Raw genomic sequence first — 54,926 nt, 5'->3', positions numbered from 1 at the left:
ATACAACCCCCAGGGTCGACGTGTTGGGTTGTTATTTCCCTTCCCCGCCCCGGGCGATCTTATGCAAAATAAAGTATTCCATTATAAATTCCCGGCGAGGAAAGAAAGCGAAATGAAGAAACTGTTGAGGGGGGAGGAAAGAAATAACGACACTTGGGCAGCGGCGGGTCTTGTTAGTATTCAACTCCTGCGGATTTGTTGTGTCTTCCTATTTTCCTGCTCTTCTCCCTCGCCTTCCTCCCGGCGCCGCGCTCAGACGCGGGTGGCCGGGAAAAGCCCCGCCGGGCGGGCGGGCGGGCGCGTGAAGAGCCCCTTGCCGCCGCGGGGGCCAGGAGCAGCGCGGGCGGGCGAGAAACTTGGGGGTCGGCGAGACGGGGAGCRGGGAAACGTTGGGAAACGTTTGGATCCGTGTCGCAGCCCCCTCTCCAGCCCTGTTATTTATTTATTTATTAAACGAGATACAGCCGCTGGGAGTCATTTTAACAGGTGGACTTCCCAGCCCCAGGCTTTTCTCCTTTTTTCTTCCTCCTTTTTTTTTTCTCTTTTTCTTTTTTTTTCTCTCGTTCTTTCTTGTTTCTCCTTTTTTCTTTTTTCTTCCTTTTCTTCTTTTTTTTCTCCTTTTTATTTTTCTCCTCTTTTTTCCTCCTTTTTTTTTTTTTTTTTTTTTTTTTTTTTTTAGTTAGACATTTATCACTTCTCTAGCCCATTAGATCTTCCACCCTCATTGATTTACCTTAATATCTATTTCTGTTTTTTTGCATTTCGAAGTACTGAGCTGAAATACCACCACGAAATGCAGTGTGTGTGTCCTGCATGCCAAGTTCAGGGCAGGTGACAGCCTGGGCTTAATGTMACGCTTATAGGAAAGGTGGTAGAGGGGAGAGCAGTGAGTTTTGATACTTGCTGCCCCAAAAAGTGGTTTCTTCCCAGGGCTCTCACATGAGACAAGAAGGATTTCAAAGATGGGAGTAAACTCCTTTGATGGGAATAATAAATAATTACTGTTTTGACACTATGGGAGGATCTGGAGCACTAGAGGGATAATGACTTGTCAGGAACATCCRAAATCTATTGGAGATCTTAGAAACAGAAATATGAACAAACCTATTGAGGGCTTAAAGATTGGGTTTGGTTTGTGTTTTTATATATATGTATACACACACACACACACACACAGTGTGTGTGTTCACGTATATATGTGTATATATCTTATTTATCAGATATTCTCCTCACTTCAGTGCTGTGTTTGTGCAGCCCTGGGCTGGGGCAGGTGCATGGAAAAGCAAAAGCAAAAGCGAAGCCTTGGTTTTATTCCCGTCCTAATAAAACTGTGAAAAGAACAGTGAGTGCTCTCAGAAACAGAGCAGTGTTTTCCAGTTGCTCAGCTGCCACTTGTAGCTGTGTGGTTGCAGCACTATAGCTAAGCCTGATCTAGTAGGGAAACAAAATTGTGTGGGTAGATTATCAGCAATTCATATTTGATTTGGTGTTTCTTCTTGGATATAGAAATGTCAATAAGAAGCTCCGCTAAAAGTAAGTCCTGGAGAGCAAATGTGTGTTTTGTACTTTTGAGAATGGTGAAGATTAAAAAAATCTCGTTTTAGCAGAGCCTGCTCTTGCGTCCTTTTCCTATCATGGTTGATTATGAAGATAATTACRTATAAATAGTTGTCTCTTGTAATTGGCCTTTGCCTCTTGCTGGAGTCATTCAGCAGTGTCACAGTTTAGTGTTTACTGTTGTGAAACTGATAGGGGTTTCACAGCCCCTGGGCTGTGACATCGGAGGCAGACGAGGGAAACCAAAGGGAAAACCATATGTCGGGTTTGCTTCTGTGCAACGCACGGTCTGTTCCCCGGGTGTGTTTATGCGCAGCGCTTATCCTGTCCCCAAAACAACTTCACAAACACAKGGGAATCGCTTCAACTACCGTATCCAGAAGAAATCCCTGCTTCACTAACATGCAGCCACCTCTGGGGTGAAATGGGACATTAAGGTAGCAGGTAGAGGTCAGAAAACAAGAGTATTGTGACCAGCTGATACAGAGATGGGAGTGTGAGAGAAGCAGCCACGTGTGAGCCGTATATCTAGGCACTGGGAGGGATCTGTTAGTCTTTTCCTAACAGTCTTTTACTGTTTACTTTCCACATACTCGTACCAKAGCTTGGAAATGCTTGGATAAAAGCATAGAGAAAAGCTAGTGAGCACTCCAAGCAGTTTGCACACGTATACATTTATTTTTAGCCCTACAGAAGGGGCTGCTGCTGTCTGGATGTCGTGTCTTGGCCATCACCTTTGCCCTTTCTGCATCATGCAGCCTGTGCCTTGCACTTGCTCCATGCAGCACAGAAACCCCAGCTTTACCTTCCTGCCTAGCCTTTTGTTGCTGACCTCTCCACGTCACTTTTCCTTTTTTTTTTCCTTTTTGTTGCACCATGACATTTCTTTTCAGGAAAGTGTCATTCTTCCTCTCCTTTGTATTGCTGCCTTGTACTTGATTCTGTTGTTGTTCTTGTGCTGTTCTTCCTCCCTACGCTTCTATTGAGACAATCAGGCTGTAAAAATAAATAATAACAACAACAAAAACGGGTGTTTTGGGGACTTCCAGGAGACCTCTGAATTCTGGAATCGATCGTTGTGTCCGAGGGGCAGGTGTGTTTCTCGCCCRAGCAGAAACTGCTTACACTGCTGTGCGGTTTTTGTTGCGTCTTTTAAGTGAATCCCTCCAAGTACTTTTCCATGTGTTTATTAATCTCTACCCTGTTCTCTGTGAGGCAGGTCAATATAAAAACCCTGCTTACAGGGGGAGTAGCTGAGATAGTCTGGACCCGGAGTCCAGGACTAAAAGGAGTTACGTGAAGAGGTAGGGAGCTCTTTTCAGATACTGATTATACTGCTCAGTTGTGAGTGATTTGCCTAAGGACAAATTATGTGCCGTAGCAGAGGCAGAATCCAAGAGAATTGCCTTTAGATACATATTTTTTTTCTTGTAATTGCACTTCCCCTGTACATGTCTGTAAACAAAGCTTCGTGTTTGTTACTGAACACATGTCTGTGTTTGTAATGGGCACGAGCCACCAAATTTTGCTTTTATTTAAGATAGAAAGTCAGATTTTTCGTGTGTTGAGAAGTATTTCTGAAAACAAGACACTAATATTTATTGTTAGGGTCACTATGGACATCGGTTTCCATAGGTACCTATCCTAAGATGTGCCTGGTCCTCCTTTCCTCAGAGGCTGTTGCAAACAAGATAACTCAGCATTGCTGAAAGGTGCAGCCCTAATACGTGTTGCTGGTTTCGTTATTGAGGTGGAGTTTGAAAGTTTCCTTTGGTCTCTAGGAAGGTAAAGTTTTCATTACAAATCTGCTTTCCATCTGTAAAGCAAGAAGCCAGATAATTGGCATCTGGTGGGATAATTTGCTGTGAAAATGAACACAGTAATTTAGGGCAGGCGTAGCTATTCCCTAAAATCTGTGAAATATTTCAGCAAAGTCCCCCCAGTGTGAGCCAAGGTTTTTAGGAGGTGCTGATACAGAGCACATTTCCTGTGGTTAATTTGATGTACGTGAAATAAACTGCAGATATATTGATAAATTATGTAGTAAAACTGTAGCAGTGCGTTCGTGTTCATTTTTTCCAGATCACTTGAGTTCTAATTTTTTTAATCGTTTTTCATTCCAGATTACCATCACGAGATATATAAGATCTCCGACTACAGCAACGATGTTAATGGGGAGACCAAAGAAACACAGCCGTATTTTTTAGGTACGTTCTTGTGTTGATTAATTCCTGAGCAACATAGCGTGGCCATTTGCAATTAGAGAGGAGGAAAAAAACCCTGTGCAAGCACAGGAAGTGCCTGCCATTGTTTAATATGACATTCTTTTCAAGACCCTTTTATTCTACGAATTGCCAATATATCCTTTATTAACACTGCTAAAAGTTGTAATTTCAGACATAAATGTTTATTAGTGTCTCCACACAGTGCTAATTATCACTCGCTCAGAGAGCCAGATGCTGACTGTGCAGTTTTGCAGCTCTGTGCTCACCCCATTTACATTGCATATTTGCTGGCATGCTTCACTGGCAATAGTTTGTGTAATTGGGGTATTACATCTTTGACATCTGGATAACAGAAATTCAATTTCCAGGAAGCTGCTATTTGTTTGGTTTTTGCTTCTGCCTTGGGTGGGATAGAGGATTAATGTGCTGTCTTAATGTAATGTCCTTTCACCTCTGAAGACTGCCTGCTAATCCTGCTATGGCAAAATTAAATTAAATCAACAGTTAAAAATGTGGAAAGAAAACAGAAAAGTACTATATAAGCTGCAGTGTGATATATCTATATTATATATAGATATAGATATGTATATCTCAGCATGATAGGACTGGTTATCAGTGAACCTTTATCTTTCGTGTCCCTGTGCTCGTTGTCCTCTGTAACTATTCTGCTGTAGACAGCTCCTTCCTTTCCTACTTCCAGCCCCACTCCCTCATATTTAGGGCCTCATCCGAGTGCTGAACCTCTTTACAAAAGGACAGGAGGCAAGTTCCAGGGAAATATAAGTCTCTTTTTGTCCTGCTATAAAGATTCTTGGTGTAAAACAAGTTCTTGGTCGTCCTGCTCAGGCTTTTAAGAAAGGAAGTGACTTTGTGGAGAGAACTTTGGATTGCTCAAGGGGAGGTGTCTGCCTCTCCTTAAGGACTCCTTGTAGGAGTTTTAAGCTTTTTGCTCTATCCTCTTTTAGAGGTGGGCAGCAAATGGAAGAGGAAAGGAGAATGTTTTAGACTGTTTGAAATATTTAAGCAGAGTGAGCGCTGTAGTAAGTTTGCAGCTCAACCTCTCACTATTAGGTTTTTGAGCAAATAGCTCTTCCCTATACCCGTTTTTCTTTGAGAAGCAAAGGTGTCTGATGTGCTTTCTGTTTGAGTTCTGTGTTCTGTGAGCTTTTTTGGTGTAGCCTGCATTGGAGTGCTTTCTCTTCCAACTGAAAATGATGAGGAGGCTTTGGCAGGAGTTAGGCATTTAGCTGCTTAAGCCTGGATGCTGCTAAGAATGTGCAGGAGTCTGTGCTTTGGTCTCTGTGCAGTGGGTCAGACCAGTTGATTGTGCTTTGATTTAGTTTCTTTTTTTTTTTTGGTTTGATTTTTKGCTTTGTGTGTCTGTATCTTTCTGAGTGTGCCCAGCTTTGGATTGTGATTGAATATTCTGTTATATTTCGGTGTCTAAAGTCCAGCTATAGCAGAAGTTAGCTTGAATTTAATCCTTAATAAAATGAGTCCCATCAAGGAATTTCCTTACCAGATATCAAGAAAGCAAATGTCACTCCTGTCTTCAGGAAGAGCAAGAGGACAGATCTGGGGAACTACAGGCCAGTCAGCCTCTCCTCAATTCATGGGTAGGTGATGGAGCAACTAAAACAGACTTGGTGGATTAGTGGAGCAGTGAATGCTGTTTGTCTTAACTTTGGTAAGGCTTTTGGGCCGCTGCTTTCCATAATATCTTCAGAAACAAATAGCTTAAGTACAGACTAGGTAGGTGGATAGAGAGGTGGATTGAGAACTGCTAGGCTCAGAGTGCTGTTATCAGCTGCTGGGATCCAGTTACTCTTGTTAAGCCCAATAACTTTAACTTCTTCCTTAATGTCATGAATGATAGGGCCTTGTGCACCCTCAACAAGTTTGCAGATGATGCAAAATTGAGAGGAGTGGCTGATAGAAGAGATGTTTGCACTGCTGTTACTCTAGAGGCTGGAGAAATGGGCCRAGAGGAACCTCTTGAAGTTCAACCAAGGGAATGGCAAGTCCTGCACATGAGGAGGAGATACTTCACATAGYGGAACATGCTGAGGGCTGTCCAGCTGAAAAACAATTTTGCAAAGAAAGAGCAGGGGGTCCTCGAAGACACAAGTGTGAACCTTCACAGTATTGTCCCTTGCAGCAGAAAAGGCCAGGGGTACCCAGGGCTGCATTAGGCAGAGTTGCCAGCAGGTCAGGAAAGATGGTCATTCCCCTCTACTCAGTCCTGGTGAAGCCACATCAGGAGTGCTGGGTCCAGTGCCGGGCTGCCCCAGACAACAGAGAGAAGGACATAATAGAGCAAGGACAGCCAAGAGCTGTCAAAGAAGTGGGTGCTTTGGACATCCTTTGGACATTTGGACATGCCAAGGATGGTGAAGGAACTGGAGCTTCTCTTGTGAATAGAGGATGAGAGAGATGGGTCTGTTCAGAAAACAGAAGAAAAGACCCTCTCACTGTGGGGGAATTTGAACACTGGAACAGGTTAGCCAGAGAGGTTGTGGAGTCTCCAATCTTGAAGATACTCAAAAGCTGACTTTTCTTGGGCATTTTTTTCTGACCCTGATTGAGCGGGRGGATTGGACCAGGTGATCTCTGGAGGTTCCTTCCAAACCCAACTGCTCTGTGATTCCATACTGAGCCCAGGTCTTCAGGTCTGAGGACTGTATCTGAAATATAATGTACATATGATTGGTTACACAGTGAAAAATGACTGTAGGAGATGCAGCGAAGAGAAGGGAGGAGACTCTAGGAAAAACAAGTCAGAAGTGTCCAGCTTGGTTAACATGTGAAGAAATTAAGGGTCAAATGGTCAGGAAGGAAGACTGTTGAACCCAGAGAGTGGTTTTTGGCACCAGTATAAAGGGCCAAAATACAGCTTTGTTTGAATGCAAACTGGAAAGTAGAAGAAGCTCCATTCTTGCTAGAGGAATGAGATGCTGAAGTGACTTTTGGTTGTGAGGTTGGCTCAACTGCTATGYGGAGCTTGATCAGCTTAGGAGGCTTGTTTTTGGAATAGCCAACAAGGTGACTTGCTGTGTTATCCAGCCTTTAGTTTTGATAAGATTGTAAATAGGAATTCAATCTTTCTACACACAGGTACACTGAACACAGACTTAGTGAAATTTGGGGTGAARGGATCACAGCCTGGAGTCAAATGCTTAAATCTTGTTCATATTCAAGGCTTAAGCAGAAGTTTCTTCAGCTTTTACCATTTGTCAACCACAGATTTAGGAACTCAAGCCCATGAGGGGACTGCACCACCATGGCCCATGGACAACACTCGTTAAAGGCATCTTGTCTCAATAAAATGCTTTTTTTCCATATACCACATTGTTTTTCCCAGTTTTAATATTTTATTATCACAAAAAGGCGGAAATAAAATATACCTCCAGGCTGGGTGTTTTTACAATGCTTTCAACTTGAAATTCAGGCTCTCTCTTTGAAAGGTTAATGTAGAAAACTAATTATATTATCCTGGTAACCAAATGTGTGATGAGACATTTGTCTGTGTAATTAACAGTGAAGAACTTTTATAGTTTCATAAAATCGAATGCTACGCACAGTATGCTCGGAGCATTTGTTTTGAGGAGATGTCCAAAACAGAGATGTTTATGACTGATATAAAGCGGAACTGAAATGTGCTGTAATGCAGGTGTCTGCGCGTTTTACGGCGTTCCCCATTGTTGAAATGGAAGGCAGCAGATTAATAACTTCACTGTGTCATGCTCAAATAAGTAATGTGTTCTTGGAACAGGGGAATGATGCATAAGTTACTCAGTAATTCCAAGAATTTATTCTGTCCCGGGCATAATATCCTTTGCAATTTATTCATAGAGAAAAAGTTGACTTAACATAAGTCTATGAAGTTGCTTGTTACTTTTAATAGAATTATATCCCGAGAATGATTGTTGCAATAATAGCTTATATAATTAAGATTGCTTTTTTTTTTTTCTTTCTTTCTTTTTAAATATATGTATGTTTCCCAATGATCCAACTTTGTAAAATGTTTCCCTTCGGGGCTGAAAAGGGCTGCTGTTGATTTTGGCCTAGAATATGTCAAAGAAGTGGGGGGAATTATTGCTTTTTTTTGCTTTTGATTATATGATGCCATGACTCTATTTATTGAACAGTTGTTCACTTGCAGTTTCCCAGGTGATTTAGTTGTTGCTAGTTGTGGCTTAGAAGTGTGTGGCTTAGGTTTTTGGATCTGATGGTGTTGTGTGTGTGTTTGATGCTGTTCCACCAAGCTCTCGGGGAAAGCTGTTTTATTGCAGGGGTGACTAGGCTGTCCCGTGGTCTGATTCTTCTTCCAGTGACGTAAAAGTCCAARACCTGAGACATTTAGGGGTCTCATGAGACATGTGCAAATTCAGCAAATTGCTCTGCTTACAGTGTTGCTTGTGATGGTTTTTAGCCTGGCAGATCTTGTAGTAGGCACTGGCATCCGTCAGTCCATGTATTTTCATGCTCTGATTTTGGGGCAGTGGGTGAGGGGATATAATTTGAGGGAGATGCAGCATAACTCAAGGCAGGATCTCTGGTGCTTAGTGCAGTGTCATGAAGGCAAGGGCCTTTAAATGGCATTTTAGAGCACTGCCAAGATGCTGCAAGTAGAACAGACTCAGTGCCCTGATGATCTTCTTGGGAGTGAAATTCTGTGGACTGTAACTCCTGTTGTGCAGCCCTCTGACATGGTCTGTGATCACTGCTCTCCCTCTTGACTAGGATTTAAGGTTTTAATTCCCCAAGCGTCGTGTTGTCCATGTTACTTGTTCAGCAGAGGTTCTTCTATGCCAGGTTCTTCTCTTACTTGAGAACTGTGTGCTCATTCTACCCGCTCAGCTACACAGAGGCCACATTCAAATTGGCAACTGAGCAGTCACAGCAACTTGCAGTTTGACCTAGGAAACCTCAGGTCTCGTAGGGAAACACACRTCTCCCGTCTCAGACCACACTGCAGTAGAAGAAAGAGGCAGAAACACCTGACTCCTTGCAAACTCCTCAAACACAGCAGCTGAATTTCCTGGCCTAGGAAGGGCAGTATTCAGTAGAGCAGCATTTAATACCTCTGATGATACAACCTGCRTGCTCAGTCCCAGCCTCTTCAACCGTTTGCATTTACTTTTTCTCCTTTCCCAAACGGTGTTTCCCTGCGGGCCAGGCTGCTCCTCTCGCATCATGTGTCCCGTGTGTTTGTCGAGCTGTCTGTTGCTGTGGATCCACCCTCGTGATAACTCGTGAACTTACTCACCAGCTTCACACAAGGGTGGAAATCTGTGTAACACAAAGTTCCTTCAGGAGGCAGCTTGAGGAAGAAGAGGCTTAGTTGTGTAGCCARGAAAGGAAAGGGTTTCTTGGAAGATGCATCTGACCAGGTATAGGAGAACACAGAATGAGATATTAATTAAAAGAAATCAGCTGCTCATGTATATTACCCAAAATGTTTCTCAGAAATGTTAAAACTATAACACAAGTTATTTATTTACACAAACCAAACGGAGAAATGTTTTCTTATTAGCCAGCCCTACTTCATTCATATAGATACCACCTAATATATGCATTAATTACATGTTTGATTGTCACGTTTCTTATTGCAATAGCTACATTTTTAGCATGTGGATGCAGATAATTGTAGAGTTCTTTGTRGCATTGTGGCAATATTTTGACAATTAATTTGCTTGGAAAAGTGCGTAGTTTGTAGGCAGGGTTCTATATTTGCATTAAGTTTGATAAGCATGATAGTGAAAAGATGTTGATGCATTTAGGAGTTAAGGTTTGAATTACTGAATTATCAATGGTGTTTCATTAACCAGAGTCACTGATGGAGTTATTTTACTTTTCGTGCTTAGCACCTGAGTGCTAATTCTTTTTAGGTTTTAGCTTTTGCATTTTTAATTGTTAACACTTTGAAAACTTTCGAGGCAATAAGTTATGATAAGGTGCATGTGCTTGCAGTAAGGAAGGAGTTCAGATTCACTCTGAAGTCTTTCCTTTCTGTGAGCATTTGATGTAGTATTTATGAAGGGGTTTGTTTTGCCTTTTGCTGTTGTACCGGATTACAGTCAGGCCTTGAGAAAGATTAGATTCTGTGTGAGGGACCATCACAGCAACAATTAGAGTAGTAATTTAAAAAGCATTTTTGTTGTTTTGGTTTTTGTTTTAACTTTTTATCATTATCTCACACAAAAGTTACTAAGTAGGGATCAGTTTGGCGAGCTGATCTTTTYTGAGCAATGCTTTACAAGAAAGTTTGTTAGTTTCAAATAAAACCATGTTAAAACCAGGGGGTCTCAGAAATCCAAACAACAGGATCTGCCCTGTATTTGCTGTCTGGAGACGTTCCCATCTCCTGGGAGCAGCAGGGAATCTGCTACGTGTTGAATCCTGGTAGGGGTGACCTGGGATATATATTCCAAATACTGCTCCTCTTCGTCCACAACAGTTTTCTCAGGAGACTTTTCAGAGGTATGATTCACAGGTGTATGATTCAGATTTCTATGTAATAAATTTCTCTTTCAGTGCTTTATTATCCTGTTCAGCATTTGGAAAGGAGGCTGGCACTTCCTTAGGACATGGCAGCTTAAGCCTTTTGCTTTCCCTCCCTGCTCAATCTTCCCTTTTTTTAGTCTTTTAAATTACCTGCTTATTATCTGTTAAAATGAGCAACAGCAGAATAGCCCACAGCAAAATGCTGTTGTTGGGCTGTAGAACTTTTTAACCAAATCAGTAAGGAAGGAGCAAAACGTGAGACCTGTCAGTGCTTCAGGCCGTCTGTAGGTTCAGGCCCRTGATGTAGCATCAGTTACACAGTCCTCGGGTGTCAGGCGGACTGACGTTGTAGAGAGGCTGGTACAGGTTAAAGGCCCTCAAAATATGAAAAATCTTATAAAATATACCCATGAGGAGGATAAAATCACACTGAAATTGGGATCCAGGCTCTGGTCCATGTGTTTGCAGGCCTTTCATGCAAGACAAGGTGAATTTTGTAAGGAATCACCCCGTTGTAAAGTGGCAGTACCTGGGTATGAAGATGCCCTTTTAGGGGACTAGCAGCAAGCTTGGGGGCTGTTGTTATGTATTAGTATTTTCCATTTGTAAGTAGTCCCCTCGTGCAAGTATATGGAAAAATCCCTTTGTGGAGCGACAAGGGACCAGCATCAAGGTTGAGTAAACTCAGTTAACTTTAATATTTTATGTAATTGGGGAAGGGAAATTCAATCTTTCAAGCAGAGCGTCACCTGACCAGCCATGTAGCAGGCAGCCACTAAACCTGATAGGGGGAGGCGAAGGGGAAACCTGGTTCATATTCATAATAATTTTGCTGTTGGCACAAATAGGAGTTGAGAACATAAAGCTGCGAGCCCCTCAGTGCTGGGATGAGGATTATTTTGTGGGTCTTSTACCATGGGAGGTCTTGGAGCTCAGGTACAGGGACGTGACAAGGATCTGGCCCACCGTGGAGAGCAAAAGGGAAAGCTCTYGGTGCCAGCGCGTTTCGGGTCCGGCTGTCTCCGCAACCGCAGCTCAGTGGTATTTGGAGCGCTCTGGATTCCCAGCGAGGGTGGGAATTGCAAACACTCCACAGCTCAGGGCAGCGCCTCTCAAAAACCTCATTTTAAAGGGAAAGGAATTGGGGCTGTGGTTTGTTGGTTACCACCCCTCTACACACACATCCTCCCTGGAATCTTTGGGCAAAGCAGCAAAATAAACACAGCGTAAAACCCCTCCTGGCCAGCGTAAAACCCCTCCAGGTCTCCCAGGTTTGCTAGAGTGGAAGCAGCGGACGCCCCGGGTCGAGAAGTATTTCCGACATTGGGCCTGGAAGCTCTCCCGCRAGCCGAGAATGGGTTGGGATGGGCTGGAGCCAGCTGGCGGTATCCCAAAGGGAAGCGGAGCTGGCCCGGCCACCGGCATGCGGGTGGGATGGGAGCCCAGGCCTGCCCTCCTCCTGCTTTCCGGAGCAAAAAGCTGCCTCCCCGGACATCCCGGCGCGCTGTACTCGGCCCCTGTCAGGTGTCGAGCGCCTGATGCTGCGTTTTTGGTGTTTACAGCCGACTGTCCAAGCGTGTGCGGGAGTGGGCAGCTCCCCTTTGTGCTGGCATTGATAAAGCAGTTTGCAAACCTCGTGTTACGCAGTTTTGAAAAGCCAACAGGTGGTTTTCCTGCTTCAACAAGGTATCATCGTGCTTTCTTCTCTGAAATTTCCTCTGCACATGGATTCTCCCCAAAACGCAGATTTATTGGGCAAGGAAAGACTCTAAATTCATTACAGGATGCCACGTATTAAGTATATTATAAAAGGAGGTTGATTCATCAGTGTCTTGATCTTCGTTATTCCATTTGCTGGAGATGCTTCGTTTTTCTATTAACAGTAAAAAATAGAAGCTTCTTATGACAGAAGTGGTTATGAGCACTCCTTATTACTAGCGAAATGTAATGCATGCTTTAACGAGCAAAATAGCTACTCCCTGCCCAAAACATAGATATTCATTGTGCAATCAGCAGTTTCATACATAAAATTAATACTTAAATGGTGCCAAGAGTATTAAAGTATGTAATCATTATTATATAAATGTGCTGAATTTATTTGAAACGGTCACATTTTTCTTGTATATATTTTCTTTTCGCTTTCATAATCTGTGCTCTCAAGACATCCAGCAGTTAGGCTATATACTTACAGATGTATTAGCTGCTTTTTAATTTATTCTTCTGTAATCCAGTATTATTACATTCTGYGGACTAAGGAATTGATCTTGTTCCATTAGAATCAATGGATCCTGTGTTACCCTGTATGTGTATGTGTGTGTGGTATTTATTAATTTTTATCCTTATGCATATAGCAAGCTGATATATAAAGGGTCTGATCATTCAGGCTTTGCTTGAAAAACATCCACTGATGTCAGTGTCTGAATAAGATCAGCCTTTATTTGAAGCTGCTCTTGCTGTTATGGTTTCTTTCTGGAGAAAAATAATCTTACTCATCAAAGCATTAGAAATAGCATGAAGAAAGCCAAGTTCAGCAGGTCTTTTAACCATGAGAGATCTCARCCGTTGCTGTGCTAAAGCATAGCCTGGTACCTACTAACTCTGGCTCAACCGTGTCTTTTCTTTCTCCTCTTTATTTATTTATTTGCTGTTCCAAYAGCTAGAAACTCTTATTGGCATCTCAAATCACTAATCTCTACCCATTACCCTTTTTTTGCTAATTTACAGTGATAACTGTGGCTCTGTTTTCATTAGGAGACGAAAGCCGGGAAATTAAAAAACAAATTACAGGGATGAGAAGATTACTGAACGACAGCACTGGAAGAATCTATCAGCGTGTTGGCAAAGAAGGAGAAAAACTGAAGGAGGAGCCCCAGGATCTAGACTTAGCCTGGGCCCAGCGCCTGCACCCCCCTGCCGAGTCCCAGACAAGCCTTCATCCTTCACAGAGTGGGGCCTGGAACGAATTGCCACCCCAGGCCAGCCATTTTTCAGGGCAATATGGAACTCGGTCTAAAACATTCCAAAATCAGACACGAGCTGTGACATCCAATGGTATGCTCTGCATCAGATACTGCTTTCTTTTTTTTTTTTTTTTCCTTTTTTTCCTTGTGCTGTTTTGCATTTCTGCCTTTGTTCCCATGGTTTATTTACCACTGTACTGAAATCAGGGTTCAGAACCTGTAGTTTCAGCAGCCAGAGTGACACAGTGAATTCTGCTGCCATCCACCTTAGGTTTTACACTGAATTCCTGACAAGAGGACAGAGTTACTCAATACTGTTATGCAGGCTTAATTTCCTTTATAAGACTTATTAAAACAGCTTTTGCCATTGTTACTAAATTCTCAGCTAATTAAAGGTCAACTTTTACCACTTCTCTTTGCACTGGGTAACCTAGTACTGCTGTGACACCACTTGGCAAGCAGGATTCTGCAAATCTTCGTGAGGTGACAGTGTTGGGATAGTAACTGCCAACTTCAGATCCCAAATCCAAGCGTTGCCCTAAGTTTTTCTTCCAATGGGATCACTGTGAGGGAATCTTAGCAGTGAATAACATGTACTAGAACACAGCCCATCTTGTTCTAGTGAGGACCTCTGCTCTAAAGGAGATGGTAACATGCCCTTTAGGTGCTTTTTCTTATTTTCGGCTCCAAAGAATGATGATTTTACTGAAGTCTGCTCAAGTTTTTGCTGAACATTCTAAATTCAATTCAAAAAGTGCTTCCCCTGATGGTCAACCCTAAAGTTAGATTTTTATTTATCTATTTATTTATATTAAAGGCATGCCTCACTTCTAACATCTTGAAAACCACAAATTGTGGGATGGCATCTGAAAACATTTCCAGTTTCCAATGGACTCCAAAGATATTCACAATTTCTATGCAGGACTGTCTCCTGTGTGTTTTTATCAGAAAGCTCACATACTCTTACTGCTTTTAACCGTTACAAAAACAATGTAACTATTATTATTCTCTGTGCTATACAGGAAGAAGCACAGTCCCTGCACTGAAAAACTTACAGTCATCGTTTTCAACAGGATTGACTGTTTCCCAGTATAGACAATGATTCACAGGGATGTACTGGGTGACCTAGAGAAAGATGTTCAAGTAACTCATTCCAGAGCTATGCTAGTTTTATTCATTTTAATAATACCAAAAATAGTCGAGCTTTTTAAAGATAGGCAGTAATTCAGAAGCAGATCTGGAGGAGAGAGGAAGGCACTTGGGTGGATTTAGCATTATTAAAGTTTTAGCATCATAGTTTAAAAAAAAAAAAAAAGAATTATGTTCTCAAATTCCCACCTTGTGACCTTCTAAATGTGGAAGGGCCTGAAATTCACTGCACATCTCCCTCCCTGGCCTGGGCCTTCCTGGGCACCTGCAGGGACAGTTCTCTGCGTGCACAGAAGTGCCCCGGCCTGCCCGGCTTAGGAGCCAGCTTCCCGTATYCCAAAGGTAGGTGGAGCGGCACCTCTATCCTCTAGGGGCCTGGTGCAGCAGTGGAGCCAAAACCTGGTGACAACCGGGCCCCCCTTGTGCAAGAAAATGTCACCTACTGTCTTGTACAAGGGGCAGAGGTTGGTCGGAGCTGGGAGATACCCCTGGGTTGGCAGAGTTGGGCCGAGCGGTGGGATTAGTGSCCAGATTAGTGCCCAGAGCGGCTGTGTCTGGGGGAAGGGCAGCAGGGTGAGCCTGGGTGGAGGCTCCTGCCCTGCAGCTGCTCTGCTGCAGACAGGAATGTGAGCTGGAGGCTCTTGCATAAAGCTGGGTGTGGGCCTCTCCTCTGGCCGTGCTTGACAAGGCWACGTGGGTGCCTCTTGGAGAGCAGGAGTCCAGGCCACTGCCTTCAGCAAGGCCTCTGGCTCCTGCTGAACCATCCCTKCTTGGGCCGGGATGTCCCATCTCTGGAGAATGGGAGTTTCTGATGCACCTCTGGGCTGTCAGTAGGCCCGTAAGCCCCTTCTCGCCCAGCTCACAGCCCTCGKGGAGCACTGTGGTCCTGTTTGCCCCCAGCCTTTGTGTTGGGAGCCTCGGTGTCTAACTCGGTGTTTGAGGTGCCCTTTGGAAGGCTGAGTCCTTAAAGTCTGGTAATGCTGAACTGCACCTTAAGGGAGATCCTGATSCTTGGTGCTCAACTCACAACGTTTAAACCGATAGCAGCAAAACTCTGTAGACAGCCCTGATGGCCCAGGGTGGTAGGTTTACTTCACAAGTTGTCGTTGGAGAGATGTCCAGGCACCTATAGCCCTCTCTGGAAACTTCCTCTCCATTGTAAAGACYCTATATAGGAAGCAGGGCTCTGGCAGACTTATGTATGACTTCTGTCTGGCTGAATGACTCAGATTTGAATGGGGTAGAGGGTGTCTGCCTAGTGTGGCTACCAAGGGAAGGTGCATCAGGGAAAGGCTGCAATGAAGGGAAGATCCGTTTTTTCTGCAATAATTTTCTGCTGTAGCAGGTTGTGGAGAAAAAGGTATTGGCAAGAATAGCCTAGGAAAGAGAAGAAGGAGTGGGGCCAGAAAAGACATTGCTGCAACAGGAGGGAGAGTGGAAACGTATTTGGAAAGTGCAGTGATTTAGTGCGARTTGAATTCAAGTCAGCAGCTTTACAAGTCAGGATGTTAGGAAGATGTCTGTGACCCACTGATCTGAGTGGAAGCCTGTTGGGGCTGCAGTGATCACCAGTCATGCCTGCACTTTGGGACTAGCTTGTCAGTCAGCAAACTCGCAGAAGATGAGTCTAAAATATTCTTCTTTCGTTACCTGTGTTCTGTAGCGAACAGGGCAGTGGTGCAGCCGCTGAGGGGCTTTTTGGTCATGCCGGGGCTGCTCTTGGTGCCTTGCACTTGCACGCTCTGCTAATGCAAACTTGCAGCCACGTTACACTGGGTGCATTTTATCCCCAGCAGATCCATCTGCAAGAACCAGTGTCCCGGGCCTCCTTGTGCTCACACAGGAGAAGCAACTAATACGTTTGTGTCTTCTCTCAATCCCGCAAGCCAGCATGAAATTCTCTTGCTGGCCAACTTCCAAAAGGAGGGAGGGGGCTCTTTAAAGACTCCTTCATAAAAATAAGAAGTCTGTTCTCCTTGTAAAATTAAAAATTGATTTATAACAAGTGGAAAAAGGTTGCTTTTTGTCCTCTAAAAATGATAAAGACGATGCTTGGAACAATGACTGAAAACACTCTGCACGGTGCTTCTTACATTGCAGTAACTGATCAGAAGAGGGAGGCTAGAAGTAAAATAAAAAAGCCCCATGAATATGTATGAAGTCAGTAGAACCCTGCTTTGATTTGAAATATTGGTGGTCTCTTTTCCTATTTCCAGTACCTACGGTAGATTTACACGGGTAATTTCTATCAATGCTAATGGGGGATTATAATGTAAATCCCCCATGCCTCAATGGGAAAATAGACCCTTTGCTTTTTCCATCAGGAGCCTGAGTGCCTACAAGGTTTCATTAGGAATGCATTATATTGCAACAGGAGAGATGGACAGGTATTTACTGATAGAAGTTTTTGCATGTAATTCTTCACAGTGTAGGATCTCTGTTAAAAAGAAAACAAAAGTCAACAGCCCCATCCCTGCTGAAGTCTTTCACATATTATTTGCAGAAGGCTGCTAAAAGGCCCGATTCTGAGCAGCAGAGATGAGGACAGGCCTCATCTTACACAGCTTATGAGTTGGAAACAACAGAGAGAAGAGGGAAAGCAACTGGAGATGCCCAGAGAAAGGGATGTTTAGGGTTTTCTTGCTCTGTGTTTCTCTTACTGTTGAAAAGCTCCACATTTTCTGCACTTCTGTGTTTGTAAGAAACAGCTATTCTGTTTCTGGTCCTTGCCTTTCTAAAAGGCAAAGACCTGTGCTGCTGCTCTTGAATCTGAAGGAGCCTTGAACCTCATCTATTTCAAAAGCTTAAGCTAATGCATAAGTAAAGGGTATTGGTGGAGCCGAGTTTTAGGGACTCTGACTAATCTGTTGCAAGGCTAAAGACAGGGTATTTTTTTCCTATATGCTTTTATATGCTTTTAACAATGGGCTAGCCACGTAATGGTCCGTTGCAAAGATAAAATCCAATCTGAACAGACAATGTACAAAGGAAAGATGAGATGAAACTAGACAGAGTCATACTGACTCAGTAACCTGCTTCTTTGTTTGATTTTGTTTTAACATGAGACTCGGCCTCTCTTCTAACTTTGTAATTACAAAACAAAAAGTCCCTTCTGAAGAGAAGAGAACCAGTGGGTCTGTCACATTCAAGTTCACTAGATTTGCAGACCTCATACAGTGGTCCTTCAACTAGAGTTTTTATTATCAATTAATACTTTATTGATATATTGATGATTATTGAAATAACAATACTTGTAATTGCAGTCGGGGCAATCTAAATACCGGAGAAAAGGAGAAGATTGATAACCAGGAGATGTAAGCATTTTTTTAAGTGACACATCAGTTTAGTTTCACAAGTAACTCGCTCTTGGGCGAATGACCACCAGTTTTGTCAAGTCTGATAGATGGTGCCCAAGGTCTGAGGACTGAGTGGAAGGAGGTGGAAAACTAGCACTTGGGAAAGGACTTCTAGGGATGGCGAAGCACRCTGGAGAAGTGAGGAAAGCAATCAATTTAAATGATTCTAAGCACGTTTTTAAATAAAGGGGCGATTTTCCATCTGGTCTCAACTTCAAGCAGATACCACTAGGTGTTTTATCATATTTCATAATTTCTATTTGTAGTATTAAAGCTAAGAGTCCACTCACTTTAAAGCATAGGATGCAGRTATTGAGGCAAACCATAAAATCTCTGCCCTGTTACAGCCTATCCTAATTTAAGGTCTTCAATGTAGAACTCCTGGAAAGCAAGGCCATGACAAAAGCATTGTGGAGGGATAGAAGTAAAGGTATGTAAGTTCAGTTAAATACTAGAATGGGTTACTAGAAAAGAAAAATCTGTTGAAATATCCTCAAAAAGAAGCTATGGAAATCCCTTCTGGTAGGTGAAGGTTTAGAGAGCTTGCCATGGAAAACAATCCCACACAAGCAAACAGAAGAAAAAAAAAAAACGAAAGCTTTCCTTGTGGTGGTTCCTCTCCATTCTGTTTTTTTTCTTCTTTTTTTTTTTTTTCTCATATTCTAAATAGAAGATTTTATTTTCATTCTCAGTTTTTCATGTGGTAAAGAGTAGCATTCAGCGTGAAAGTTCTTGGCCCCTGATTTACTGTCCAGTATAAACCTTTATTGCACAGACAGCTCTTCCTTCTCTGCGAGGTCCTTCTGGGAGATGGGCTTTTTGGGGGTGTTACAAAGTGACCGTGGTTTAATGAGGTTTGGGGCTATTGTTGTTCTGCATGAAGTAGCCTCTCAGCAGTGAGCCCCGCTGTGCACAGTGGGTTGTATTCACACTCTGTGCACTCTTCCCCAGCCCATGTAACACGGCATCACCTCATGTATATGACTGCATGTACTGGTCATGGGGTAAAAATTTTCCTCTTTTCCTCTTAAAAGTAAAGACATTGAGAATTACTTCCTTTCTAGCTTTGGATCTAATTTCTTGTATTTGTTTTGTGTTTTTGTGGGGGTTACATCATTTGTTCCCCGTTTCATTCCTCTTCTTTTTTTTTTTTTTTTTTTTTTTTTTTTTTTTCCAGGAGAAATTCCAATGGTGAATTCATCAGTTGGACCAAACTGCTGTACGTGCAATTGCCAGTCAACTCTACAGGCTATTCTTCAAGAGCTCAAGACCATGAGAAAATTAATGCAGATTCAAGCAGGTACAGTGATCCTCCCACACATGCATATCCATGAGCAGCATCCTGGTTCTAGGAAGGATGGTCAGATAAGCTGCAACTCTGTCTGGAGGCTGAGGAGAACCTTGCTTGTTGCCTGCTTTCCTGGCATGTCCATGAAATTTTCACAGGCTCCTTTGGAAATGTAATTTTTGATCCTCGAGGCCGCAGCTGCTCAACAGCAGCCTGGGATGTTATCCTRTAAGAGTCTTTAAAGGCTAAATTCAATAAAAGGCTATAATGCAGTTAAGTACTCTAATAATGGAGAGTTGTGTGGGCAGGTTAATATGCCATGACCACCTCCAGTTCCTGTTTCCTTGGTGTATCCATTCAGATGCACAAAATCCTATTTTGCTTCTTGTTACCCAGTTCACTAATCTTAGAAGGAAAAACTGATTTGGAGGCCCACTTTCAGTTGTTGTAAACTGCTTTTCATTCAAAGACATTTCAGGTTGCAGCTCCGTGGTGGCCTCAAGCGAGCTAGGTGCTGCATGCTGTGGCCTGTGCCTGTTTGTGGGCTGCTTCCCAGTCCCCCTGTTAAGCTGTTTCTATCAGCTGAACTAGCAGATACGTGTTCAATGTTTGGGAGAACTAACGGGGATAGTTTTCTGCTAGGTTAGGACCTGAAACAGGAAAGTGCAGAGCCAGAAGAGCGCTAGAACCAGCRAGATGATGAGACCTTGGCAGCCGGCAGTTAGGTAGGTCCTCATAGGCTGCCATGAAGCTGCAGCCACTCTGCTTCACTCAAACAACATATAGTGTTAATGCAAAGGGGGAGTCCAAGGTGCACRTGTTGTCAGTAGACTGAGTTCCTCGTCCATGGTGCCTGGGGCCATGGAGGTTTTTCTCCTTGAGTCCCCAGATGAGACCTCTGGAAGAAAAGGGAGTGGTGAGGAATGACAGGACCTAAGGGTGGAGTGAGGGGTGACTAAACTCGTTGCATCTRCTGCGTGTAGCACTTGGGTGAACCGAGGGAAAGACTAGACAGGTTTGGTAACTAAGGCAAGTAATAAAAGCTTTTCTGAAAGTCACTGGTTCACGGCAAAGTACGTGAAGGCCTCGTTTAACAATCCTTGCCTGGACAAGGAATTCTTTACGCACTTGCACCTATGTCATTTAAATTACATCCATGATTAAAACGCCTTGTGGATAAGAGATATGAGAGATAGCGATATAAGCGATAAGAGATAGAGGGCTGGGGGTTATGTCAGAGGAGCTGGCTTCTCAATAGCAGGAACATTTCTTATTTATTATGTATCTACAGTATATCTACAGACAGATTTTGCAAAGAAAAAAAGAAATCAATATTTTTGTTGCTAAAAGAACCTAAAATACAAACATGCAAGTGAAAGTGTAATAGCTTATTTTGATATTTAGACACCCTTCTGTGTGAATGTCAAACTCCAAATTACAACATTCAAAATCCACACCAGATAAGAATACCCCAGAAGTCTTCTGATAAACAACATCACAGGGTTTTGTTTTTTTCCAAAGCTTTGTACACAAGGACCATTTATAGTTCATTCATAGCTTGAATGTCTTTGAATTGCACATGGCAAAGCAAAGATACATAGTGCTTTGGATTTTTTTTTCTTTTGACCTTGATCTTGTCAGCTGATCTGCACGTACAGATCCTTGAATTTGCACAGGATGCTGCTTGAGGACTTACTAACATTGAGGCAGGTTCAGAATTGGTGTCTTCGTTTGCACAAATGCTTTTGGGTCCTGAAAATGCAAAATATTAATAAGAATATACAATAAGATCTCTCAGTTTTACTGTGCAAACAAAAACTGATACAAGTTTGGGTTACTTTTTTCATGGACATTAAACTGTTGAATAGTATTTTTGCACATTCTGGACATAATGATACTTAAAATGTTCTTGCCGAGCTAATTACCCTGGTGACTGCATTCAGAAAATAACTGTAATTGGATTAGCACTTGTGTTGTTTTATCAGTAAAAAGTGCTCAAAGACAATGAGATTCTCAGGCATTCAGGAAGATACTCAAATTAATCATTGCTTAAGTCCTTCATGTCATCACTCATCTTGTGGTCGCTACACTAAAGAGCCACGTACTCCTAATATTCCTAAAAAAGTACCACTCTGCCCCTTAAAATACCCCAGAGTGGAGCTCAGTGTCACTATCCCATTGTACAGATTGGAAAATTATGCAAAGGTGATAAAATGTAACTGTTTCACATGCACAAACAGCACTGAAAACAGTATCATTTATCCAAAAGATGAGTTCAGCATGTCAGTAGTTTAATGGTGTGTCTGTGGGGTTCTGCGTGTGCCTTTTTGTCTATAAATGTAATCATGCCTTATCTTTCATTCAGTTGGGACTCAAAACAGACAGCAGCCCCCTATTCCTCTGATCTGTGCACAGAAGTCGACAATATCAAGAAAGAGAAATAAAAAGAAAAAACTGCCCCTCAAAGCTGCTGAACCGATTACCACGAACAAGAAACCCAGCACTGCAGAGAGTGAAAAGAAGCTTTTGGCAAACTCTGAACGGTCAAGCCTGCAAGCAGTAGAGCCCTCTCTGAAACTGGAGACCCCTCTTTCAGGATTTGGAATTGTCCTTGAATCAGCTTCATCAGATGTAAGTTAATATTTTGATACATGGCTTGTTTTTAAAGCATTGATTAATTCAGGGGAATTAGCACTTGTGGCAGCTTGCAACGTGTTCCCTCATTAAAATAAATCAGCAAAAGTTCAGTAGATTTGGACGGAGGTAGGAGAGAGAGACCTGGGGAGAGCTGATTACAAAGTTGTTTTTTTCCACTTTCTGGAGCTTGTAGTTGTCTTGAGTTCAGGGCTCCCCGTTGCTTGAGCTTGCAGTGGAAACTTGTAGCCCTGCATTTGTCTTGTTGCCAAAAGCCACCGTGAGATGGGAGCTGTGGCAAGTGCTGTGTGTATAAACGAGCCACAACCCTGTCCTTTGCTGATTAACACACATAGGCCACACATACACCGTGATGCTGCCAAGCTGCATTTATGTGCTTCATTTTATGCCTAACTCGTCCTACGGGCTTCGTGGGACTCCTCACATCCACAAACCCTGTAGCAAAGTCCAATTGGGCCCTTCTCAGTCACCGCTGCAGTTGCCACATAAGGACCTGGATGCTGTCGATGACATCAGTGTGACTAAAATTTCCTGCCCTTAAAACGTACTTGCCACTTGTAAAAACTCAGTAAGAATTTATTTTCATTCACAGAAATGTATATGCCGGTAGAAATTTCACCTAACTAGTTGCTGATTGGCTTTATTTAATGACAAAAGAGTGTCTTCTGAAGAATTCACTGATGAGTAAACTGATCATTAATTTCTCTAATACATTTTTAATTTAATAAGGCAGGGGGGGTTCTTTCCTAAGTACTATGAGATTAWGAAAAAAATAAAACCCACATAATTAAATTTTGTATCAATGAGTGTAAATGAAAACAACGCTGCAGATAATGTCGTACCTTTCTGSAAGTGGGAACTAATAATAAGAAAGAGCAGTCGTGGTAATTCAGTTATGTAGATGCAAGCCACACCACTAATGAGATTGCAGTGTTGTACCTTAGTGTCTGTGCAGTGGTACAAAGTTATGGGGTTTTCTGAGCTTCTCCTCTTGCACTGTTATGGTTAAGAGTGTTTGAGGGAATGGTTTGGGGTGGCCTTCATAATTGGTCTCCAAAATGTAATTTATACTGTTTTCCTTGTTTGTGTCATTATCTTCAGCTTGAGATGTAGTTTTGAGGACAGTTTTATGCTTGCAATTTAATTTGGTTTTGTGGATGTGTTCCATCACGGGGCATAATTTTTGGACGTGCCAATTTGCATTTACAATAAAAGCAACACCCCTCAAAAAAAGAAACCCCATGGCTCCTAAATCAGGTACTTACCTGCCCTTCGTGCTTTGGCTTATTTACCACAATAGTTGGTTGAACATATTTACAATTAGCCMAAAAAAGATAAACAAATTGATTCAGAAAACAGATAAATCTAACAGTGAAAACAAAATACAACCGTAAGTGTTTTGAGCAGGCCAAGTGCAGTAATTTCCTTCACAGTGAATGGTGGTGGTTTGTTTTTCTGTTTATTCATAAGCATCTGTAGTTGCTCGTGCCTAGTGTGTCCAAGTGCCTCAAGAAAGGTGTTTTACTCGACACCAGAAGTGAATCTGGTTTCTTTTTGCAGTAGTGTGAGTTGTGTTGTGCGTCACTCCCCTGCCAGGCCTCCTGCTGCCACTGTTATTTTCTTCACTTTTATTCCACTTCAAGTCGATCTCTGTTTCACTTATATAAAAGCAAGGCCAATTCACTGAAACTAGTGGAATTACTTTGGACTTGCTGAGTTGTAAAAAAGCGATTTATGGAGATGAAAAAGGCCTTGATTTGGATCTGTGGGCCCAATTCTTAATCTGACCCACGAATCAAATAACCTCTTTTTTAAATGCAGTGAGCTTTTAGGTAAACTTTCTTGTATTTGTTTTACTGTAATAGCATATTTTTTTGTGGTAAAGGCTTCACATTTGTAATCAGTACAACATACTGAAATGTCTGGGGTTAAATCTCATTTGCTGCCTGCATAGCAAAAGCTTTTGGCAGTCAGGCCTTATTTGTATCACCTTACACGAATAGTTTTCTAATTCTTTATACCGTGATTATTATCTCCTAACAAATGCCTTTCCTTTGGATAAATCACATTCAAAGTGATCATAAAGCTCAATTAGGTACTGATTGTCCTTGATTGAAGAATAATTTGCCACTAAAGGAAAGCAAGAAGAAATCAGTGTTTTGCCTTCAAATTATTTCCCTGATACACAAATTGTTTAAGTTATTAAAAATAAAGAAGGTGTAACTATGATAAGGTTAGCTCCTCTTTGCTGATGAGGTTTCAGGTGTATTTTACAGGCATGTAAATGAGAATAGCTTGTCAGTGCCACGCTGCTTGTATCACTGAGGTCATTCTAGATGTTGAGGTAGGGCCACCATAGGGTCCCTTCCTCTCCTTGACAGCCTCATGGGGTTTGCTGGGTAACATGAAATAAGATTTTTCCCAAGTTATCAACTTGGCCACATTCATATCCACTGGAAAAACTTTTCCATCACAAGAAACTTTAGCAGGACCATATTAAAAACCCACCTACATCAGAAGATTGTCAAAAAGAATAACTGACTTCCTTGCTGGTTCAGTTTTTTGGAAGATCTCAGAGTTTAAAATAAAAACAAAGCTTTTCATCCAGCCCCAGCTGAAAGTCTTGGGTGCTTTTCTGTATGTTTTAAGATTCATCCTGGCTTTTCAAAGTGCTGTCATCTTCAGCTTCTTCTGTATATATGGCCGTATATATATGGCACGATGCATGTGCAAGCCCAGAGGTAGGAAATGCCTTAAAAATAGTCCGCTTGCTGTAGCTCTCCTGATGTTGTTTAGGAAATTCTTGGGAATTTGGGGGATTTGGGGAAGTTGTTGCACAGCCAAATCCCTCCAAGATTGGCAGCCCTTCCTTCTATCCACACTGAAGGAGCCTGCAGGTGATTTGATGTGTGYTGACATTGCTCTTGTTCTGTAAACACCTTTGAAAATTGCACCTGTGCTGTTCACTGGTGGATGTATTTTTTGCTTAAAATAACACTACAGACTAATTTTCAACATTTTTTTTCCATATCTTCTTATATCATGACCACTCTTTCTTTTCTTTCTCTGTTGCCTTCTTCCAGATAATATCCTGAAAAATTACACTCTTTTCATAATACATCTTCATTCTCAATATATAATTATTTCGTCCAAGCACCTCGCACAAGCAGTATGTGCTGTAGACAGTGTACAAGAAAACTCTCTAAATATTGCTCATGTCATTTCTGATATGCGCAGAAAGGAGCAGCAAAAAAAACCTCAGCAAAGGGAGTTAGTTAAAGGCCTTTGCTTTGGCCCACAATGTACTTGAGATGCTCTAGTGAAATACAGGATGATTTTCTCCTTCTGCTTCCCTTCTACCTTGTTTTCAGGCAGTAGCATAAATCTCTGTGATTTGCCATGGAGGGATTCAGGGATAAAATAAACAGTTTATATAATGTGTTCTCAAGGTGCATTTGGGGGGATGTGAGAAGGAGGGAGCTCAGCAGGCACTGGCCAGAGAGAKAATCCAGCCCTTGTCCTGTATATTCCCGTGTGTCCCCCGTGCAAATGCGACCCTTCTGGGAAGACACATGGAAGGTGCTGGTAGCGCTGCCTGGAAATGCCRGCGTGCCCCAAAACCGGCCCAGTTACCTCATTTGGCAGTGAAGCAAGTCCATGAAATGGTTAGATAAATATCCCCAAGCATTGTGTAAGAATATTGCTCAGGGATGAACACTGCTCCTCTAGCCTGTAATTATTATCCAATATTGAAAGGTATTTTTGCTCTTCCTTTTTTGTTAGCTCTACGCCTAGAAATAATGTCAGTGATTCTTAACTATTACAGTGGGTAGACATGAGTATGATTATTTCATTTGCCTTTTAAGGTGCTTATTCACTGATGGGTTTTGATTTCAATGAATTAGGCTGCTGTGCAGCTCAATAGCTGGAAAAGGATTCGGGGTTTGATTATTGAAGTGATTGTAAAGTCTCGCCAGATGCATGATTGAAGTAAAATAACATGTTTGAATGCTATTTTAATTAAAACATTTGTGCTCTTTTGGTAGCCAGAAGTGCAACTTGCGGAAGGCTTTGATGTCTTCATGCCCAAATCTCAGCTGGACTCTATATTATCAAACTATACTCGCTCAGGAAGCCTGCTCTTCAGGAAGCTGGTCTGTGCATTTTTTGATGACAAGACTTTGGCTAACTCTTTACCCAATGGCAAAAGGAAAAGAGGGCTCAATGACAACCGAAAAGGACTAGACCAAAATATTGTGGGTGCAATAAAAGGTAAGTTTTGCTGCTTCATATGTTTGATTCAAACGTTTTATCAAATAAGGAAAGGGGGATAGTATTTCAGATATGATAGGGCTATTCAAATATRCACTCTTATATTTGTTCCTTTTCATTTACTTTTTAAAATAGCTCCTGGGCATGATTTGTTTTAAGTTTTAGCTGGTGGTCCCAGTTTGAGAAGTCCAAGTCTAAAGTTAGAATCAATCTTTATTTAAAATTTTAGTTTTTACTCTGATACTTTTACTCTGATTTAGTTTTTACTCTGATAACTAATGCATTTTAGTTATCAGAGGTGCAAAGAAATCTTGAAAACATATTCACAGTATAACTGGTCCTTTTCAGACAAAATTCTGAGATTTGCTCTTCATGTGACCGTGTCTGCTCTGTGAATAGCCTAGTAGTTTGTGGCTGCATTGGGGTGAGAAGGAGGAAGGTTATAGTGGGACAGAAGATGAGATTGGTGTTTGTAAGGCCTGTGGTTCCCCTTTCTTTGTGGGAGTGAGTTTCTTAATCAGCACAAGGATCCTGGGCTGGGTGGTTTTTCTTAGTGCTCAAGTCTTTCAGGGTTCCAGAAGAGCCTGTCTGCCGTCAAACTGTGTGGTCCAAACATGTAAAGACTTGGTATTAGGTCAGAGACTTGGAGCTGGATTCTATTTGCTTGAAATCTGATGTACCAGGAAAAATCCTCGTGAGCAAAAGACAGGCTGGGTTGCAAAGCAGAGCTTTCTCAGAGCACCTAGTTTGCCCTGTGACACAGGCTGCTTCGCCTGGGAGATGCAAGGCAATGAGAAGAGCTTCTCCAGGTGTATTGGCAGCAAAAGGAGGCAGAGGAACCAGGAAGAAGGACTTGGAAAGCCCAATGGCCCGGTCTGTGGAGGGAATGTACAAATATCTATCTGCTGGACTTGACCAGGAGAGCCTGCACCCTGCCTGCCCAGGAAGCTCCTGTGCTGCTGATAGAACCAGACTCTTCTCAGAGGTGCCTGGTGATAAGAAAAGTGGCAGGGGATGCAAGCTGGAACATGGAAAATTTCAATTTCAAAATTTCATCAAGAAAATCTTTCCAACGTGAGGCTGGCCCAGCACTGGAAGAAGACCCAGAGAGGCTGTGGGATCTCCATGCTTGGAGATACTCGAAACTCAGGTGGTTGTTGCCCTGAATAGCATGASTTGGTTGCCCCGCTTTGAGCAGGAGGTTAGACACAGAAACCTCCAGAAATCTTTTTCAACCTGTCTGGTTCTCTGATCACGTGTATGTTGTCATGTCTTAGTCTTCATACAGCAGCAGAGTTTCTGGAGACTTGATTTAGCCCCTTTCCTGTCCCTGGAGGAAGAAAAGGAGGGGRATTTTTAATTTCAACAGATACATTTGTATCTATCGTGATGGTACCATGAGTGCAGTGGTACAGTGCTAACAGGAACACTGATCCTGCTGGCACTGCTAGTACTGCCCAAGTGCTGGTACATGATGCCCATTAGCTTCCTAGGGGAGACCATCTGTGAAGGCTGTGACAGAATAAGGTGCCAAGGGTTGATGCGCTGTGGGTCTTTACTCAGCCTGGCTCCARTAGCACCCGATTTCCATCCAAAGAGCTGGACTGTAGGACACTGTGGTCCCATTTATTCAGCGAAATGACTGAGCCAGTATGAAGTCTCCGTGAGAACAACATCATGTTGTCTGCATTATTTCAGTAGGATGTTCCTCCATCACGGTGCTGCTCAGCCCTGTTCCACCACAGAGGCAGAAGTGGAGAGAAAAGGCCACATTTACAACAGAATATTAGCAGAGAGCTTAAAGAGAGGCTGTTTGCGGAAAATTTGCTGCTCTTGGCTGAAAACATTGTAGTTAACGACTGTTTTTACAAGTAATTTAACAGTTCTGCCACAGGATGATTAGCCAGGGAGAAGTTCTCTCTTTCGGCTTGGGGTGTATGCAGGGGCACTCTTGGAATCCAARTCTTTCCTTTCCCTTGGGATTCACATCAGGATTTCTCTTAAACTCTCTTAAATGAGGATGACACTGTCAAACAGAAATCGATACAGGGACTTTTTTTTTAATAAATAAAAGGGCAGTCAAAGCTCTGCAATTCAATTGACACTTTAATTCAAGAGAAGAGCAAGCAAGTTAATGAATCTGCTCTCCACGGCCTCCAGSCTCTGTTTTCCTGTGTGGGCAGCAGAGAGAGGTAGGTGTAATTCCCAACACTTGCCATCAGTGACCTGGACATGGCCTCGTGCCATGGATTGTCACCCCACCCTTGTCACAAATGTGGACTGTAGCTACAATATGGAAATAGAAGTGTAAGACGTTGATAGGGTTCCCGTTGCACGCACGGTGCAAGTTCCGAAGAGAAGGATCATTTCTCCCTCCAGAGATCCAACAGTGGGAGCAAATCAGACACTGGCTGTGTATGGAGCAATACTAATGTCTGTGGGAAAGCAAGAGAGTTGGCTCTGTGTCCTTGCCACTAAGATGGGGGAGGAAGGGATTATTAGGTTGCCAAATATAAAGAATTTGGAAGGTGCAACAACTTTTTTGGGCCCTTTATATCTATAGAATGGTTGTTTCAAAAACATGTGTATATAAAAATACTCAAGTTGCCACTATTTCTTGAATGCTTCCTCACACCTTTCGTTGGACATTTATTCTCAAAGATTACAAATTCTTGGAGCTGGGACCAGTTTTTTTCCTTTGTTTGCTTGTCATAATTGGACTCCAGCTTCRGGGACCTCTGACCACCACGACAATAGCAATGCTAACAGCAGTGGGKTTTTTTTTCCCCTATTCCTGCTCTTGTTTACTTTTCACACACCTGTCGGTCGCATGATGAAAATCAGTTGCATCAGTTTCAGTCCATTTGTAATTTCATATTTTCRGTATAACATTGTTAGGTTTGCTACAGGGACAGCAAAGAATTTCCTTTTGCGAATGAATTTAAAAGGTAGCATTGATCCTGTGTGTATTGTGTTTACAAAATACAAATTTGGACCTAAATGTTACTTATTTTTCTCAAGAATGGCTTTTTAAAATAGCTTTAAAAAACTCTGTTCAATCTAGTTCGACCGTATGAAAACTGTAGATTTCCGCAGTCTGTCCCCAGTTGAATCTGAATCTTCTTGAATCTGTCCTCAGTTTGCTTGTAGCCCTAGAAACTATTCTGAGAATGGAAAAAACAAGAGGGGAGCTTCCTTTATGTGCTTCTATCATATGTAGATRTCTGTCGTTTATAAATATCCACCACATCTGGAGACTCAGCTCAAAGCACACTGCTGGTTTTCTGCTTTTATTTCTGTGTGAAATTTGTGCATGGAAGACAGAAGGCGTAGAGATTTTCTCTAGTTCAAGCTCTGTAAGCAGTAACTATGTTTTTACTATGGTATTTATACACCAAGATGACTTTTAAATGATAAACATATAAGGCATGGAGTTGGACCTCATTCTTACCATATTAAGTTAGGCCATTTATATTTTGATAAAGTTTGTTTATAATCATCTTCTGCCTCCTTGTCTCGGTTCTGGTGGCAGATCTAAGAAAAAAAAAGATGCTATTTTTTTGTTTCAGTCTTTACAGAAAAATACTGCACTGCTAACCATGTGGATAAACTTCCCGGTCCTAGGGACTGGGTACAGATTCTTCAGGATCAAATCAAAYTGGCAAGAAGACGATTAAAAAGAGGCTCAGGTATGTATAAAAAAAAACAAGGAGCAAGATGTAAACTTGAAGTTTTAGAGTCTTTCTCTTCACAGAAGTGTTTTTCCTGTTGGCTGTAATTAGAATTGTGTATGTACACTCTCTGTATGTACACTCTCTGAAAATTGGACTTCTTACGTTTTTTGCAGTTTCCTACCAAAATGTTAAATGTAGAGTTCCCTTACGTTTAGGATAGTAACAAGTTTAGGAGCTGACTTTTCAGGAAAGTTAAATCAAACTTTTTTTTTTTCTCAGTGGTTGCCTCTAACCTCTTTCCTTCCCATGAACACCCWGAGCTTCTTCCCAGAGTTTGGTGGAATTTGAGTCCTGAACCAGGGTTATCCCAGAATCACAGAATGGCTGAAGTTGGAAAGGGACCTCTAGAGATCATCTAGTCCAACCCCCGTGCTCCAGCAGRGGCACCCGGAGCACRGGGCACAGGGTTTGGAAGACCTCCAGGGAAGGAGACTCTAAATTTTGCCATGTGCTCTGACAAGCCACGCACTTCACGGTTCAGACATAACTTAAATGGCCTTTTCTTCTGAATATGGGTCTGGAAGGATGCAAAAGTTTTCTCACAAATYCTTAGGAAAGAATTGACATCGCTGTGGCTGAGAAAACCCTTCTTGTGCCTCCGAGGTGGCAGCAACGTGCGGTAGCGCTCGGGTCGGGCAGCGCRAGCGCCACAGCCAGGGCTCTGGCGCTGGCACCCGCAGCTTCCCCGGCCTGGCAGCGCCCGGTCCAGCGGCAAGCAGGCTCAGCATCCCCATGGGAAAGCTCGGGAAGGGGAGAGCGGTCAAGTAATTACTTTATAGACCTTAACTATTCTCCTTATCTCCATCCCTGCTCTCCTGTGAGAGGTTTYCTACATGCAGGACTTCTCTTCCTAAAGTTTTCACTTATTTTTCCAAGGGTTTCTCATGCTGAGATTTCTCTCTGTCTCTCTCTCTCTCCCATGTAGCATCTGACACTGTTGTGCATTGCCTGTGCCAGAGCCTTTAGCCTGGCCCTTCACTATTACTGTTTTTAGCTGCCTGCCTTTTCCCCTGTCTCCTCCTGTTCTTCACTACAATTAAGTGTCTGTTAATATCCGCTGATTTAAGGACTGCGAGGCCTGATGGCTCCCCAGAGGTTCGCAGTGGTCCAGCTGGATGAGGAGGGATGAGCTAGACCGCAGCAAATGGACAAACCATTTCCCTACCTATCAGAGAGCCAACATTTTCTGTCCAAAGCCGTGGCCCCAAACCACACACCAACACCAGCATCTGAAATCATTATCCACAGTTTCAATTAATACCAGGTGGGAAAAAAAAAAAAAAGGAAACACCCAGAGACAGAAACAACGTGGAGAAGAAAAATGCAGACTAGCAGCAGCTTCCTTGAGCAGCAAACTGGCACCAGCCTTAGAAAGGGTTTCTCATGTGCACTGGGGGAGGGAGAAGAGAGGGATACCAGATAATCTCGTTAAAGACAGTGTCAGGTTCCTGGTGTTGCACAAGGAGCTGCCTTGCCCTGCGCCGGCAGGCTCCCGGCCCTCCAAGAGTGGCCCTTGCTGTCAGGCTTGGGTAGGGTGAGGAGTGTGGGGAACGCCAGCACCCTGCCTTGTCTGCATGAGGATTGACCTAATTTTGTTCCGTTTTTTTATTTTCTTTCATCCTTCCTTATTTGCTTTTCTTGATGCCTCTGCAGGATATTAATTAAAATGACAATTGACATTCTGATTTTGCCTTTCATATGGGGCCACTTGCATCTCTGCTCCTTTCTCAGAAAGGCAGATCTAAGCAGGGGATATTGTCTCTAAACAACAGGAGAATGAAGGGAATAAGTGAAGCCAAATATAACGTATAAGATGGGCTTCAGAATCCATCTGTCTCTGCCTGCAGAGAGACACCCATCAACGTAGAGCATGGATGAGTACCAAGCAGGATGTACCTAGCAGGCTCTTGGTTTCATTAACTAAAATAAGTCCATGGTAATTACATTGCTATAAAGGCTCTTCCTTTGGGGTTTTATGGTTTATTGGCCATTTCCCAAAGGTCTTTGGTTTCTTTCTGCCAGGCCCCAGACCGATGCCGCCTTTTAGATGTAGCAGGAGTGATTGGAAGTGCCACCATGGCCACCTTCATTTGTCACCCATCGCTAGGAGGTTCTGCAGCTGATCCTGGGGCACTTGGTGCTGAGCAAGCCCAGCCCCTTTGTCTCCCACCACCTTCTCTGGTGGCTTCAGCTGACCCACCTCAACCTTGCACTGAGGCRAAGGAGCCGTGTTTGTCTGCTCACGTCCATGGCCTTTGTGACAGCAAAGCAGTAAATACCAGCAGAGAGGCAGGAGCCACTGCTGGCTGCAGTGACGTCTTGTTGAAACAAGATTTGTTACGTCCAGTGTGCAGTGGCCCTGAGTTTCTCATATGAGGGACGGAGAGCTGGACTGATCAGATCTAAGGTTCATGCAGACCCAGACTCTGTTTCTAGCAGAGGCCGTTTGCATGGGGCTAAGCACATGTCCTGACTCCAAAATCTGACTTAGTTTTGTCCAGGTTTGTGGGTATAGGCAAGGGTGCCCAAAGATCCAATTTGAGCCAGAATTAAACTCAACTGATCTGAGACTTTTTAAGCCAATAAGCTTCCCTGCTAGTTGGCCATGGATTTATCCAAATCAGTTTCTAATTCATTTTGATGCACAGGCTTTGTATGGAAAGAGCTTAAGATGATCCAGTGCAGGCTATTCAGTAGCGTTTCACAGAAGCCACAAAACACCATTTTAGTCCCCACTGAGCAGGGCCAAGTTTTAACAGCAGGAGTATTTATGAGACAAGAGAAAGACTTTCCAGCCTGCTTGCCTTCCTCAGCCGTCCTCCCATTAGCTCTTTGTTTCAAACTAGGCTGGAAGACGCTGCATTCATGACCAGCCCTCTGTGCTTTATCCTGCAAAACGTTATTTCAGCCTGAAAACATAAATCCTGCTCCAGCTTTCAGTGTTACTAATAATTTCAGATAATTCTCACAAATGAGTGGAGTGGATCTGTTTTTCAACCTCTTTCTATAAAGCTTGCTCTTCTGAGTATTTCCAATTGAATAAAATCATGATCACCGGATTGTAGATGCTCTCCAGCTTCACCTTATTTATCACGATTGGCTTGTCTCCTGGCGTTGGGGACAGCAAAGCTCCTAACTTGGAAAGCTAATCCAAAAAAAAAAAAAAAAAAAAAAACCTAAAAATTCTGCTTTCTAGAAAATACTTACCTTGTGTAGATTTTGAAGGGTTGTTATCCTGAGCCAGATAGAAATTCATTTAAGTTTTGAATCAGTGACAATATTTTTCATAACTGGAAGTACTCTTTCTTAATTTATTTATTTTGCTTTGGCTTTTTCTTAGTTCTTTCAGATTATTGCCTGAGATCTGAGAGCTGGGTGGGTTTTTTTTATTTGTTAGATCTGAGAATAAAGCTGTCACTACCATTAAATTTTTATTGGCCTTGTTCAGTCTTTTCAAAATTTCACAAGTTGGCTGTCACCAAGGGGAAAAGAAACTGCAAGGTTAATGTTACAAGCAGATGTTATAATTAAAATTAAATAGCACAATAATATTTTTCAGCCTTAGCTTTCTGGTGCCAGACCTGTCCCGTCCCAGCAGAGGAGTTGAAGCCCTCTTGGCTGCCCAAATGGGATGCAGAGCGGCCCTGGATAGGAAGAATCACAGAATGGTTAAGGTTGGAAGGGATCTCTGGAGATCATCTAGTCCAACCTTCCTGCTCCAGCAGGGMCACCCAGAGCATGTGGCACAGGGCGGCATCCAGGCGGGTTTGAGAGACCTCCAGAGAAGGAGACTCCACAACCTCCTTGGGCAGCCTGTGCCAGGGCTSTGTCACCCTCACAGTGAAGAAGTTCCTCCTCACCTGGAGATGGAACTTGCTGTGTTCCAAAGAAAACCAAAGAAGCCAAAGGGAAAAGCATGTGAATAGGTTTCCTCTCTTAAATTACAATGCAAACAGCACTGTGATTTACTGCTCTGAGCAGCAGGGCTTCCCACCCCGCCGTCCTGCAAAAGAGAGGACGAGGAGGTGACTGGTGGCCTTGCCACCACGGCACAGAAGGAGACGGCAACCATTAGCATAGAGCTCTAGGATGGGTAAAATCAGAAGGAACCAACTTGCTCTTCACGGTGCTTTTTTGTTAGACATCATATCCAAGCCTTTTGATTACTCAACTCTTGATCCATTAATAAGCAACAGGTCAGGGGCTGCATCTCTTGCAGGAAGTTCTTCCTCCCTTTTTATGTTCTGAAGAGTGTAAAAGCCATTATTCCGTAACCGCTGCCCGGTGTTCAGGCAGGAAAGGTGATAGAGTCTGACTAATACTGCTCAAGTACAGAAGGTAAGAGCTGTTCATGCAAAGCAATTATATTGTACATAACCTGGAAGCTTTTGATGGCCATACTCAATAAAGGAGAATACAGCTATGTTAGAAAACAAGCTGAAACTTTTCAGGCTGGATTAATTTAAACAAATTACATGCCATGATGTTACAGCCTAAAACTGCTCCTTAAAATCAATGTTACCTTGTTGCAATGTAAAATAGTGGGAACAAAGGAAGAGAAAATGCCCACATTCTTTCCGGGACTCGCCTTTTCTCCCACTTCTTTGTCCAAACTTCTGCTTTTGTTGTCCTGTATGGTTTTCTTTTACCCCTTCTAATTCTCCTCATTTCCTTATTGCCCTGGTTGTGCTTTTGATATATTATTTATGTCTTGTGAGGCGGCAGATTCTAGATGGGGTTGTTTTTTGTTTAGCAACAGTCACAAGGCCAGAGAGGATGGAGGATGCAGTGATGTAGGATTATGTGGTGTGGTATAGTGCTTTTGTGGCTGGTATCTTACTTAGATTAAGAATTTTAAAATGAGTAACTGCTGGGCTACCATTTCCAGTCCTGACTGTACACATCCTTCTATCCATCAGAAAAACAGCAGATGAACATATATATTTAAGAAGGTAACCAATTTTGCAGGCAGGTGTGGGAGAGGGGGAAGCCTCTAAGGAAAAGACTACCAGGATTGTTTTGCAAGAACTATTGAGCTTTGTCTAAGTAGAGGAAAGAGAAGAGCAAGTAATTCTCACAGTGGGATCTATTCCTGCTTGCCTCGTCTTGCAAGTTGGCTTAAGACGAGTAGAGCTTGGCTGGCGTTCCGTGGGTGCGGTTGTTGAAGGCAAACTCTCTTTCCTGTTTGGAACAGAATATGAAAAGATGCTGATTTACATCCATGTTAGGAGGTCAAGGTGTTTATCATGCGTTTGTGAGCAGGAGCTTTGCTGGTCRAACTTGCCCTGGAGCTGGGATTGCTCATCGCTTACATGGGACAAACTCAGGCAGCTGCTGGGAAGAGTGAGTTGACTCTCTGTRCGTCTTCTTTTTTCCCACCCCCTTTCTGGCAGTGGTACAAGCATTAACGTGGCCACACTGTCAACTTTAAGCCATATCCAATCCCTGTGACCATGTGAATGTTTGTGCTGCCGTGAGGAGTGGGACTGGAACAAGCAGTGGGGAGCGGGACGTCGTCTTTGAGCAGCATCTCAGTCTTGTCTGTAACTATGTTTGTAGTCTCAGCCTGTAGCTTCCTTTCTTGGCCACCACATCTCCTGGTGCAATAAGTCTTGTAGCTAGAAGTTGGTGTCACACTGTCACTCCAGATGTTTTAAATGCTGTATATCCTGTTGGATGCTTCATAGCTGCTCTTACCACCATGCTCTCCCCTCCCTTGCTCACCCAGTCTTCCCATCATCATTAGTCTGGTCCAGGCTGAAACCTTATCTAGAAGTAGGGAATCGGGTAACTTTTGCCCCATTTATTGAGCCATCCAGTCCTTTCAAGAAAGATTGTTATAAAAAGCTGTATCAAGCAGCTAATTTGTTTCTGCTCAGAAACAAATTCTTAATAGGAAATAGAAGTTGGTTCAAGGGCTGTTTCAGGCTGACTTGCACTTCCATGGCATGTGCTTGTCAGTGCTCCTCATTCAAACCTGCTGTGGAAGGAGAGCTGCTTTGTGCTGGGGGCTGCTGCTTGGGCTTTGTTTGATCGATTGATTCATTTTATGTTTTATAAATCCAAGTCATTTCGCAGAGCTGAATACATGGCATACAGCTGAAAACTAGACTGACATAAATACAAGTGAGAGAGAGAACAACCTCTTGGTCTAAGGACAAATAGCCAAGAGTAGTTGGAAGCAGGAAGCTGATGTAGAGCAGCAGTTGGGTTAGTTGTTTTGATYCCCTCCTAGAGGCAACAGCTCAACATCCTTGTGTGTGGGGCTCGGTGGACGATGCTCAGGGCAGTGAGGTGTGTGTGACCAGCTGTGAGCTGAGCTGAAGGGCTCAGTTTATCTACAGCCTTGGTYAGATCTGGTGTCTGGCGGGGTGTTGTGCAACAGGTGGATGTGTGTTTGTGAGGAGGTGTATATCCACCACATTAACCGTGTACAATATAATGGACGTGCCTGCCTGTTCCTTTATGACCACACCTAATTTGCTTAAGTACTCTTGAAGATCTCATTGTGTTTTGAAGGTCTTAAATACCATGCTCGGGTGCCAAAGCACACGCATAATAGGATTTTGTTCAGGGCTTGTGGGTTAGGCACCTAATTTCTTTTAGATGTCTCTAAGTTAGGGTTCAAATGCACCCTTCAAGGTAGTAGAGTCTTGACAAGTTCCTGCACATCAGCTGAGCCAAATCAACCATCTTTATGCATGCCCTTGGCCTGTGGCAAATATGAGATGAACAAATTAGGCTTTTAGCTTTCCTTCACCGTGGGCTAAGTTAAGTCAAATGAGCTTGCATAAGCCGTGGGTTGGAAGCACGTGTTGGGTACACACCGTAATTGCCTATCTAGCTGGATGCTTCCATGCTGTTGTAGTTGTGCTGGGTGCCCACCRGCATCTGCAAACGCATCCTGCCTTTGCACATCTGTCCCTTGCAGAAGGAGCTGCCCCGTGGGTGCAGGAAGTTTGGGTGCAGGAGTCTGGAATGGGAGTATCCACAGATCCCACCTTGGCGCGTGATGCTGCAGATGTTGGAGGGTGGAATAGCAGCCTTTGGGGCCATGGACCACCAGGGCTGGCTTAACAAATGGCACCTTTCCTGTCTAATCTTATAAAATGATCCCAACTCCTTTTATCAGCCAGATGGCTGAAACCTTAAAGGGAGCAGATATTATTCCAACCCATTACTGGCATAACTGCTTATTAACACAAAACTCCCTTTTCCAAGTTTGCATTTTTATTGTATGACCTTTTCCTCCAAGCAGTGACTTTTTAACTGAGCACCAACATATTGCAGCTGAGAAAAGCAGATAGAAAATGCAAAATCACTCTACAGTATGTAGCTTTTTAATCTCAGTCCTGTATTCAGTAAAAGTAATGAGATTTCTTGTTTATATTTGTAATCAGCAGAGGCAACTGACTGTGATGAGAAGCCGGACATTTCTCTACTACAAACAGGTAAAACGCATTAAAATTGTTATCAGCTTCCAGTGTGTGTTTGTTTATTTATTGCACAGAAGCATTTTTCAATAATCCTGGCATGCCATATGCAGTCAGGTAATTGCACACAGGACCCAGCTATCTTCAGTTTCAAATGCCCTATATTTAAAAAAAAAAAAAAAAAAAAAAGAATTTTGCAGTTTCACCTTCTATTCATAAAACCTCAAGTTTCTCAGTAGCAGCTAAGCTAAGCGACCCTTTTTATCTGCATGTTAATTTGGGCTCATCCCCGGTATTTCTGGGAATTTTCAGAATTCTTAACCCTGTTGTTGTCAGGGACAGACACAGTAAGTTGTGTTTCAGCATCATTTCTGTTGTCTCAGCGGAAGAGTGGAGGATGGAAGAATGGAATACTGCTCATATCCAAGATATTAGCAGTCATGTCTTGGATTTGCAGGAAGATTGTAAGTTTACGTGGTAGTTAAGTGTTGTTTTAATTTCTCTTGAAGCGCATCTACCCTGACGCAAAGCCTGGCAGTTGGTAAGCAGGTGTGTGGTGTTGTGGGTTAGGAAGGAGATTTCCACACGCTGTGGTATGCGGTGCTGCACCTAAGCTAAGCTGAGGCCAGGCTTTGGAGCACCCACTTGCTAAGAACCACTTCATCAAGAGGTGCCCTGCTGGGTTGGAACTGAGCTCCCATTCCCTGAAAATGCAGTGGGGTCACAATCCATGTAGACAGTCACCTGTCATTTCCCCAAGATGCAGCTTAACGTCCCCAAGATGCAGCTTAACGTCCCCAAGGTTTAAAAGCAGGAGCAGCAAAGTAGGATCGTGGCCTTCTGAGGAGAACAGGACGCTGCTGTTTGCTGGGCGCCCGGCACCGGAGGCGGCAGCAGCATCTCGAGCCCTCTGCACCCAGTCACTTCCCATGTTCCCAGTGAAGGATCCCTCACACACGGGTGCTGCTGCACGGGGCTGGGGACAAGGCCTGGGGGACTGGGGACAGCGGCTCCAGTTTTGCCACCGGGGCTGCTTTCCTGGTCCAGGGCGGGAAGCTCGGCTTTGAAAGGCCTCATCCAAGCAACATCCCGTTTGTCTCCTTTATCCCAAGGGAAGGAATTGTGTTGAGAGGGAACCCGGTAAAGGTCACTAATGCGTTGCGTGTTGCCCTTGCGCCGCTCCAGTAATCGCATCGGGAGCAGGACTGGCGGATTGTCCTGTTTTCCGTAGCTGCCGCTCGCATCCCGCCTTGTTGATGGAAGCAGAGAGTCCCTTCCCGTTCTGCCACAGCAGCTCTCACGCCTTTTGAGCCCCTGTGCATCTGCACGAGCCTCCAGCTGAAATTCCTCTTCTGCAATGCATGCTTCCCCGTGCTGCGTGTGGAAAGAAGCCCAAATCAGCCCTGCGCTGCCTTTGCACTGGCGGGGGAGGTGATGCTCGCGGGCTGTAAGCCAAGCGTGTGGCTCACACCCGTTATTATATATGTGCAAGTGCCTCTTTATAGAATGTATCAATGTAATGCCATCCTGTTCTTGGAAGCAAACCATTTAAAGTGATATACAGACAGTATAATGACAGTAATTATGACAGAGAGCCAAAATACAGATGCTTTCTATCAGGGAGTCTAGCAAAAAAGGTGGAATGGAACTTTTGCCGAGGTCTTTCCCTGTCTTAGTACAGCTGCTTTTGTAAGGGGCTGTTTCTGACAGGTTATTTCAAGGAGCCTTCGTGTGGTCTATTCAGCTGTCTTTTCTATTTAGCTTGAAAATTCTTTGGAGATGAGTGTCTCTTACTGTGTGTTTGTACAGTGCCTGGCACAGCGGGCCTTGATTGTACATGACATCTCCAGGAGCTCTTACAAGATAAATCAGGAATGATCCATGGTTAACCCAGTAGGTTAGTGGAATAAAACCAAAGGGAATTGGATGGCTTATGGGCAGTCTTGCAGGAGATGGGGAAAGGTGGGATGCAGGATCCGTTCGTGACAGACATCGGATGGTTACTGCCTTGCTCCTCAAGTACTGAACGAACTGGTGAAGCGAAAAGGCCTAGAATGAATGAATTGAATCCATGGTAAGTGTTAGTGGGGGAAAAAAAGGAAGCTCAGATGCCTTTAATCTACTGTTTCTGCTCAGTAAACCCTTCCCATGCCCTTGGCAATGTTTTGAACATGATCTGGCTACAAGTGGGATATTCATGCCAAAATTCTTCAACCTACGCCTTTGCAGATTACGGCCCATGGCTGGCACCTAAAGCAAGGCACCTCAGTGGAAGGGTGGTTGCTCTCAGCAATCTCCATAGCAGTGGAAAAAGGGGGAAAGAGGGATTCTTCCCCAGAAAGAAGTTCAGATCAGCTTGTGTCAGTGTTTGGAGATACCTCTCCATTGATGCCAGTTGCATCTTGCTCTTAATTCAGCTACGTTTTAGCTGCCTAGGGCTAGGTTGAATGCTGCCTCCCTGTCCTGCACTTTGGGGAGCACAGAGATGTGTTTTCAAAGCCTTCCTTGGGAACTTGAAACTCCTGTAAAAGATGTTACTGTACAGCCTCGTAAAAAGAAGGGAGACATTTTTGCCCAATTATGTTTTAGCACTTCAGAGCACAAATCATGCTATCATTTTAGCATCATCCTAGATGCTAAGTGTGCCTTTGCTTTGAAAGCTGTTGATTGAAGAGTGTTTAAAGCAAATTGAAGAACGGCAGCAGTTAAACTTACTGGGAATTTTGGCACACTTAGCAGCTAGATCCCAAGACAAATAGTAGAAGAATTGTCTCTACCAAACACGAACAGAGCTCAGGTTTTCCCTGGCGCTTTGCACATACTAAAGCAGTCTCTTGCTTGAGCTGAAGTCTGTGTCCAGACCTGAGCTGAGAAAGATCTGACAGTTCCCAGGCTAATTGCTCTGGAGCAACTGGAAAGACTGATTAGTTTCTTGGTGATCTGAGAACCCAAGAGATGTCAGATAAATCTTGAGCAGAATGAAGATGTGCCAGCCGTTTGAATCTTTTTATGTAAGCTGCCATTGCGAAAAGATTCCAGTTATCCTAAAATTTACAACGGCATCCGGATTTTGTTTTAAATAAATAAATAAGCATAATCCCTAAATTCTGCATGTGGAAACAAATGTAAGCCATCTGCAAAACCCTTTTCATGAATCCTCATCTTTAAAATTACATGTGAATGGTAGAGGCAGCTCAGGACCATGACAGAGCTCTCCTTATACCTGTGCTTTGGACCGAAACCGCTGAAGGGCTCACGTCGTTTCTCCACACTAGGGTTAACCTCAGAACAAGAAAGAATTTTGATATCCCTAAAAGGAGCAGTAAAAGCAACATCCCAATCCTCAGGGCCAGGGGTGATAGAGCTTTGTGAAAAGATGAGAACAATCTCTCAGTAAAGAAACCAGTGATAAGAAAACAGCAACGATCCAATTCTATACAGGTTGTCTCCTTTTCTCTAGGAATACAATATCAAGAAAACGAAACTTCTAAAAAAAAAACCTCTCTTCGAAACCTTAAATATAAATCCTTTATTGTAATATAAATCTTTATCCTTTCAGTGCATGATTGTATGAGTCTTCCCTTTTCATGGGGTTGTATTTGCTTCTTACACTGATTGATGTCTGTCTCCTATTTGCCCTGTGTTCTTAGCGCTACAGTTGTAATTCTTCTGTCTGTCTCGCATTGTTCTGCTAGAAAAAAAATATATTCTTAAAGTATTTTTAAAAAGATAGCATATAATCATACAGCATACCTGGGATTTTTTTTTCTTTCTGGCATATGCATTTAGACCACCATGGGGTTTTTTTTCAGTCTTTTTCCAAAGAATATCCCAAAGTGTGTACTCCAGGTCTAAAATCATGCGGTGCTTTTTATTTTTTTAACTTCTTCAGAACCGTAACTTCAAAGCGGGAGCACTGCAGTAGTTTGTGCCATATTCTAATGCGGCACTTTACATCTTAAGTGGTGTGTACGGGAACTTCTGTGGCAACCTCTGCTCGCCATTTGTGGAATTAAAAGAAAAAACAATCTTTTTATTTAACTGGCTTCCTTTAAGCTGTTGAGTTCCAGTCTGAGCAAAATTCAGCAATTCAGCCCCATCACGAATTAAAATTGGAAACTCAAATACATAATTTCCATCTTTTTGCAAGTAACTGAGTGGATTTAAACAATGAGCAATTTTAACCAGTTTCTCCAAACTCTTGTCTTCCTTCAGGGAGCCTTTTTGACACGACGACGGACAGCCTGCTAGACGCAAACCCAGATTTCTGCGCTTGAGCTTTCCGCCGCGTCGCTGGTTTTAGCGGAGAGCCGCGAGCCCAGGGTGCGGATTTCGGCCGCTCCCTCCATCTCGGGGCACCTCACCCGCTTCCCCTGGCAGCCGAGATAACAAAACCACTGGATCCCTCTGCTCCTTTTCATGTTAATTAAAGAGGATTTTCCTCCATCTCATACATCGATGAGTGCGGGATCCACGCTAGGCGAGACGCTCTCCCGCCTCGCTTTTCCTTCTCCCAACCCTGCTTTTCCCGTGTCATGGCATTCCCACCGTGTTCTCCGCCTCTTTGTGCGAAGGAGGGTGGCACAGACAGCCGCTCGTAGCCGAAATTCAGCGGTCCCCGCTGGGTTCAGCGCTATGGCAGCGGCGCGGTGCCAAATCCCTGTGCACGGGAGGTGGATGTTGGTGCAGGTGGCACCAGGAGATGGGGTTTCTCCTCACTTTTATTTATTTATATTGTATTTTATTTTATTCCCGCCTTTTCCCGCCACCTGAATATTAAGTGGATCAGTTTGCCGACTTCCAGGAAGAGGGTCTCGCCTGACGGGATTCATCAGCCACTGCCCTCGGGGACGATATTCACTAATTATAAAAAATTAAGTTGCCTTTTGATGGGCACTCAGCTGATGTCTCGGCCATTAAGATGAGGGGTCAGATCAAGAAATCCCTCTCTTGGGCAGCAAGAGGCTCCGTCCTCCGAGGTCAGGGCCAAGGCAAAACTGCCGCAGCCCTCGAGCAAACTATCCCTTCTGCACCTTGCGACRGCACTAAATTCACTTTAAAAACGTAGGGAAAAGAAGAAAAGATCCAGAAGGTCTTAACCTGCGACGTGCATTGAGCACCAGGCGGCTCGAGTGCGGTTCCTGCCCTGGGGAGGTCGCCGTAGCCGCCTTTTCCTCTGCGCAGGTCAGGCCCGGGGCCTTCTTTCCCTTGAGACTACTGGGCCTTTAATCCWGTCAGCTGAAGTGCTATTACAAAGTGAGTTCTCCTCCCCCTAAAAAATAATATATTTAAAGATTAGGTAATAAATTTAAAGATTTCTTTCTTAACCACCCTTAAGCCGGTTTCTYGGGAGCTGCCGAATGCCCACAAATAAACCGAGGAAACTCGGCCTAGGTGCCCTCATCCGTGAGGGCCTCGGGCCTGCGGAGGGCGGCCACGTTCCATCGGAAAACGGGAATTCACTGTCCGTGCACTGCGGGCCTTGAGGAGCCTCCCCTCCGAGCGCCGGAGTCGCCGTTTTGTACATTCTCCAGATCTGCATTCGTGTTTACTTACTGTGACTACTGTCGAGACTTCCTTCGGAAATCTTTTTATATAGGGTTTGTTAGCGGAAAAAGCAAAAAGCAAAAAGCAAAAAAAAAAAAAAAATCATTCCATATTTAGGTAAAAATGTCTCAATCTTCTGTATATATGTTTTATTAATATGTAAATATTTAGATATTTTTAAATTACTATGTTCTTAATGAAGCGACAAGGGACTAGTTGTGACATGGTGTATAACGTTGTGCTGTGCTATCAATCTCTGGGAAACCCTCTTTGTCAGTTCAGAAAAGAAAACCTACAATAAATAACTTTAATTGAATGTGTGTTTTCCCGATTTTTGTACTCCATTCCCATATTTCAAAGGAATTACCTGCCACTTAAAGGCTTGTGTAAAGAAATGTCTGGAAAAAAAATGAAAAGTTACTGCCAGAATGTGTTTTTTCTGTCCCCGACAGAAACTCTTCTGCCTGCCAATCAGRCCAATGGTTATATCAAATCTCATAATAACTCTTGAGCATTAAGTGCCGATATGCTTGAAGTCGAATTTTAATTGAATTAGGTGCCTTTATAATCTTCACTTAAAAGGTTAAGCTCCGCTTCTATGGAAACAACACACAGGAAGGACAAACCGATACTCACGGTTTGGACGAGCTGCAAAAAATACACGCTTGGCAATTTATTATCACACCCTCATCCGAAGTTGTTTAGCCTTAGAAAATATTTCCTGCAAAAACATGTTCCTTGGTAATCCTCAATCGGTTACAAGGAGCTGGTGAGGAGAAGGAGTGACTCGACACTCCTTTTTTTTGTTGGTTTTTTTTTTCTGTTTTGTGTTGAGAGCACTAAGGAGATATTGCTAGTAAACCCCAGCAGCAATGGTTGTGTTTGCTCGTGCACCACAGCCAGACACATGTCCCGTGTCTGCAGTATTGCTCTTAATTGTAGAATAGCTAAAAAATGAGTAAAAAGCTAAAAAATGTGTAAAAAGTGACTGAATTTGCCTGGGTCCCTCTCCGCGTGATTTAAAATTGGCTTCAGGTCTGAGTGCAACTGATCCTTCGGATGCCTATCGAGCATGTGGGTGGAGGCAACAAATCCATCCTCTAACAAGTCATTCTCACGGGCCCGCTCTGCACAAAATAAAGCCCAGCTTGCCTTTATTTTGCTTGGCTTTTTGCACCATGGGGGAGGTTAACATGCTATTATTTGTCACGTGGGGTGGAGTGGCAGTCTGGAGGACACATCRTGGCACTAAATCTAGCCTGTGTTGCAGATCGAGTGTCTTGCAGAGCTGCTCGTTCACGTATTGGACGAGCCACGCGTGCTGGAAAAGTTTAGGTGAAAAAAATATATAGTGTTTCTGGAGCGTAACAGCAAAAGGATACCCTGGTAGAATGAAAGGAAAGCGGAGCCTGCGCTTTATAAAAAATGCATTAATTGCAAGATGAGCAGACAGCCACCCGCAGCGCCCGTGACATGGTGGGAACGGGGTCTTTGGGGAGAGCCGCGTGGGTGCACGGAGCGGGTCCTGCCTTTCCCAGCCATAATGATCCTATGTGATTCTGTGATTCTGTAGGATTCTATGCCAGGATGTGATTCCTCCCGTGCCACGGCATCAGCCGGCGTGGAGAGACTCCGGATTCGTTCCTACAAGTAGGTCAGGTATGATTTCTCATCCGCCGCATGCTAATAAAAGGCACTGATGTGAAACCTATAACATTATGTGTATAAATAATTTAGCTTGGTTGTGTAAACATTGATCCTGGGCTTAAAAAAAAAAATAAGGAAATAAAGTCATTGGCTCCCCCGCCACCACCTGTGCTATGCTGCTCTGCATGGCTGCAAATGGGGGTCAAAAATAGGTAATATTTGGAGAATTTGGAAATGTGGAAGAGAAGCTTTGTTTCTTGGGTTTCCTTTGTGCAGATGCTCAAAGGTTCAGAATCAGGATGAGCAAAGTAGCTAATTAGAAACAAAGATGCTAATTTTGCCCTGTAATTGCAAATACATGTTGACAAACAGTGGTTTGAGGCTACGTGGGTGAGTTCAGCAGTCAGACCTGTGGACCCTCAATGGGCTAAAGCCCCTTTTCCCACTCATCTCAGCCCTGGGCCCGAGGGAAACAGTTTGGTCATTGGGCACTCCGGGAACCTCTTAAATACCTGGCTTAAGATGGGACTTTTGCGACTGGAGGTCACAGGACCTGGAGGTCTTCTGCAGGACCTGGAGGTCTCCTATGGGATCCGAGCAAGGTGGATAACTGCAMACTAGCCTGGAGAGCAAACCCTGCACTGAGAGCGCTTGCAAGGACTGCGGTTGGAAGGATCCAGCCCAGGGGAGGACGCGGCCGCTGTGGCTCCTTGGGGCCCTGCGAGACCCTCTGGAATGAGCGTTATCCCGGATTACAAACTGGTTTGGCAGGTAGCTTTGCCAGCTCACCTGGGGCCCGCGTCTCGCCAAACTGGTTCATAATCTGCCCTGGTGTGCTCCGGAGCCACGATTATCACTTCTCCCATGGTCATTTGGCCCTCCCTGGTGGCTCCTCTGGTCGTGACTTTGGTTTAATGCGTTCACCCCAGTGCAGCTGCCTTCATCAGCGACCTCTGCATCCCAAGGCATGGGACAGGGGAGGACGCTTGGAATAAGTGACGGGATCAGTCAAAAAAGAGAGAATCCAGGGAGGTTAAAATAATAAAGAGCAATGTTTGCCAGCACCTGCAGTGGCTGGGAGACTGCCTGCCATCCCCATGCTGTCATCGTGGCTCGGCAGCGCCTTCCTGCGTGTATCCTGGCCAAAATCCAGGGATGGGTTGGGATGGAGAAGGGAAGGAGGGCACGGGCCGAGCTTTGGGTACATCCAGGCTTTTTGGCTTTGTGCAGCCTCCTTGCAGCTCGCTGGGAAGCGAGACGGGAAGAATCTGCCCTAGGATCAGCGCGAGGCTATTGCTGCTCCCAAAGCTCAGAGAAAGCAAAGATTAACGTAATCATTTAATCCCAGGAGATTTTGGGATTCGCCGGCTCTATCTCGTGTCTCCATTCATTGCTGCGCAGGGGATGTGTGTAAACTGCTCCCTTCCTATCTGGATGCACCTCGGCTCCCCTCTCCTTCCCATCCTCCTCATTTATTGCGCCTGTATCCAGAGCTGCTGCCAGGCAAGGGAGAGTCAGGACATATGTGCTGGGCACATTTTGGAGCTGATGAGACCTGCTAAGGCTTCCTGGGATGGGGAGGAGCAGGATCTGACCCCGGTACCCAACTCCCCGTCCTGCCCCAATGCCAGCGCTTAGTGTCCAGAGGCACCAGTGGGAGCCGTGAGGGTTGCATCCAAGTTGCCGTGGGATTCAGGACGACAGAGGCAGTGACGGCCGGTGCAGAGACATCAAAGTGAAGCTGTATCGGGGACAGAGCAAGGATGCTGATTTCAGGCGGTTTAGCAAAAACAGCACGTTCAACAGAAAAACTGGAGAGAAAGGCTCAGAGCGGAAAACAAAATGATGAAGAAGGCTGGGAAGAAGAGGAAATGTGAAGCACGGCCCTGGTGGGATCAGGAGAGGAGCCTTCTGGAGGCTCCTGCAAGGAGGCAGTGGCTGGCAGGGTGCATGGCTCACACTGCCGGGGGTATCCAGAGACTCCCCAACTTCCTCACCGGGAGTCCCCAGCACTCACTGCAGACATACGGGAATTAGGAGCAACATCTGCTGAAACACAGGGTGTAGTCTCACTAGGTTCATACTTAAGCCCATGTTTGCTAAAAAAAAATAAAGGAATGTGGCAGATTGGGACAAATGTGTGTGCTGGGCTTCGTTCCAATGGGATTTTTTTGCAGGATGTGGGTCTAAACTGTTCTTGGGTTTTTTGTTTGTTTGTTTTTGTTTTTTTGACAACTGCTCTGTCCATAGAGACCACAACTGCACTAGCRAGTGTCCTTTGCCTTTTAAGCCATTTGTCTTTTTCTAATGACCTAAAGTCACTCACAAGATGCAGATTCCAAGATATATTTGAAATATCTGGCCCTCTACAGTTGGCCAGAGCAGGCACTTCTGGACATGGACAGAGCTGGTGGAGGAGGCCAAGCAGAAAAGCACAGAGAGCTAGGAGCATCCTTGGCTTAGGATCACCTGAGCAAACCCCTTTCACAGAATCACAGAATGGCTGAGGTTGGAAGAGACCTCTAGAGATCATCTAGTCCAACCTCCTGCTCCAGCAGGGACACCCAGAGCACAGGGCACAGGGTGGCATCCAGGTGGGTTTGGAAGATCTCCAGAGAGGTAGATTCCACAACCTCCCTGAGCAGCCTGCTCCAGGGCTCTGTCACCCTCACAGTGAAGAAATTCTTCCTCATATGCAGATGGAACTGCCTGGGTTTCAGTTTATACCCATTACCCCTTGTTCTGTCGCTGGCCACAGCTGAGAAGAGTTTGGCCCCTTCCTCCCTACATTCAACCTTCAGGTATTTATACATATTRAKCAGATCCCCTCTCAACCTTCTCTTCTCCAGGCTAAAGAGGCCCAGCTCACTTAGTCTTTCCTCACACGAAAGATGCTCCAATCCCTTAATCATCTTGGTTGCCTCTCTAGAAGCTCCACATGCCTCTTGTACAGGGGAGCCCAGAACTGCACACAGAACTCCAGGTAACACTTTCCTGATGGATGGTTTGGAAAACCTCTAACCATGGAGCCTGTTCATATGGGCAACCTGGCACAGGAACCGCTGCACCTGCATTGGGACCTCCGTGGTGCCCGGCCCGCAGAGTCGTCGCTTCTGCCAAGTAGAGCAGAACGAAGGAGGAGAAGCTGCTCTGGGCTTCGACAGTCCCCAAAGAAGTGGCCTACACCAAAATAGACATGCGTGTCCTCAGGGAAAAGCCACGGATTTAYGGCATCTGCAGGAGCATCTTGTTATATAAATGAAAGGAAAGAGGGGAGAGAAGTGGGTGAGAACCAGAAGGGAGCAGAGTGCTGGGCCGTACCCTGGTCTCATCTACACACCATCCACACATTTACTGYGAGGCAGAAATGGGGCTCTTGGGTTTAACCCTGTTTTTGAAGACCTGCCCTTGGGATGTGTGTGTCTGAAGAGAGAGCTCTCCCCATGCTGCCAGTGTTGTCTTCAGACAACACTGGGGCCTAGGCCTCTTTACCCATGCCTAGTTGGTCTGTCTGCCCCAGCAGTGTCCCATTCAGCCTGCTGGTCCCCCTGCTCTTCCCTTGGGATTGTATCCAAGATATTAATGCAAATTCTCACCTTAAGTCCAGTTTGTGGGGCATGATACCTCCTTCTCCTTCCACACTTCCAAGGAAGTACATCCCTTCCCATGTGCAGCCTGCTCAGGAGAGGGCCAGGGCCTTCRCAGTCCCTCTCCTCCTCCTTGTGTCCCTTGGGTCCATCACCATCCTTCTCTTGGCCCTGGTGCTCAATGTCCCCAGGCTGGAGGTGTCTTTATCTCTCTCACACACCTTGAGATATACCACACACCTCAGTGGGCCGTGACCCGCACAGAATATTTACCCTTCCTTTCCCAAGGAACCTGCAGCCCCATGAGACAGGAGACATCCTGGCCATGTTTTTGAGGAGGAAAGCAGGGCTGGAACCTGAAGTGCCAGCATCTGATTCACACATGGGCCTGCGTGTTTTCAAAGACAAACTAGCCCCGATTTGTCTGCACCTTCCAGACCTGGTGCGAGCCAGGCTGGACTGCTGCTGTGGGGGCAGCCCGTCCTAGTATCCACCTTTTGCCCATTAAAGGTTTCTCCCAGATGTTTTCCAGCAGGTACTAGGGAGTCTGTTTTCCTGTATTCAGCAGAACGCTTTGAAAGGCTCATTTTTAATCTGCTCCCGCCGTCCATAAGGAACCAAGTGTAGTTTCCAGCCTGCATTTATCTTTGCACAACATGTTTAAAATGATSACTATTACCTGGGCGATACAGTTCCCGAGGCCTAAATGCACAGTCCAAAATTCGAAGAGCCCCAGAGAGCTGGAAAAGTAAATTTTGCCCCCTTGATGCTTGTGAGCGGAACCTGTTCAAGCCCCTTTATGGATCAGARGTTGGGTATAGGGGCAGTTTTCTCCTTCCAGGCAATGGAGGGTGCTTCTGAATTAGAAACAACATTCGAGTCCCTAAAATTTAGATGCCCCCGCTATGGACTCCTGGGCAGCACAGGACCACACTGCAGCTCATTGTGGGGGTTAAAGAAGATGCTGGCTTCCAGATGGTGGCTTCCAGATGTTGGTTTGCTCCGTATTTGTTTGAGGAAGCCAAGCGTCTTCACCCCGGTGGAGGTGCCAGGAGGCAGCGAAGCCACGGGCAGACACGTGGCTCACAGACACAGTCTGGGCAAGCCAGGGTTGCTTCAAGACCTGCTTCATTTCCCGGCTCCTCGGGCTCTCGGGGCACCATCTTCCCAACTCCATAACTTGGAGACCACAACACGTGCCAAGCCCCAGTGCATTAGCATAGATTGTGCATTTAGCATTTATTACAGTAATGAGCTGCAGTGCAGCTCCCTCGTTGCCCTTTATGGAGTGTGAYTGATCACCCAAGATCTTTCACTGCGTGTCACCAGAGTTTTCCATGCAAGCCAGCACTCACCCTTCCACATACAGCTGGACTTTATCTCCAGACAAAAATCCCTTATAGTCAAGAAAACTTTGGGAGAGCTGCTGCTAACTCTGTTCCTTCCATCCCAGTGCAAAGTCCAGGAGTTATGGACAGGGTTTGTGCCCTTCCTGCTCTGAGTCAAACCACCGCATTTCTCTCATTGCGTGAGTCAAACAGCTCAGACACGGGAATCGGGGTGGCCCTAGAGAGGGAGGAATTTCATTTTGAGGAAGAGGTTGCAGAAATCCTGGCCCATGACTTCATCCATCGGCAGTGCTTTGGCTGGGYTGTGCTTTGCCACTTGCTTCACCCTACAGCACATCCATCCTGGCAAGCAGAGGGGCTCCTGGCTTCACCAGCAGAGCCAGGATCAGGGACACAGACCATCCCATCATTGCAATTCATAGACCCTTTGCTCTTTTCATTACCCAGTTAACACCATGACTGGTGCTTTGGGGCTCACCACGAAGGTGGTGGAGCTCCGTGTCAGCTCTGGGCGCTCTGCAGAGCGTTGGTGTCTCCAGCCTGCAGAGAACTCAAAGCAACGTGTCTGTGGCCTCCTGCCCAGCAGATCTCCAGGAAAACTCCCCATTGATGCACACACATGGGGCTCCAACTGATGGCTCCTTGCACCAGGAGTCTGCAGTGCATGCGGGGTCCCATGTGCATCACAGTAAAAGCTGCCCAGACTCCACACCCGTTCGGGCAGCAGAAGCCACAAGAACAGGAGCAGGAGGCAACCTTGGCTACCTCCCACGTCATCCACCCTTCTCCAGGTGCATCCATGAGAGGAAACACAGACCCCCCCACCTGCAGGGATTGCTCTGTGTTCATCTGATGAGAAGCGCTCAGCGGGTGCCAAGGTTAATGCGCGGACGCAGCGCAGCGTTGCCGGAGCAGGCAGAGCTCTCTCCCCGCGCAAATTGCTCTTCAACTATTGCCATCTTGTGGTGCCTGTGACCTCTTACTTGTTCCTTTTATCTGCTAATGGTGTTAGTGAGAAGCAGCAGAGTACACAGGCAATTTCAAAATGAAATGTAAATGAATCAGAAATGCCTACAGAAGAGCCATTAGCATAAATCCAATCAAAGGGCTTTGTTTAACTTGTTAAAAATGACTAAATATTTAGTGAGTGTGGGTGGGYGAGGTGATTCTTGCTCACACTCAAGAAGTTTTAGAAGCAAAACTATCACCTCTGGGATTTCAAATGACTGAACTTAAAAGCAATTTTTTATCCTCAGCTCTGCCTCCTCGGTATTTAACCTACTGGAAAACGGTTGTGTATTCAAGGAGAAGCAAATCCCGCTTGGATCGGGCAGGCGGGTCATCCCTTGGGATGGGCAATGCAGCCTGGCACCACGCACCTCGCTCGGACCTTGCTCACGGTGCATCCAGATAACTCCTTGCAGAACATCTTTTTGCATGAGTAAGAGCCACTGCAGCGCCCGAGGGATTTGCCTCCAACTGGGAAGACCTCGGCTCAATCGTCTGCTCTGTCACTGCCGTTTTGTGTTGAGTTTAATAAGACGGGTGTGATGCTGATGCTTCCTGGCAGTTTAAGCTRCTGTAAACCAGAACTGCCTGCAGACCCCTCTGCTTTCCCTCTGCCCCTGTCCCCCATTCCCACGTCCACGACTCTCCATCCAGAGCCAGCACAAGCACTTGCAGAGACTGCGGACTAACCCAAGCAGAAAATAAATCCCAATTGTTTTTAATAACAGTAATAGCAATAATAGCAATAATAGCAGTGAGGTTTGGCTATGCCCATTGGATTAATTCAAATAAAAAAGGTAAAATAAAATTAAAAAAAGGTAAAATTCAAATAAAAAAGGTAAAACCAAAAGTTGGACTCCAAGCGCAGTGACTCCAAGGGCTCTGCAGGTGATGCTGAAGCTGACGACACCCTGCAAACAAGTGGCCAAGGGGGCCTGGAGAATTGCCTTTCATTTGGGGACCACATCTCCTTCCTGTTGGTTCTCCCCGGCGCGGAGGCTTCACTCTATGGCTTCCGCGGGGGTTCGTCAGGGAGGGTGTTAATTGCATTTCCAGAAATCAAAGCAGCCGCCGGGCCGCTCGCTGCTCTCGCTTTGCTGTTTCCTCACACCGAGCGTGTCGTGTCGGACGTGCCTCCACAGCTGAGGCTGCGGGAGGCCCCACGATCCCCATCCCCTTACAGCACTCTGCACGTGCCAGTCGCCTGCCCGAGGCTGCAATCCATCCATCCTGCTGCAGTCAACCCTGGGAAACAGCAACTTGCACCGAAATCAGGAGTCGCCTCAGATACGTGTGGCTTTTCAGTGGCCCTGGACGATGGGCAGCTCCAGCAGCGACAACATTCCCACTTCCACATCCTTATCCTCCCGGCCCATGGTGAGGTCTAAGACAACCTGAAGAGCTTCTCGTCCTTCTTCTGGACAGCAGGATCTCATTTCCCCCCAGGTCTCATTAACCTCCCACTCAGAAATCGCAAAAACCATCAGCTACTGCACGCGCTTGGCAGAAAAGAAAAAGAAAATACTGGATGGAGAGTAATCTGGGAGAAGACTTGCCAAAAAATTACCCGAAGCAGGTGGTTCCAGCTCGCAGGAGCCCATTTATATTCTCCAGCGACACGCTGGCAGCCGCACTCGACTCCGCGAGCAAGCACGACGCGCGAGGCAGATGTTGTGGCTCCCAAGTGGGATTTTCCCGGGTGAGGTTTGCTCTCCTGGGAGCACCTATTGGGGCGCTTGCAGATCCRGGAGCAGCAAGAAGCAGAGCCAAGAAGGGGGGAGGCTCCTGCCTCATCTGTGGGGCTTGGGAAGAGTCNAAAAAAAAAAAAAAAAAGGAAGAATCAGCAAAAAACAAGTAGATTGCTGGGACAATATTAACAATAGTCCATGTTGGAGCTGCTTGCCATCTTGCAGTAGCAATGGGATTTTCCCATCGAGCTCTCCCAAGGCACTGGAGCGCTGCCAGACCAAAGGTTCAGGCCTGAGAAGGAAGGAGTSAAATCACCACGACCATGGCTCACAGCACATCCAAAACGCTCCATAGCTGCAATTCCCAAATAATGAGGTCAATGGGAATGGCTGGCAGCCCCGTAGCTCAAGGATGTGKCTTTGGGAAGCAGAGAGCCAGGCTGGAAGGACGAAGGAGAGATGAGAAGGAGCAGAGAAGAGCATTGCCTGCATGCCCCCTTGCTCAGGAGCTCACAGGGAGTCTCCTCTCCRGTAGCTCCTTTATTTAAAGCCTGTGTAGAGGTGGAATTCAGGCTAGTGAAGCTGAGACAGGTCGGATGCCATAGGAATGCTCAGATGGAGATGCCACCTGCTTGGCCATGTTTGGAGCACAGCAATGCCCATTCTAACGTAGCTGTTGCCTGAACGGATTAATTTTTGAAGATGAACAAAGAGGAGGGATGAGATGGATGGGATAATGGTGCTACAAGGAGCATAGGAAAGCACATCCCATTCACAGGAAAGSAAATCCCATTCCCACACGGAGACCAGGTGACCTATAATGGAGAGCAGTTCTTCAGGGTCTACCGTCCCTCCAGGTGAAATAGGGGAGTGACCAAAAGACTGGAATGGGTGATGGACTCCAGAGGGAATCAGGAGCAACAAGCAAGTCTGGAAGCCYGGCCCCTGTCCTATATTGTACAGGAGCAGTTAGCACCGGAGAGGCCTTGGGCCTGCTGGTGGCTTGGGAGCCTCCCAGGTTTACCAGGCCATGATGCCAGAGAGGTGGCAGACARTGGGAGTAGGATCGTCCTAATGTGTTTTCTTGAGGATTTTGTCAAGGCAATGAGGAATGGAGCCATGCTGAACACCCTTGCAGGAGGCCCAGGATCTTCCCACAGGAAATGGCRCTCCCGGAGCTGCCGTAACACCCGCTGGGAAGGCTTAATGGAGGCAGGAATCCCTAATGGGGACCCGATAACACCTCCTGTCTGCACCTTATCAGAGCTGAGAGRGGCAAAGTCCCAGGAGGGGACAGAGGACAGTCAGGGCCAACACCTCCCCCATGACGCGAGCAAGCCCAGCCACGGCCTCATTACTGCTTCGTTAAGGCTCCCTGCGCATTAATGGCGCGCCCAGGGAGAGGGAAGCCACGCGGGCAAAGCATTAACTACTGCCATTTATATATATATATTATATAAATATATATATAAATATATATATAAATAAATATATAAATATATATAAAAATAAATATATAAATATATATTAAAATAAAATAAAATAAAATAAAATAAAATAAAATAAAATAAAATAAAATAAAATAAAATAAAATAAAATAAAATAAAATAAAATAAAATAAAATAAAATAAAATAAAATAAAATAAAATAAAATAAAATAAAATAAAATAAAATAAAATAAAAGACATGCCATGGTTGCATCCTGGATTGATGTCAGAGGTGCCTGGACCTGCAGGGCATTGCGTCCGTAACATAAACACATATATTTGAGCATACGAGCAGTCCCACGAGGCAGCTGCACATGTTAAAGCAAGGGCTCGGCAGCACCGGCATGAATTTTCTGTCATGTTTTACCTGTAACTTAAGCGCAAGCCCTAAATCCATGGGAAACAAGGCTTGGAGTTAGCGCGGGTGCATCAACTAGCCCACGTGCAGCATGGCCTGCTGTGAGAGATGGTTGCAACAATGAGGAAGCCTTAAAATATAACAATAATAATAATAGAATAATATTATTATTATAGAATTGACTTTGTTTTGCATGCAAACTTGCAAATGGAAATTCCCTTCCCTTTCCCAGGCCTTTTTTTTCCCAGGTGGGAATCACTCTCTGAATCTGCTGGAGGTACAGAGATCTATACATAGATGCATATACACATACACACACACACACACACATACACACACACAAATATATGTGAGATATACTATATAATTACATTACACACATATTTATATTATATATTACACATTACACACTATTATATTTAATGTATAACATAATATGTAATATTATGTATTATATATAGTAATATATTATGATATTATATATATATATATATATATATATATATGCTGAGCACTGTGAGCTCTCGTGGACTTGCAGCCCTCAGCACCGCGGTTCTGGCCCTATGCTTGAAGCTAAAAGGAGTGATGAAAGAGCCAAGAAAAGCAGCGTTTTCGTGGCTTTTCTTTGGCCTTTTTAGGAAGGACTTTTTTTTTTTTCCCCCCTTTTTCCCTGATTTTCCCGTGGCACGGGAAAGGGGGGGGGGGTGCTGCGCGCCGCCCCGCCCGCAGGGGGCGCCCTCGCACCGTGGGGGGGGCGCCGCCTTCCTCCTCCCTCCCCCTCCCTCCCTGCCGCGCGCGCGTGCGCGAGAGAGCGAGGGGCGGGGCTCTGTGCGCGCGCGCGCGGGAGCGAGGAGGGGGCGGGGCCGCGCAGGGCGCGCGCGCGCGGCGGGGGGAAGGGGAGGGGGCGGCGGCGGCGGAGGAGGGAAGAGGAAGGGGGGGGCGGTTTAACCCCGCCGTGCCCGGCGGCCGCCGCCGCCGCCGCATTTCTGTTCAGGCGGCGCCGAGGGAGCCCGTGGCGCCCGGTGCATTGTGGGCCTGGGCCGGGAGTCCCGCTCGCGGGAGGAGGCGGAGGGCGAGAGCGGAGCCGGTGAGAGGGAGACGCGCGGGGAGGGGGGGAGC

At 44.8% G+C, this 54,926-nt stretch overlaps 2 protein-coding genes across 2 annotated transcripts in view; both read left to right on the top strand.

Moving 5' to 3' along the window:
• The first annotated feature begins 3,172 nt into the window (after positions 1-3,172).
• On the top strand, positions 3,173-42,958 carry BEND7 (BEN domain containing 7). The gene is made up of 9 exons (XM_026033304.1): positions 3,173-3,182; positions 3,681-3,764; positions 13,041-13,340; positions 18,932-19,054; positions 21,408-21,673; positions 25,744-25,969; positions 29,539-29,658; positions 37,104-37,154; positions 41,352-42,958. Exons 1-9 carry the CDS (start codon positions 3,173-3,175, stop codon positions 41,411-41,413), a joined length of 1,242 nt encoding a protein of 413 aa, XP_025889089.1. The 3' UTR covers positions 41,414-42,958.
• Positions 42,959-54,839: 11,881 nt separating this feature from the next.
• The window catches only part of SEPHS1 (selenophosphate synthetase 1), a 23,026-nt gene continuing 22,939 nt past the window's right edge, over positions 54,840-54,926 (top strand). The window contains exon 1 of the mRNA XM_026033278.1: positions 54,840-54,894. The gene's annotated coding sequence lies outside the window, so the exon portion shown is untranslated. The remainder of the gene's footprint in view (positions 54,895-54,926) is intronic.

This window comes from Nothoprocta perdicaria, unplaced genomic scaffold, assembly GCF_003342845.1.
Source record: "Nothoprocta perdicaria isolate Ctin4 unplaced genomic scaffold, notPer1 scaffold_127, whole genome shotgun sequence".
In the NCBI taxonomy this organism is placed as follows: domain Eukaryota; kingdom Metazoa; phylum Chordata; class Aves; order Tinamiformes; family Tinamidae; genus Nothoprocta; species Nothoprocta perdicaria.
The sequence above is the reverse complement of the archived record's forward strand: the minus strand, read 5'-3'. Positions and strand labels throughout refer to the sequence as shown.